We start from the raw sequence: 72,089 nt of genomic DNA, 5'->3' as shown, positions 1-72,089 counted from the left end.
GGCGAGGAACAGATGTTGGAGAAAGAGGAACACTTTTGCACTACTTGTGGGAATGAAAACTGGTGCAGCCACTCTAGAAAACAGTATGGAGGTTTCTCAGAAAATTAAAAATAGAACTACCCTATGACCCAACAATTGCACTACTAGGTATTTACCTAAAGGATACAGGAGTGCTGATTCAAAGGGGCACATGCACCCCAATGTTTATAACAGCACTATCAACAATAGCCAAAGTATGGAAAAAGCCCAAATTCCCATTGGCTGATGAACAGATAAAGAAGAAGAGGTGGGCGCCTGAGTGGCTCAGTCGGTTAAGCATCTGACTTTGGCTCAGGTCATGATTTCATGGTTCATGAGTTCGAGCCCCGCGTCCAGCTCTGGGCTGACAGCTCAGAGCCTGGAGCCCGCTTCATATTCTGTGTCTACTTCTGTCTGCCCCTCCACTGCTTGCACTGTTTCTCGCATTGTCTCAAAAATAAATAAACATTAAAAACAATTTTTTTAAAAAAGAAGAGGTATATATATACAATGGAATATTACTTGGTGATCAAAAAGGATGAAATCTTGACATTTGTAATGATGTGGGTGGAACTAGAGTGTATTATGCTAATCAAAATAAGTCAGAGAGGGATATATATATATATATATATATATATATATATTATTTTGCTCATATGTGGAACTTAAGAAACAAAACAGATGAACATAAGGGAAGGGAAGGAAAAATAACATAAAAACAGAGAGGGAAACTAACCATAAGAGACTCTTAAATACAGATAACAAACTGAGGGTTGCTGGAGGGGAGACGGGTAGGGGGATGGGCTAAATAGGTGATGGATACTAAGGAGGGCACTTTTTGGGGTAAGCACTGAGTTAGTTATATGTAAGTGATAAATAACTAAATTCTATTCCTGAAATCATTATTACACTATACGTTAACTAACTTGGATAAATTAAAAAAAAAAAAATTAAAGCTTGCATAAAAGCATACCTTCATGCCTAACCTAAATTTCATGAGTCTTATTAAATTCATCTTGGTTTTATAGAAGGTATAAAAATGTAAAAAAAGTAACAGTTGCTTACTTCATCCCTACTAATTTTCCCTTTGTATGAGAAGTTCTTGTCTATATTCCTGAAAATAGGCTTCTGGTTTCCAAAAACGTTTTCTAAATATTTATTAGACAGAATCTATGTGTCAGGCACTGTTCCAGGTGTTGAAGATACAGCAATGAACAGACAACAAAGCACCCCTTCTGGTGCAGCTTTCATTATAGTGTGCAGAAGATAATAAAAATAAATAAATAAATTGGAAATCAGTTAGAAAATGATACTTCCTATAAAGAAAAGTTAATAAGATAAGGAATTCCAGAGAATGAGGTTGCAGTTTTAAATACAATTGATCCTTGGGGCACCTGGGTGGCTGAGCGTCTGACTTCAGCTCAGGTCATGATCTCACGGTTCTTGAGTTCAAGCCCCACATTGGGGTCTGTGCTGTTAGCTTGGAGCCTGGAGCCTACTTAGGAATCTGTGTCTCCCTCTGTCTCTGCCCCTCCCTCACTCATGCTCTGTCTCTCAATCTCTCTCTCTCCCCTCTCTCAAGAATAAATAAACATTGGGGCGCCTGGGTGGCGCAGTCGGTTAAGCGTCCGACTTCAGCCAGGTCACGATCTCGCGGTCCGTGAGTTCGAGCCCCGCGTCAGGCTCTGGGCTGATGGCTCGGAGCCTGGAGCCTGTTTCCGATTCTGCGTCTCCCTCTCTCTCTGACCCTCCCCCGTTCATGCTCTGTCTCTCTCTGTCCCAAAAATAAATAAACGTTGAAAAAAATTAAAAAAAAAAAAAGAATAAATAAACATTTAAAAATATTTAAATACAATTGATCCTGAACAATATGAGGTTAGGGAGCACTGACCCCAAGCAGTTGAAAATCCATGTATATACTTTGACTCTCTAAAACTTGAGTAATAGCCCTCTGTTGACCAGAAGCCTTATTGATAACATAGTTGATTAACATGTTTTATATGTTATATGTATTATACACCGTATTCTTATAATAAAATAAGCTAGACACGATATTTTTAAGAAAAAAATCATAAGAAAACATATTTGCAGCACAGTCTGTGTTTATCAAAAATATCTATGTATAAGTGGACCCACACAGTTCAAACCACTGTTGTTCAAGGGTCAACTATAATTTGTTCACAGAATTGCTCGTTGAAAAGGTATTATTAGAGTAATGTGAACGAGATGAGCGAACAAGCCATACCCATATCTAAGGGAAGCATTTTCCTGACAGAAGGAGCAGTCACTGCAAATATTCGTAGGTGGAAGTGTGTCTGAAATGTTCAAAACCATTAAGGACGCGAGTGAGCCTAGAGCAGGTCAAGTGAAAGGAAAGAGGTAGGAGATGAAGACAGGTCCTCTGCAGAGCCCACAGACTAAGGATTTGGGCTTTTACTGAGAGTTAGATAAGAGTTCCTTTGAGAATTTTGAGACATAATCTGACAGATTTTAAAAGCTCATTCTGGTTGCTTCAAACTATAGGAGAGGAAGAATGGGAGCAGGAAGACAAGTTAGAAAGCTAATGCCACAATCCAGTGAGAGATGATGGTGCCCTACAGTACTGATTAAATTAGCTTTTGAAACTACTTCTGTACATTTTTTTCAAGTCCTTGGAATCATGAAATCTGTATTATTTTTTTGAATCAACACATGGGGTATGAAGTTAGAGTGAGCTACAGAAAGATACATAATGGCTGGTACTTTTCTGGAACAGTATGGTATGCATAGGTGTATGTTTATTATGGTTTGATCATTGAAAGACTAGGCAAAGAACAGGGAACAATCTTCTCTTTCTTTTATTATCCAAAATACTTTCAGAGAATCTGGAAGGCTGCACAGATGTGCCACAAAATGAAAACAAAATATGAAATGTTAAACTAAATGAGACCATCTTAAGGTGTGTGTGTTGGGTGTGTGTGTGTGCATGTGTATGTGTGTGTGTTTCTTCCATTGGATGTACTCATTTGTTTTTGACAAGATAATCAGCACTATTGTTGACTTTTATGAGGTGGTTTATGTTACTGGGAAAAATTCCTAGGGTCTCTATAAAACAGAGGAAAACTTTCCCTTGTTGGCTAAATGTCATTGTACTGACCAGTCTCACACCTTCTGAAAAGGCCTAAGAAAAGTTTTGTAAGTGTTTGGGAGTTGCTGTTTTTGAGCCAAATATCAAGTCGCTGTGCTTGCTTCCAGTTCTCTTTGTTCTCCACTGTGGCAGTAAAGAGCTCTAATGTCTACAGGATGAGTTGGGTTCTGTGAGCCCAGAAAATGCCAATTTATATGAACCCTAAGCCAGTTGCTGGCTGCCTTAGACCAAAGCACAGAAAAATCCCTATTTTGAAGGGTGTAAATACTAATTTGTCAAATTTAAGTGTATGTACTTCTCAGTGGCATTAAGTAATTGTTGCATGTAAAACTTTAATTAATAAACTACATCCATAATCTATGATTTATTACAAATGACACTATCAATCTGTTTTATTTATGTCATAACCATTTAGTTACAAAATAATTTCCAAATGAACCATTTAATCATTATGGCTTATTTACATCATTATAGAAGTTTTAAAATCTTATGTTCCAATGATCAATGAATATCTTTAAAATGATGTTTTAAGAAGAATGCAAATGGCTGAGATTTTATTAAGTGACTATCATATCCAGATGATGGGCTATTATTTCCATTCTAATGCCTGTAGGGCTGCCAGTAAGGCTGCCAGTCATAAAGACTCCCACACAGCAGGCAGGCAAAGATCAGGCCTCCAGATGTATTTATGAACCCCATGCAGCCTACTGTCTACATGTTGTTCAAGGCTGACAAAGACAATCTGTCAGTTGTGGGTTACATTTCTATTTAAAGTTTTAAGTGCTATCTGAAAAGTACATATTTCAATGCTTGCATTATTTTCATTCTCTTTCAAATATAGTGCTAGCATTAAAATGCAGCTTTCATATGCCCTAGTTTTTGAAATGATCAATATTTTTAAAATGTAAATGAAGGTTTATGAGGATATTTAGCCAGCCAATTTGAACCTCAGGAAAGTATGTTATTCCACTTAGATGCAAGTTTTTACACTATTTTCATTATATTTTATTATGAGGTCACTGTAATTAAATAAAACCTGGGTTTGAGAAACTCATATTTACATTTAAAATGCAATTTTAGTTACTTGCATTTAACCATCCTAGTATTTTTGAAACAATTAAAAACTAATAATATATCCTATATCCTCAGTCTCAATCATTTATATGTGACATGATCATGTCTCTAGCATCCCGAAGTTTCATCCCCAAGAGAAGAATCAGCCAGCTGCAACATGTAAATAAATTACTCTGGTGTCTATTTGACATCTGGGCATATTCTCACCTCATGCCTATTGCCCTTGTTATCATCCAGCTGGTAAGCCTTCTGATTTTCTCTTTTACCCATATTTTCATCCTCATATTGTTGTAACTTCCTCTCTCTTTACCTATCCTCCTACTACTCCCTTGGTCCTTTATATTTTTTTCTTCTGGAATTGCACTCTACTCTAAACATTCTCCACTACATTTCCAAGTCCTTCACAGAAAGCTACTTCATCTTATTCTTTTCCACCCACAAATGCAGAGAGAGAAGTCAGAATTCTCTGATTACAAATTACTATTTAAAATTTTATTCTGGGGGCCTTGGTGGCTCAGTTGGTTAAGCATTCGACTTCGGCTCAAGTCATGATCTCATGGTTCATGAATTTGAGCCCCATGTCAGGCTCTATGCAGACATCTCAGAGCCTGGAACCTACTTCAGATTCTCCCTCTCTCTCTCTCTCTCTTTCTCTTTCTGTCTCTCTCTCTCTCTCTCAAAAATAAACATTAAAAAATTTAAAATTTTATTTCTAATTTCCCTAGAGCATAAAAATAAGGCTTCTTTTGTTCCAAGCTATCCAATGATATCGTCTCTTGCAATCTTCATTACCATTTTTTATCTTTCTTCTTATGATCAATTCCTTATATTCATTGACAACTTTCACACCTGACTCTTATGTACTCTAAATCTGATAATCCCCGTGTCCTTGAGCTACTTAACAGTGACAAAAGTAAAAATGATAACAACAGCAACAAAAGAATAATATAATAACATAACTCTTCCATGCTAGGTTTTTGCTAGGCTCTTTAATATATGCTTTTTCATTAATGTTTATAGTGGTACTTTAATTCTACTTATTAGGAAACTGAGGGACCTCAGAGTTAAGTAATTTTCCCAAGGTCGTGTAGCTTAAGAGATAGATATTAGAATCTGTGACCTTTTCCTCTATACTATGTGGCCTTTACCCTCAGTTTGTTGACCTCAGCATTTCAGTGACCTTTATTTGTACTACATTTCTTTTTTTTTTTTTTTTAATTTTTTTTTTTTCAACGTTTATTTATTTTTGGGACAGAGAGAGACAGAGCATGAACGGGGGAGGGGCAGAGAGAGAGGGAGACACAGAATCGGAAACAGGCTCCAGGCTCTGAGCCATCAGCCCAGAGCCCGACGCGGGGCTCGAACTCACAGACCGCAAGATCGTGACCTGGCTGAAGTCGGACGCTTAACCGACTGTGCCACCCAGGCGCCCCTGTACTACATTTCAATCACTTACTCCAAAAACTTTATCTTCGAGATTCATACACCAATTTCTTACCATACTTCATTTCTCTGTGTGTCTATTATTTTCTAACTCTTTTTCTCCAATTTCACTGCTTCAACTAGTCTTTCAATATACAACTGTACACTCATTTCAAAACTCCAAACCCTCTATCAGTATATGCCTATCCCAGCGCATAAACATCACAACAGAAAAACTGTGCATCTATTATCTGTGCCATCAAAAAAATGTCTTCAAACTGAGCTAGGACTGACTTGCTCACTCCTATTTTCATTGTAATCCAGTCCAAAATCCATTATTCCTAAATAGCACTACTTTCTTCCTTCCTTCAGCAAATGTGTACATTCCCATTTTGTAAAATAAAATAAGACCACTTAAGCAGAATTCCATCGATTTTCCCGATATTCCATTATGGGATTTAACTGCAGCCATCCCTTCTTTTAAAAAAAAATTTTTTAATGTTTATTTATTTTAGAGACAGAGAGACTGAGCACAAGAGGGGGAGAGGCAGAGAGAGAGGGAGACAGAATCTGAAGCAGGCTCCAGGCTCTGAGCTGTCAGCACTGAGCCTGACGCAGTGCTCAAACCCACAAACCATAAGATTATGACCTGAGTCAAGGTGGGACACTTAACTGACTGAGCCACCCAGGCACCCCGGCCATGCCTTCTTTTAACTCCATTCTCAAAGGAGATTTCCCTGCTCCTGTCCAATGTCTATCTTCCTTCCCGCAGTCTCCAACATAACCTACTACCATCTTCATGTCATTCAATCTGTTTTTCTCATCTAAATCCCTCCTTACAAATGTGCTCTCTCTCCCACATTAACAAAAAACAAAATAAAACCAAATACAAACAAATAAAACCTGTTCTTTATTTCTGGTCTCCTTTACTCTCAACTTTCTTAAATCTGGTTGTAATCCACTGCTCTGGCTGTCTCCATGATCCACACCCCTAGCTGAGAAATCCAATGGGTGCTCTGCAGTCATTATATGATCTGTATGTGATATTTGACTTTTTAGCCCTTCCTTCCTTCCTTCCTTCCTTCCTTCCTTCCTTCCTTCCTCTTTTTTTTCCTCTAGCTTATGTAATATCACATATTTATTCACATATTTATTCATTCAACAAAATTTAATGGAGCAGTTATTATATATTACCTCTATACTGTCAGGAAAGACACATTAATTCTTGTCTTCATACTTAGAGTCCTGACAATTTTAATCTTACCCTTCATGTAGGATTCACCTCGCTCTTTAAGCCTCTGACTACCACAGTCTTAGGTCATCTCTTCAGCTCTGAAATGCCAAAGGCTACAGTATGAATTAATTCTTTTAGTATTTACTTACAGTTACCTTGAATAGTTCGTTATAGCCTCTGGTGGCTTAAATCCTGAAGGAATTTACAATTGGGTTGCAAGTGCCTTTAGGGCAGTGACCTTGTTTTATGCCTTCTCTCTTTTCTATTGTCTTTCTTAGTAATAAAAAAGGATTCAATAAAAATGTACTGATTTCTCTGAATCTCCACATGCAAGGTCTCAATTAAAAACTCACCTATCACTTCACCTATATAAACTTCCCTTTCTCTAAACATCCATCTGTAGAAATCAACAGTGCTATAGAAAAATCACATATCCATGATATTTGTTCCTCTTCAAACTTTAAGGTCTTCAGTCTGAGCTAGAACTGAGTCAATTTGTTCACTCCAATATTCTTTTATATTCCCATTATAAATTTGAAAGTATGGATGAAATTAGTAACTTTCTAGAAATTTCTAAAATTTCTAAAATTTCACAAAATAAATTCCAAGAGAAAGAAACATAAAATGATAAACATAAATGAAAAGATTTTCCTTATTCTTCCAAAAAGCAAAAGATCCAATCAGTTTCAAAATTTTAAAGACTAGATACTACTATGTTTTTAATTTCAAAATATTTTTATAATTCTAAGATATTTAAATGAGAAGCATAAAAATGATATCAACATATAACAGAAATTTCAACAACAAAAAAATACACTATATCATGAACAGTATGTAATCATGATGCATGATGCAATACATCATGTACAGTAATGCAAAATTCCATACTAAAATACTCATAAAAAGAATCCAAACCACATTAAAATTATGATTCTATGGATTCATTCCAGGGATGTACAGGTGGATCAATATTAATCACAGTGATAACTCCAAGGAGTAAAATCATATTGTGATGTTAATGAGACATTTGACAAAAGTTAACACTCATTGTGTTTTTAAAAATAAAATGAACAAAAATAAAATAAAATAAAATAAAATAAAATAAAATGAACAATAAATTAGTAATAGATTAATGACTCCTTAAAACGAAAACTGTGCATCTCTCACCAAATTCACCATCATCCTTAATGGAACAATACCAGAAGCACTGCAAATGAAGAGAAAAAAAAAAAATAGGGTAAGGGGCACCGGCGTGTCTCAGTCAGTTAAGTGCCCAACTTTAGCTCAAGTCATGATCTCAGGATTCGTAAGTTCTAGCCCTGAATCAAGCTTTGTGCTGACAGCTCTGAGTCGGCTTCAGAGTGTCCTCCCTCTCTCTTTCTCTCTACTCCTCTTGTTCTCTCACTCAATCTCTCAAAAATAAAAAAAATAAACACTCTTAAAAAAGTAGTTTAAGATGTCAGTACCAGCACCATTAGTTAATGTTGCTGCTGTGCCATTGTGATCCTATGTATTCACAAATTTGTGTTTTGATTACAAATAGAGACCTTTAGCATAAGAAATTTCCCTTCCTCATGAACTTTAACACTTTGAAGCCTGAATTCCATGTTTGATATTAAGATCACAAGTCTTACTTTTTATTTTATTGTTTTAAAATATTTATTTAGGTATTTTGAAAGAAAACACAGGAGTGAGGGAGGAGAGAGAAAATCCCAAGCAGGCTCCCTGCTGTCAGCCCAGAGCCTGATGCAGGGCTTGGACTTACCAACTGTGAGATCAGGACCTGAGACTGAATCAAGAGGAGGATGCTTAACCCACTCAGCCACCCAGGTGCCCCTCTTCCTTTTTCTTTAAACTTGTATTTTCCTGATTTATTCTTGTAGTCAATAAAATTACCTTGCTTAACTTACTATTTTTATCAGTCATAAACCAAACCCATTATTAGCATTACATGAGTAAGAAGTTTAATTTAGGAATTAGACTTTACACCAGTGTGGAGGAACTAGGGAAGTGAAGGTCTGGAAAGAGGGAATTGGAGGATCAGAGAAACAATCAGCAATCAAAATTGCCTCAAGTACTGGCCTAAGTAAAATAGTCTGAACACATGATAAAAGTCAAGAAGCCATGCAAATCTGTCTACAAACAGTGGAGATATTTATAGAGGTCAAAGGAAACTGCTGCCCCTGTGGTACTGCTGCCACTGTATGTGTACAAGCATAGCCCTGGTGGTGAGCCTTGGGCCAGCAGCAGTCAGGAGGCAAGGAAGTTAGAAAACACCATGACTCAGAGCACAGGAGGAGAACAAGAACAAGCTGAGGGCTACCACATATGGGAACTTGATCATCATTGATGAGGGAGCACAATACAAGCTAACACCCCACAAAACACCCCCACCCCAGGTGGGATATGTGTGATAAATCTCAGGCACTCCTGGCTGCCCAAAGACAGAGGAAAGAGAAAGAAAACCAGTGGTTAACTGATAGAGATCACAGTCTAGCAGGACTTGAGTCTCTATCAGTTTACAAATATCTTAGTAACATTACAAGAAAAGGGCAATCTTATCAACAGCCTAATCTCCAGGAATTCCCTACTGTCTTAATGCTTTGCTAGAGGGAAAAACAACCTTAGCTTGACAATAGCTAGGCCTCCAGTATGAGTCTTTAGCCTATGGAAATCCCTTTAAGAAACTTCTTCTTTATCTCCCCCAAGTTCATAGTATATAACCAGTCACTCTTCACAACACCAGTGCAGCTCTTTTTGCCCACAGGCCCTGTCCTTGTGCTTTAATAAAATCACCTTTTTGCACCAAACACATCTTCAAGAATTCTTTCTTGGCCATCAGCTCTGAACTCCCATCACTCCAAAGCCCCATCAATTATCATGTCCGACCACCAGGGCCTAAATAAATGGTTTCTCCTTCCCAGCTGCACTCTAGACCTTCCAGGAGGTCCTGTTTTTGACCAATTTTAACCAGGTACCATAGAATGAAGAGGAATCTGGCAAACAATGTCCAAGTATAGACAGTAACAGTAATGGCATTTTGACAAGAAATCATCCAGTATACATTTGTGTAACTCAATATGCTTATTTATTACTTAATTTTATAAACTAGAAATGATATTCTTTGATTCCCAGATACTTCAGATGTGGTAACAGACTTGTTCTACTTTTTATCTTCTTGCTCTTTAAGGGGTTAACATTTTCTCATTAAAGTATATAAAACATATCTAGCTTGTGTTGGTTCTAAATAAAATATATTTAAAAGTTCATGACTTTGTCATTCTTTTCCAGTCATCCTTTGTTTGAGGTTCACCTGCAAGGAGTTTCCTTAGCAAGAACGTTTGGGAAAACTAATCCCTGAGTGCTGTCTGTTCAAAACAATTTGTTGAATTTTCACTTGAAGCACAACTTGGCTGTACATATAATCTGTGAGTTACACTTCCTTGCCTATCATATAAATACTGCATATTGCCCCATTGTCTTCTGAAGCTGAATACTGCTAAGGAAAACATGAAATCTGGTTGATTTGTTTTTGCTCTTCTAAGTGACTTGGTATTTTCACTTAGCATTGCAAAAGATTTTTTCTTTAAGGGCCAATACTTTATCAAATATATTTCATTATTGACCATTGTGGTTCAAACTGTCCTGGCATATAACATGTTTTTTTTTTGTTGTTTTTTTGTTTTTTGTTTTCAAAAATGTAGATTCGAGACTTCTTAAATTTCAGGAATGTTTTCTTGAATTATATGTTTCTATATTCTGTTCCATTATTTTGGCTTTCTTCTTGGTAAACTCCAATTACACACATTTGATCTCCTTTGCCTTTCTTGTGTATCTAACTATTCCCTTTAATCCTTTTTAACTCCTCTGTATTTCTCTTTTATTTTGGTCGCTTTTCTCATTCTATACTCCAGATCTCCTCCTGTGTTATTCTCAATGTTTATGCTGCCTTGTGCTCCAATTTTGTCTTATGTTTCTGTGATTTTTTTATTATTCTTCCTACATTTTCCTGAGTTCTACTAGTGTACATTTCATTGTCTTCTATTTTCTCACCATATTGTCCCTAAAATCTTGTGTTTTTACTTTGAGATCTTCTTTTATAAAAGTGATTATTTCATTTTTCTCATTTTTTAGTTAGTGATAAAATATTTGGGCAGAACTTTCATCTGCTCTTTCTCATTTTGTGATGCATTTTTGGGTAAATCTTTTCCATTTTGTTTCTTCTATTAGCTGTGTGTCAATGCTAGGCCAGCTTGAATTTTACATCTTACTGTGAAATAAGCTACATTTTCCTTGTCCAGCAGTTGCAGGTGTTTCCTTTAGGGAGTGTAGTTTTACTGTTATTTTTGAAGACATTTCATTACTTGTATGTTACTCTGCTCTATTCATATTTCTTATGTACTTTGACCCATTTATCTTTTCAGTTTCTGCTTTGTCTTTCCCAGATCCCACAGATTTTATTTCATTTAGTCCTTTTCTGATATTGTTGCTTCTGGACTATCTTGCTATTCTCTTACCATGTGGTTTGTGCTGCCTTTCAATTCATTCAGTTTTGTGCCAATCTTAGTTGCTTTTAGTAGTATTTACACTTAAAAAAAAATCTATGGGATGTATATGTTTACTGGTTTCATGTAAAAATAAATTGAAGATTTGTTTTTAATTTCCCTTGTTGCTTTTATAAGATACATTTGAGGAAGACGGAAAACAGTTTAAGCCCCAATTTACTAGAAATAAAGAACTCCATTTTTTACTCTTGTCTTTATATTCAGTAGCCTGTGAAAATTCTTTTCTTGCATACTATGTGTTCTTTTCATCTTCAGAAACATTTTCTCCCAATTTCTTCTTGATACATATTTTAGAAATCATTCTGTTCCATCAGTTGGGTTCTTCCTTCAGAGACACTATACTTTACTGAAGCATCTTTTCTTTAATATCTTTATCTTTTTTATAAAATGTCTGCATTGTTGTATTTAATAAAATGTATTTAATCAACTCTTTCCTTCATATCAGCATTATAACTTTCATGATATTGATACTATATATTGCTATTTTTATTTCATTTGTTTAGGTGATAATAACATTCTTTGTAACCTCCATTTAATTGCTAACACATATAATGAATTCTGGGATGTACCACCCAGACTGTGCCTTCATGAAAGAGGTGCTCAGTTGGCAGAAGTGTTGACTGATAATGACTTACAACTTAATTTCTCTCCGAGAATTGCTTAGACCAAAAAGGAACTCCTTAAACCAAAGTTACATGCTTGCCCATCCCAAAGATAGTCTGTTATCAAGTGATTGGCCTAATGGAGCCACACATAAACTTAACCTCCTTGCCTAAATTCAAATGGGCATTCCATCTCCAGAACCCCTCATGGAAATGGCTGAGGCCTCTGTTGTAACTGTATTTCAGTTTTTCCTCTCCCTTTGCCAATTCTACTTCCCCTGTTCCCTAATATGAGTTGTTCCTATAAATATTTGTGACAGATTGAAAATGGCTACAAATTCTTTGGTACTCTTTTCGCCATAGATAAAGTCTATATTTCTTCCTCTCAAAACTGGGCTATTCTATGACCACTTTGATTAACAGACTATAGTGGAAGGGACACTATGACAGTTTATGCCTAGATCCTGGGAGTATATGACTAGAGAGAAGAGCCAACTAAGTATAGCCTTACAGTCATCTCTTCTAAGATATCAGGCATGCGAGTGACCTGCAGACCAGTCCAGCTAACCAAACAAATCTACTCCCAACTCACTACCATAAACCCTACATGAAGCAGAAGAATCACTTAGTCAACCTCTGCCCACATTCCTGACTCACATAATTCGAGGTATAATAAAATGGTCATTTTTAAGACATCATATTTTTGTCATTGGGGTTGTATAACAATAAATAACTCAAATCACACTCCAAAATATCTCACATTTAATATCTAATTCAGAGCCTGTATCCTGAGAAACAAAATGTAAGACAATTGATATGAAGAGTGATCCTAGGAAGTAGACTCTAAAATTTTATAACTGGATCGGTATTGGCTAACTAGCAATGAAGACACTATCACTTGCGGTAAGAGGAAAACTGATGGCTCCAGTTATGCCATCTCATTTTGCCAGGGATGAACTGGGATGGGATACCAAAGGAAGGGGATGCATTAGCAGTTTTAGTATTGTACATGTGTAAGAGGTACAGAATTAAGTATAAGGAGTATTGCTGAGTGACACTGAGGCATTAGTCAAAGACTTTTATTGTCTAAGGCTAAGGATTATTTAACCACCAGTTGAAGGTAAAGTGTGAAACGAAGGCCTTCTTAACATAACATAAAGAGTCTCTTATTTTCTGTCATAGGAATACAGAAAAATGCTGTGGATAAGGCCTAAACCTTAATTATTATAAGGGTAGCAGAGTTTAAGAGAAGTTTGCGTTGTCAAGTCCAGCCAATCTATTATACCAAGTCAGGTCTCTGATTGGAGAGACTGATGTCTAGCACTGAGATTTGTGTTGTATTCAATGTACTGTTGCAGTTGAATGCACTGAATTTCCAGATTCTTCTGAAACATCCTGCAGACTTCCCTCCACTTAAAGGCTAGCTAGCATCTTCCATGTTAAAGATGATACAGAAAACTTTGTCTTGCAAAACAACCTGTACCAACAGGGAACATCTGTTCCCACCTCTCCTTTTCCCATTGGATCGATAATATTGGTCAAGTCACCCAGCTGGGGAAGTATTGGGCTTGTTAAGGGAGGAAAGGAATAATAAGAAAATGTATGTAATGGATACTGAGGGTGCTGGATCAAGAACAATATAAAGTTGGACAAAACATAGCTTTTTGAAATGGGAGCAATTTCCAGAAATTCAGGATAAAACACCTGGGCAAGAACCCTGGGAGACTATGCTCTTGGAAGCTTAGAAAAAGTAATGGCCTACATTCAGCGATGTAGAAATGCTGGAACTACCATGGAAAATTGTGGAGGAAGGGACCAAAAGTCTCAGAGAAGCAGGCATGCTAGAGTGGAAAAAATGCATGGGACAAGAAACTAACCAATCATCTATGTTCTGTGATAAAGCTCCATTATTGAAATGGTAAAAGGTAAAAAAGCAACAACATTGTTGAGAAGCTCAGTGACAGCTATCATTTATAGGCAGGTTTAGTAGAAAGGTCTGAGTGGAAATCAGAGGTTCATAGAGACGAGATAGATGAGCAACCAAAAAGGGTATTGCTCAGTTTTCACAATCAAAAGAAAATAAGCATAAATGATCATGAGCCTGTGGAAACTTCTCCAGTAGAATACCATCCCTGTCCAATTTCTGAATATGAACCATTTCTCAGGTCCAGAATCCTGGATATGCCAGGTAACTATGAGAAATTACCCTTAACTACCATGTAAATATATTCTAATGATTCCCCCGTTCATTCCCAAAGAGATCCTATGGCCATTTATTCAAGCAAATGATGCAGGAGGAGAAAAATTAATTCAAAAGAAGCAGGAAAGGACAGTAAAAGAGAGGAAAGTTGGATAAAATAAAAAGGATAAAAGAAAATGGTAGAAATAAATTTTAAAATACTGGTGATTATAGCAAATTTAAAATGTACAAGAAATTACAATTAAGTCAACATTCATCAAAATGGATTATAAAGTTATAAAACTAAATCCAAATATAGGCTACTTAAGAAAGTTACATCTAAAACATAGGGTCACAGAATGTTTGAAAGTAAAGAACTGATAAAAAGATATGCCACGTTCATATGCCAGATACATAAACTTCCTGGCAAAAAGCATTGTTGTGGATGTGAAGAAAAACTCCATCATGACAAAAATTGCAATTCTCCAGGGTAAAGCAAAAATTACAAACTTGAATATACCAGATCATATATCCACAATATGTATGAAGACAAAATTTGATGAAACTATAATGAGAAACAGATTAATCCAATGTCACAGTAACAGATTTTAACATATCTCTTTTCATAATTTGTATATTCAACAGGGAAAAAAGAATAAAAAAGACTCCAAAATTACAATAAACAAGTTTTAAATAGTGAATAAAAATCGTTCCCTGCAGGGGCGCCTTAATAGCTCAGTTGGTTAAGTGTCCAACTCCTGATTTTGGCTCAGGTCATGATCTCATGGTCGTAAGATCAAGCCCTGCATGGGGCTCAGCTCAGTGCTGAGTGTGGAGCCTGCTTGGGATTCCCTCTCACTCTCTCTCTCTGCCCCTCTCCTTGTCATGTTTTTTTTTTCTCTCTCTCTCTCAAAATAAATAAATGATTATTAATAAAAAGAAAAAGAAAAATAGATCCCTGAATCCAACAGTTGGAGAAAACACTATTTTTTAATACTCAAGGGACAGTTACAAAACTTGATGACAATCTGACAAGAAAGTTTAGACACATTAAAAGATGCATAATCTCTTTTCACAAGGTAGTGAAGTTTGAAGTTAATAATCAAAGGGGAAAAAATCTACTGTATATGGAGACTGATAAGCATATTTCAAAAACTTGTGTATCAATGGAAAAATTAATAATAAATAGGCTACGTATAAAAACTTCATCAAGGTATGAGAGATGTTACAAATTAACACATTAAGAATGAGAGTGAGGACATAACCACAAATGGTATAAGAATTGAAAATATCGGGGCGCCTGGGTGGCTCAGTTGGTTAAGCGTCCAACTTCGGCTCAGGTCATGATCTCACAGTCCGTGAGTTCGAGCCCCGCGTCGGGCTCTGTGCTGACAGCTCAGAGCCCGGAGCCTGCTTCTGATTCTGTGTCTCCCTCTCTCTCTGCCCCTTCCCTGCTCATGCTCTGTCTCTCTCGGTCTCAAAAATAAATAAACATTAAAAAAATTTTTTTAAAAAGAATTGAAAATATAATAAAAAATGTGAATGAAAAATATTATTTAAAAAATTTGAAACATTCATTTCTATAAAATGCTCAAAAAGAAAAAGGAACCCTGAACAGTTCTTTGATCAGTATGTACATTGAATCCATAGTAAATTTGCTCACAAAGAAATGAGATATTTAGGGTTGTACCCTACCAAACATAAAAGGAACACACAAGTACAATCTTTCACAAGCAATTCCAGGCTCTACTGTTTTCTGTCTCTGCCTGGGCAAGTTACTTAACTGATTGTAGATCACTATTTTCATCTATACAATGAAATGATAATGCTACCCATTTCATAAAGTGATGATAAAGATTAAGTGAGTTAGTGCATATAAAGTATTTCCATGAGTCTGGAAGGAGCACTTTGAGGAGTCATGAGGAGCACTTTGTAAGGGTTTATCATGATCATCATTATTATTACAGAAAAATCTTAATACCAATAAATACCAATAAACAGTATGGGAAAGAAAAATCATAAGCTAATTGCATCAACAAACAGATGCAAAACTCTAAATGAAGTATAGGAAAAGTCTCTCATAACACCAATAAAACAGTCTGAAAATTTAACTTCATAAAATTGGAGGTTACATCATTACAAGGAAAAAAATCAGGGTGTGTCTGCTGGGAGTTCCTAAATTCTAACTATTCAAACCAGGTCTGTCCAGGTCCTGCCTGTAGTTTAATGCTGCCTGGTGAGAGTTGTCCGGTCTGGCCTAAATACCAGTGGGAATCGTTCTGGGTTCTGTGGCTTATATGGCAGAGATTTCCAGGACAGCAACAGCCTGAGTATTGTCTTGGACCAATATACTCAAATAGCCAATTAACTAGAAGATTCTAAAATGGTGACTTTATGCACATATAAAAAACAAGTCCAGGAATGTTAATGACCTTAAAAAAAGGCAAAATTATAAAACTTTTAAAAGATAATAAGAGAGAATATCTTCATAATATCAGGGTAGGGAAGAATTTCTTTTTTATTATTATTATCCTTTTTTTTTTTTTTTTACTATTTCAAGGTTATTTACTTATTTTGAGAGGGAGGGAGGGGCAGAGAGAGAGAGAGACAGAGAGGGAGAGAGATTCCCAAGCAGGCTCCTGTGCTACTAATGCAGAGCCCTACTTGACCTAGGGCAGGGGCAGGGGAGGGGTGGTGTCAAACTCATGAAAAGTGACATCATGACCTGAGCCAAAACCAAGAGTTGGAGGCTTAACTCACTGAGCTGCCCAGGTGCCCCAGGGAAGAATTTCTTAAATGAAATTAAAAGCACTAGCCTTAAAGCAAAAAGTTGATAAAGTTGATGACATTAGGAACATCTGCTTACACTGTTGGTGGGAATGCAAACTGGTGCAGCCACTCTGGAAAATAGTAAGGAGGTTCCTCAAAAAATTAAAAATAAAACTACCCTACAACACAGAAACTGCACTACTAGGTATTTATCCAAAGGATACAAAAATGCTGATTTGAAGGGCCACATGCACTCCAATATTTATAGCAGCCCTATCAACACTAGCCAAATTATGGAAAGACCCCAAATGTCCATCCACTGATGAATGGATAAAGAAGATGTGGTTTATACATACAATGGAATACTACTCAGTGATAAAAAGAATGAAATCTTGCCACTTGCACCAATGAGGATGGAACTGGAGGGTATTATGTTACATGAAATAAGTCAGAGAAAGACAGGTATCGTATGATTTCACTCATATGTGGGATTTGAGAAACTCAACAGATGAATATAGAAGAAGGAAAGGAAAATAAGGTAAAAACAGAGAGGGAGACAAACTGTAAGAGACTCTTAAATACAGAGAAAAAACTGAGGGTTGCTTGAGGGGGACAGGTATGGGGGTGGGTTAAATGGGTGACAGGCATTAAGGAGGGCACTTTTGGGGATAAGCACTGGGTGTCATATGTAAGAGATGAATCACTGGGTTCTACTCCTGAAGCCAAGACTACACTGTATGTTAACTAACTTGAAAATATTTTTTTTAAAAAAGGACATCTGCTTGACAAAAAAGGTTTAGAAAGTAAAAATATGACGAATAGAAAAGATTTGCAACATATATATTTAACAAAGAACTAGTCTCCAGAATATATAATGAATATTTATGATAAGTAAAAGCCAATAACCTGGAAATAAAGTGAAGAGATATAAAAGTAATAATACTTATTTTCTTTGGAAGTTTTTCTCTCACAGTCTGGTCTCCTTTTTCTTTTTCTCCCTTGTGTACACACACACACACACACACACACACACACACACACACACACATGAATTTTTCTGTATTACTTCATGAAAATAGAAATCAGAAAGGTATTATTGAAATATAGAGGCTCAGTTTATGGCTAGTCTCACAAGTAAATGACTTATCTTACACATTAGCACTATAGTTTGCACTAATTAATTAAATTAGAATTTACTACAGGTAAATGATTTTTAGGACAAATTTGCTTAAAAATAAAATACATAAATATAAAAATCCATGGATGCCAACTCTGTACCTTCTTTTTTCCACTCATTTCAAAATATGCTCTAAATATACACCAAGATTCAGGAAACACAATATAATGGAGAAGCCAACGAACTAAGTACTGATCATGAAACGATATTTTCTCTCCCTCTGTGAATTTATAAAAAGCCTCAAGTCAATCAGATCTATTACTCTCATGTTGAAACCTGGGATATCTTAGAGATCACTGGCACCCCTAAAGGGCATTGCTATGGTATAACTAAACAATGCACTTCTTTCCTCATCACCTCTCAACACCTCGGTATGCACAGATTATCCATTGGGGTTCAAGATGTCCAATATCTACATAACTTAGCCATTGCTAATAGGATATATTGGACTCAAAACTGGCTATGGATTGGATTCCATCTGGGTGCTCTAAATCATATCCCATAGGTTCTGGAGAATTCAGGCAGAAATCTTCTGTAAGCCTCCAATTAACTGTCTTTTCCTCCCAAAATTTTCCTGGTCTTCCCAGTCACAAGTAGATGCTCCATATCATTGCTGTTATATGATCTTGTACATAGTTATATTAACACTCAATTCACGGGACTATCTTTATTCATAAAAATGTGTGTGTCTCTCTCTTCATGGATATGAACTCTTTGAAGGCAAGAACCATATAGTCTTTTTAAAAATATATCTTAGATTTGGGGCACTTGGATTGGCTCAGTTGGTTAAGCCTCTGACTCTTGGTTTTGGCTCAGGTCATGATTTCACAGTTTGTGAGTTTGAGTCCCACACCTAGCTCTGTGCTTACAGTGCAGAGCCTCCTTGGGATTCTCCCACTCCTTCACTCTGCCCCTTCCAGATTACTCTCTCTCTCTCTCTCTCAGAATAAATAAACTTTAAAAATTAAAAAAAACTTAGATTTTAACATATTGCATAGCATATACCAGATGATCAATAAATGGACATTAATTCAATCTGAGTTAGTTGTATTTTTTCCTAACCCTTGTCATGTATACCTCTTTAATGTTTGTATTTTCAGTTAAGAAAAATATTAGTTAGCATTAATAAAGTGATTATAATATGCTAGGCTTAGTGTGCTAAACTTTTCAAATACAGTATCTCATCTAATCCTTATACAAACCTTTTTTATCAGTATAAGTTAAATTAGAATTAGCAATTTGGAAAAATCTTTTAGGTATACATGCTTTACTTTTTTTTGTCTTTTCAAATTTTTATTAAAATTCTAGTTAGTTAACATACAGTGCAATATTGGTTTCAATAGTTTGGCTATTGTTGATATTGCTGCTACAAATATCGGGGTGCATATACCCCTTTGAATCTGTATTTTTATATCTTTTGGGTAAATACATAGTAGTGCAATTGCTGGATCATGGGGTAGTTTTATTTTTAACTTTTTGAGGAACTTCCATACTGTTTTCCATAGCAGCTGTACCAGTTTCCATCCCCACCAACAGCTTAAGAGGGTTCCCCCTTTCCCTGCATGTTTGCCAGCATCTGTTGTTTCCTGTGGTGTTAATTTTAGCCCTTCTGACAGGTGTAAGGTGGTATCTCATTGTGGTTTTGATTGGTATACTTTAAATTCTGAGGGAAGAACAAAGATGGTGGAACAGCATAGAAGTTTTTTGTGTGTCTCACGTCCATGAAGTATAGCCAGACCAACACTAAACCATCCTGCATACCTAGAAAACTGACTGGAGGATTAACACAACAATCTGCACAACCTCAACCACAGAATTCAGCAGGTACGCAGTGCGGAGAGGTAAACTTGGGGAGAGAGAAGCTGCGAAAGGCAGGGAACCACTTTTGCAGGAGGAGAGAGAACAGAGACGGGGCAGGGGAGAATATGGGAAAAGCACCTCTCCCTAGAAGCAGCTGGAGAGAAAGTGGAAAATTGGAAACAGCCGCAGGGACTAAACTAAAAAGGGAGAAAGGAGAAAGGAGAGGATTTAAATTCCATTAAGACTGTAAACAAGGGGCACACAGAGTCTGCAACTCAGGCTCAATATCTGGTGGTGCTCTGGAGGGAAGGGCGAATCCCCAGGAACACAGTGGGGTCCGGGAGGTTCTCAGGCCACATGGGGAAAAGCGGTTCCACTGCTGGAAGGACATTTGGTAGAGACTGTTGAAGCCACCTGGTCCCAGCAGACCCCAGAAAACAGCCACATTCACTGGTGCTAGAACAAGGTCATTAAGGCTGAAGCCTGGTGCCCGATATGTGTTGTGATTTTCCATAGTCCCTGAAATGCTGTTGCTACACTATCTCGCGAACTTTTTCTGGGGCGGGCTGGCACCTAGCCGCAGTCTCGGGGCACTGGCAGCAGCAGGGTCCAGCAAGCATTCCTGGGTGCAGCCGACATTCAGCCATTGCTTGGTGAAACCCACATGCAGAGGGGCGGAACAGGTCAAAGCCGCAGTCCTTCAGAAGTAGGGGGACAGGGAAAGTGGCTGCATCTGAGACAGGCCTCAGGAGGGGGGTGCTGCCTGGGGCTTGGTCACGGACAGTGAAAAAGCAGGGAGTGGACGAAAGCTGAAGACAGAGGATGGGTGAATGATTGCTGATCAGGGAGAGCAGAGTTCCAATATGGGAGACTGGGTGACGCCATTTTTTACCGCTCCAGCACATGCGCACTTGTGAGTGCCACAACAATTCACCCCAGTGGGCTTGTAGCGCCATCTAGTGGAGAACAGAGCCATTGCACTGAGCCCCACCCAACTGGGCCAACCTCCCTCTTCAAGAACACAGGTCTCACCACCTGCTTAGTTTATGGACTACAGAGCACTTCTTGGTCTGACTCCTAGGGGAAAGTGAAGTAGTTTCAGTCCTATTTCAGTCTGTTGGCAGGTCCATCTATTCAAATTTATATCTTTTTTTTCTCTTTTTCACTTCTTTTCTTTTTCTTGAATACAGAAAGAGAAAAATTCATTTTTATTTTCAATTTTTATTAAAAATACTTTTCTGTAATTTTTATTATATTTTTTACTTTTGTGTAATTCTTTTCAAATTCTATTTTACTTCCATCATTTTATTTTAGTCTACTTCAGTATATTCATTTTTTCAAATTTTCAAATGATTTCCTTTTTTTCCTTTTTCTTTTTTCTCTTTTTCATTTCTTATCTTTTTCTTGAATACAGAAAGAGAAAAACTTAATTTTTACTTTCAATTTCTATTAAAAACATTTTTCTTTAATATTTTTACTATATTTTTACTTTTATGTAAATTTTTTCAAATTCTATTTTACTTCCATCATTTTATTTTAGTCTACTACAGTATATTCATTTTTTCAAATTTTCAAATGATTTCCTTTTTTTCTCTTTTTTGTTTCTTTTCTTTTTCTTATATATAGAAAGAGAAAAAATTCATTTTTATTTTTAATTTTTATTAAACTATTTTTCTGTAATTTTTGTCCACTACATTCTTTACTTTTGTCTAATTTTTTCAAATTCTATTTTACTCCCATCATTTCACTTTAGTCTACTTCAGTGTATTCATTTTTTCAAATTCTCCAACAATTTCTCCCCCCTCCCTTTTTTTCTCTAATCAAACCACTTTCAACACCCAGACCAAAACACACCTAGGATCTAACATCATTTATTGGATTTTTGTGTGTGTGTTTTAATATTTTAGTTTTAATATTTTTTTAATTCTTTTACTTTTAATTTTTCTACCTCATTAATTCCTTTTCTCCCTTCAAAATGACAAAATGAAGGAATTCACCCCAAAACAAAGAGCACAAAGAAACGACACCTAGGGATTTAACCAAAACAGATATAAGCAAGATGTCTGAACCAGAATTTAGAATCATGATAATGAGAACACTAGCTGGAATTGAAAATAGATTAGGATCCCTTTCTGCAGAGATACAAGAAGTAAAACACAGAATGAAATTAAAAATGCTATAACCGAGGTGCAATCATGGATGGATGCAGTGGTGGCAAGGATGGACGTGGCAGAACAGAGAATCAGCAATTTAGAGGACAAACTTATAGAGAATAACGAAGCAGAGAAAAAGAGGGAGATTAAGGCAAAAGAGCACGATTTAAGAATTGGAGAAATCAGTGACTCATTAAAAAGGAACAACATCAGAACCATAGAGGTCCCAGAGGAGGAAGAGAGAGAAAAAGTGGCGGAAGAATTATGTGAGCAAATCATAGCAGAAAAGTTTCCTAACCTGGGGAAAGACACAGACATCAAAATCCAGGAAGCACAGAGGACCCCCATTAGATTTAACAAAAACCAACCATCAACAAGTCATATCATAGTCTAATTCACAAAACACTCAGGCAAGGAGAGAGTCATGAAAGCAGCAAGGGAAAAAAAAGTCCCTAACCTACAAGGGAAGACGCATCAAGTTTGCAGCAGACCTATCCACAGAAACTTGGCAGGCCAGAAAGGAGTGGCAGGATATATTCATTGTGCTGAATCAGAAAAATATGCAGCCAAGAACTCTTTATCCAGAAAGGCTGTCATTCAAAATAGAAGGAGAGACTAAAAGTTTCCCAGACAAACAAAAATTAAAGGACTTTGTGACCACTAAACAAACCCTGCAAGAAATTTTAAGGGGGACTCTCTGAGGGGAGAAAAGATGAAGAAAGAAGAAAGAAAGAAAGAAAGAAAGAAAGAAAGAAAGAAAGAAAGAAAGAAAGGGAAAGATAAAAAGCAACAAAGATTAGAAAGGACCAGAGAACACCACCAGAAACTCCAACTCTACAAGCATCATAATGGCAAGAAATTCATATCTTTCAGTACTCACTCTAAATGTCAGTGGACTCAATGCTCCAATCAAAAGACATGGGGTAACAGAATGGATAAGAAACAAGATCCATCTATATGCTGTTTACAAGAGACCCACTTTAGACCTAAAGACACCTTCAGATTGAAAGTAAGGGGATGGAGAACAATCTATCATGCTAATGGTCAACAAAGGAAAGCCAGAGTAGCCATGCTTATTTATATCAAACAATCTAGACTTTAAAATAAAGACTGTAGCAAGAGATGAAGAAGGGCATTATATCATAATCAAGGGGTCTATCCACCAAGAAGACCTAACAATTGTAAACATTTATGCTCCAAATGTGAGAGCACCCAAATATATAAATCAATTAGTAACAAACATAAACTCATTGATAGTAATACCATAATAGTAGGAGACTTCGACACCCCACTCACAGCAATGGACAGATCATCTAATCAAAAATTCAACAAAGAAACAATGGCTTTGAATGACGCACTGGACCTGATGGACTTAACAGATATATTCAGAACATTTCATCCTAAAGCAGCAGAATATACATTCTTCTCCAGTGCACATGGAACGTTCTCCAGAACAGACCATATACTGGGACACAAATCAGCCCTAAATAAGTATAAAAAGATTGAAATCATACCATACGTATTTTCATACCACGATGCTATGGAACTCGATATCAACCACAAGAAAAAAATGGGAAAGGTAACAAATACTTGGGAGACTGAAGAACATTACTAAAGAATGAATGGGCTAACCAAGAAGTTAAAGAGGAAATTAAAAAGTATATGGAAGTCAATGAAAATGATAACACCATAACCCAAAACCTCTGGGACGCAGTAAAGATGGTCATAAGAGGAAAGTATATAGCAATCCAGGCCTTCCTAAAGAAGGAAGAAAGGCCTCAGATACACAACCTAACCTTACGCCTTAAGGAGCTGGAAAAAGAACAGCAAGTAAAACCTAAAACCAGCAGAAGATAGGAAATAATAAAGATTAGAGCAGAAATAATGCTATTGAAACCAAAAAGACAGTAGAACAGATCAATGAAACCAGAAGCTGGTTCTTTGAAAGAATTAACAAAATTGATAAGCCACTAGCCAGTTTGATCAAAAAGAAAAAGGGAAGGACCCAAATAAATAAAATCCAGAATGAAAGAGGAGAGATCACAACCAACACAGCAGAAATACAAACAATAATAAGAGACTATTATGAGCAATTATATGCCAATAAAATGGGAAATCTGGAAGAAATGGACAAATTCCTAGAATCATATACACTACCAAAACTGAAACAGGAAGAAACAGAAAATTTGAACAGACCCAAGACCAGTAAGGAAATCTAATTAGTAATCAAAAAACTCCCAAAAAACAAGAATCCAGGGCCAGATGCCTTTCCAGGGGAATTCTACCAAACATTTAAGGAATAATTAAAACCTATTCTCTTGAATTGTTCCAAAAAATAGAAATGGAAGGCAAACTTCCAAACTCTTTCTATGAAGCCAGCATTACCTTGATTCCAAAACCAGACAGAGACCCCACAAAAAAGGAGAACTATAGACCAATTTCCCTGATGAACATGGATGCAAAAGTCCTCACCAAGATATTAGCCAACCGGTTCCAACAATACATTAAAAAAATTATTCACCACGACCAAGTGGGATTTATACCTGGAATGCAGGGCTGGTTCAATATCCACAAAACAATTAATGTGATTCATCACATCAATAAAAGATAGGACAAGAACCATATGATCCTCTCAATAGATGCACAGAAAGCATTGGACAAAACACAGCATCCTTTCTTGATAAAGACCCTCAAGAAAGGAGGGATAGAGGCACCTGGGTGGCTTTGTTGGTTAAGCGTCTGACTTCGGCTCAGGTCATGATCTCACGGTCCTTGAGTTCGAGCCCCGTGTCGGGCTCTGTGCTGACAGCTCAGAACCTGGAGCCTATTTCAGATTCTGTGTCTCCCTCTCTCTCTGCCCCTCCCCTGTTCATGCTCTGTCTCTCTCTGTCTCAAAAATAAGTAAACGTTAAAAAAAAATTAAAAAAAAAAAAAAAGAAAGGAGGGATAGAAGGAGAATACCTTGAGATCATAAAAGCCATATATGAACGACCCAATGCTAATATCATCCTCAAAGGGGAAAAACTGACAGCTTTCCCCCTAAGGTCAGGAACAAGACAGGGATGCTTGCACTCTCTCTCTCAAAAATAAATAAACATTAAAAAAAAAAGTTTGTACCACTAGGTGATTACTAATACCCCTTTACTTTTAAATTCTGTAATTTAAGACATTAAAAGATAGTATGTAGCATTTCCTAGTTTCTTGCTCTTTTAAGTATTTTCTACTTTTGTCTAGGTATTTTCTAAGTTTGCCCTGCTTCACTCCATACCTTCCAAAATTAAAATTAAAATAATATCTACATGTGTAGTAGAAAATTAACTTTACCCAAAGAAAGATCGAGTCTTTATGTCTGACTACTGGAAGGTAATTTCTAGGATCCTGGAATGTTCTGCTCTTTGACTGTCTGAGAGCTCTGGCCATAAGATAGTCTAAAAGCATGATTTATAAGGGGACTTTGGTCTATGCAGGATAAAGTCCAACCACTGGAAGAAGTGGAGACTGAAGATATAAGCTTGACCTCCAAGAGGAACCAGAAACTAAAGTACAGCTATGTAGACAATATGTGATTGAGCCCCATTAAAAATTCTGGCTGTCAAAAGACTCAGGCAGACTTCCTTGGTTGATATTACTCTGCATATTTTCACACATTGTGGCCAGAAGGAGTTAATGTCATTCATGACTCCACAGAGAGAAGGAAGCTCTATGTTTAGACCCCTCCCAAACTTTGTCCTATGCATCTCTTCCTTTGGCTGATTTTCTGTATCTTTTCTTTGTAATAAATGAATTTTCTTTGCAACCATGAATAAAATAGATTTTAGTGAGTTCTTTGGGTCTTTTAAGCAAATTATCAAAACTTAGGATAGTTTTGAAAAACAAATTGCATTTGATATCAGAAATCAAACGTCATGCAGACTCTGAAGTTTGATTAATTTTGGATCCTGTGATAGTATATTGCTCTGCTCTGTATCTACATCCTTGTTAAATTAATTTACTACTAAATAAAAAGAAATGGGAGGGGCACCTGGGTGGCTCAGTCAGTTAAGCGTCAGACTTCAGCTCAGGTCATGATCTCGTGGTTCATGAGTTCAAGCCCCACGTCAGGCTTTGTGCTGACAGCTCAGAGCCTGGAGCCCGACTGGATTCTGTGTCCCTCTCTCTTTCTGCCCCTCCCCCCACTCATTCTCTCTCTCTCTCTCTCTCTCTCTGGAAAATAAATAAAACATTTTATTTATTTTTTTTAACATTTATTTATTTTTGAGACAGAGAGAGACAGAGCATGAATGGGGGAGGGTCAGAGAGAGAGGGAGACACAGAATCCGAAACAGGCTCCAGGCTCTGAGCGGTCAGCACAGAGCCTGACGCGGGGCTCGAACTCACGGACCGCGAGATCATGACCTGAGCTGAAGTCCGACGCTTAACTGACTGAGCCACCCAGGCGCCCCAAAACATTTTAAAAAATAAAAAAAAGAAATAGAAAAAAGATACAGTATTTTAATCTATCAGAATTAAAAACCAGGTATTCCTAAAGTATTGTATCTTATGTTATTAAAAATTTCCTTCCATATTACTTATTTCTGTAAATCTAGATAAGATATTGTACGGGCTTCATGATTAGCAATTAGGTGGGGTTTTTTTCCTATCATTTTTGAAGTTAATTAATTGGCTTGAAAGCTGCTTTCAATATGATAAAAGTGAAAAACAAGGTGGGAAATGAATACTATCACTCACCAACCGATGTATAATTGTTACTTTTTAATGAACATCATCTTGCTTTTATATACAGAAGTATGAGTAAAAAACTTTGAAAAAGATGTGATCTAATAGATAAATCATAATGATTCTACATTCTAATTACTTATCAAGAACACATTCTAATTTATGAATTCAAAAAAAAATCTGTTACTCTACGATGCTAAGTAAATAATCAATGCCTCTACAAACACTGTGATAAACTTAACAGTTGACCTTTCCAGGTTGGAATTCTTAATAGGATGTAGAATTCTCTGTGTTTTAGTTCAGACCAACAGGCTGCAGTGTAAACTTTTATGAATAAGAACATTTGAAGTTCTTCTCACAGAATGGAAAGAAAACTATGAGTGTTGACTCTGGCAGCTAATAGCATATGCTTACCCACTGATCCTTCAGTGAAGAGATGGACAGAATCACAACTGAACATGCTGTATAATCAAAACCAACCCAATGTTCTTCATAGCTCTCTACATTTAGAACCCTTCACCAGGAGGATCATTTTCTAGAGAATGAACAAAGTAATTGCTGTCTAGGTTTCAAGCTGCATAATGGCTCTCTTCACAAATGACAACCTACACTTCTTTAAAATAAGAAACTACAAGGAAAAAAACAACATAAATTTAGTGTCTCAGAAGATTAAGTGAAAAAGGCAATCATTTAACTATTACCTGTTGTTAAGCGAAAAGATAATACCTTTTACTCTACCAAATGACTCAGGCAGGTAAGAGCACATTGTGAGATCTCATCACTGGGGTAATTGATGTATGCCACAAGAACCAATACAGCACAAAACTGCAAAAATCCTTTGAGTCATATGTTGTCAGAGGCTAAGGTTCAACAAAAAACCAAGTTCATCTTAAGTTTTCAACAAAATATATCCTGTGAAGATCTAATAAACAAACAAAAGATGTCCTCAAATGGCTCTGAATGTTAAAAAATGGAAATGGTTAGAGACATTATCGTCAACTGGCTGAAGCAGGCGCCTGATTTACTCCAAGACTAGGTCAGATAAGGTGATGCTTCCTTTGAGGAGCAGTGTTACTATGCACCCTACTGCTGTCATTTAAACAATCTTCAGTCAGTGACTTTCCCTGGAGTATGCTATGAAGGGTTCAAAAGGGGATTCAGGCTTCGTGTGGTCCCCTCCCACAGATTTAGTTGTTTGTGTAAAATAATTGCCTTGCCAAAGACCTCCCTCCCAAAGATTCTGATTTCCATTTATAAACAGGTTATTCAATTTTTTCAAGAATAAAATATTCATAATATTAGGAAAAATATTTTTAATCAAAGCAGTACATAGTTCAAGTAAAAATAAGCATTTAAAATTATACCTACTACCATGCACTATAACCATTAATTAGCAATAATGATGTCTTATCTCACTACTATAAAAATATTCCAAAGAGTAGAATATTGAAGAGTTGTTAGAAAAATAATTATGGAAGCAGAAAAATGTTGAATGAATAAATTAATTCAAAACTTAATCTCCGCATGTATAATTAATTTATGGTTATATTATAAACAGGAATCAGACATTACTTGAATAGTCATTTACTTCAGGCTAGATGAAAGCTACAGGAAGCATAGAAAAAGGAGCACATGTCTTAGTCTATAGCTCATCATTCTCAAAGAACATAGATGCTGATAAAAAGAATTTGAACACTTGTATCTTTACATGGTGTACGCATCTAATAATTTAATCAAAAAATAAATATATCATCTATAAAACAGTTTTATTTAAATGTATTGTAATTTTGCAGCTCTGTTCAATATCACTCTCATACCTTTAGATCTTACAGAAGAAATAACTCGCACGGTAATATTAACAAATATAATAGAGAAGTTCACTTAACTATATCAGAACTAAATATGTAGATACTACAAAAATATAGCTTTACCAAGAATGGAGGTGATTCCACCAAATTAACCCCTCACTTAATTAGTAAACTTTCATTTTCAGCCCCTTTTTAATGAAACATGATTCAACTAAACTAACATTTACTTGTTCTATTGGGACTCCAGAAAAAAGTAAAAATCATCAACTTTGTTCTCAATAAGTTTCCAGTGCAGTTATGAAAACCAGAATATATGAAGAACTATGGAGTAACTCCAGTTATGATCATTAGAAGTATACAAAACAGAGTCATAATATTTAATAATGCTTGGCATATCATGGACTTCAGGATAAAGCAAACATTGTATTCCTAGAAAATAGCAGAGTATCTCACAAGTGTAGTGAAATGTGTTAGGGAATATTGTTGTCTCTTCATTCATTCATTCATTTATTCATTTATTCAACAGTACATTTATTGTGCATCTATTTTGAGCCAGATACTCTTCCAAGAACTAAATATATAGCAGTAAATAAAAAAATGAAAATAAAGTTTTACACTTATGGAAGTTTCATTCCAGACAAGATACAAGTTTTCTCTCTTTTTTTGTATCTAAGTCTTCAACATCTCCCTCTACCACCGCTTCTCTGAATTTGGCAAATAACCCAGTCTGGACTCATCAGAGTACCAGATACTTCTAGCAACATAAATTTGGTCAGCATGAAGCACATGATCCAAGTATAAAGTAAGAATTTTTCCCTGGAATTAACATTTCTGTTCAATTTAGTTGAAGTTTCTGTCAATTCAGTTTGAGAAATTCTAAATTCTGACAAACAAAATATACCACAAATTATCATTAAGTGGATAAATTCATTATCCTAAGAAAATTTAAGGTAAAGATAAATCACCATAGTTTGTAGCTCAGAGAAAAGCATAGAAAGAATAAGTCATAAATAAACTTTTAAAAATATAACATTTAATTTAGTAAATGAATCATTTCCTACCAAAGAAACAACAGAACTCTAATAATCAAAGAATTGTTACATAGGACTTATTCCTCAAGGTAAGTAGGAAAAAAGGGATTGATTATAATTTTTAGTAAATTATAAGAAGGAGTAAATGGTGAAGGACTGTACATTAACTTCCATGGTCCACAATGTTCTCAGTAACTCTTGGGCAAAGGTAAAAAGTATTGTATGCTGTTTCATATGCTACTGTTTTGGTTTTTTTTTTTTTTTTTTTGATTTGGGAATTAAAATTAAAATTGTACACTCCATAAGGACACAAATCTATCTTACATAAACTGCTAAAAAATATCTCTTTTTCATAGCCGTCATTTGGGAAGTAAATTACTACAAATAAGATATTCTCAGAGGCTATGAAGTAATCTTTTTATTTTTTTTTAAGTTCATTTATTTATTTGGAGAGAAAGAGAGTGGCATCCACAGGAGGGCAAGGGGCACATAAAGAGAGAGAGATAGAGAATCTCAAGCAGGCTCCATGCTGCCAGCCCAGAGCCCAATGTGAGGCTCAAACTCATAACCCTGAGATCACGACCTGAGCCAAAAGCAAGAGTCCGATGCTTAACTGACAGAGCCACCCAGGCACCCCTCAAGTGATCTTTTTAAAACATCAAATTTACTAACAGTACTAATTAAGATGTAAATTGTAGGCCTTAGTTAACCTATATAATAAGCTAAAACCTTCACAGTCATAGTAATTCAAATTCATGTTAAGCTCTTTCTATATATTATGTCACATAACTTTTAAAAATCATTATTTGTAATGCTATAGATATCGTTATCTTTAATAAAAGTGTCCCATTAGTGTATCTTGTGTCTGTTCACGGGGAGTCAAAGTAGACATAAGAAAGGCATGTAAGTCACCATGTTCCCTTTCTAGAACCACTATTTATAGATGTTATTTACTTCTATAACAGAGATACATTGGGCATGTTTTTTGGTGAATTATTGAATACCTGAAGATTAAAATCAGCATTCAGCCAGAGTCAATGTTTCAAAGACAAAAATCATCATCACAGAATGAACTTATAGAATATAAGAATAAATATGAAATTAAATCAAGTAATTTAATTTTTATTAGAAATTTATTATTAAAATATAATAGTCAAATTTTAAAAGTTTGACATCATTGTGTAACAACAGACTGCTCCTGTGGTCACTAACTTGGACATTTGCCACACTAAATAGAAACTCACTTCAGCTGAGGTCAGTAAGGAGTACCTTGTTGGGCTGGTTCCACCAAAAAGTACGTGTGTTTGTATATTAGCTTTATAAAATGATGCCAACGTTAACAAGCTATTAAGTGTTTCTTCCTCTCTAACATTAACTGATTAATGTAAAGAGTTATATACTCTACTCTGTAAGTCCTAGAGTAAAGATTTTGGTTAATGGTGATGAAGCAGTTTCAGGATGCAATCACACAAACTAAAGTTTTATAAGAGATAGCTTTTTCAGTATTTTTAGATGCAAACTTAAAACTGATTTTTTTAAAACCTATAGTTACTAATAACTAGTATTTTTTAGGAACTTTCTTGTGAGAAAGTATCTGGGGCCAATTTTGTATTCTTCTAATTCATCTTCAAGATATAAAGAATTCCCAAGTAAGATATCTGTTTTGAAAATCCTATGGCCAAGACAGAATTAAATAATTAACAATTAAATATGTCTTAAAATTATTTTATTAGTGGGAACAGTGGATGTACCAAATAATTCTAGAAAAAATTAGAATTTTAAATGATGTTCTAGAGAACATCAGTACAGCTGAAAATCCTTTTCACTCTGGTTATTGTCATTGATGAACAGGAATGGGCTACTGTGGTCACAGTTCTGTCAGATGACCAACTCACAGTGGCCATCAACAGCAGAGCAAACTGGAGAAAATTAGTATTGCTAGTCTAGATTCTGCATCTAGGAACTTGGAATTTTGAGTTGAGAGGCAGAAAGAGACTTTGTTGGGATGGGCCTTGTTAAAACGTTAGTTGTAAAAGTAAGTCCCACCATCTCTGCTGCTATGGTTTTTGGAGCTATCCTGGTTTGAACCCTTCCTAAGAGTTGAGTCCTCTTGAGCCAGGGGTCATTCTTTTGAAATTTAGTCCTAAAACATTTAAGGTTTAATTAATTTTGTTTTGTTTCCAAGTTACAGCCCCTGCATTTTGTACAATTCTCCCCATACCGCTTCCCGTTGATGGTGTGCCCTTCGTAACTCCTGTTCAGGTGATTTTGGCAAGGGATGGCTCTTGGCTCCCCTAGGGATCATGTCCTGATCCCAGCTTGAATGCTTTAGTGGCCCGGGGTGGACCACCTGCAAGTTTTAGCCTCTCTGGTCTCAAGGTAGAGTAATTAGCCCAAGAAATACTATATTAATTTTTCCGGATATGCCACAAAAGAATCCATGACAGAAACAAGCCTACGAAATAGAAAAATATTTACAACCCAATAACTACATGAAATCTAAGTGTCAGGTTGTTATCCAAGAACTGTATAAGTCTTGTGCTCAATACCTCAAGGAAATTCCTCTTGTATTGCCAAATTCAATATTGTAAATATTCACTCTTTCAAAATGAACACATAAATTAATATAATCCAATAAAAAGGCCAACATACACTTCACTGTTCTTGTTCCGTTTTATGTTTTTCAAAACTTAAAATAAACCTAAAGTTAATTTAGAAAAATCAACATATAAAATAACAAAAAAAATTAAATTGCATGTGTGATGATGAAAAACTCTTGCAATAACATAGTAAAATATATTATAAAATTACAGTAATTAATTCAATTTAAACACTGGTACAGATAGATAAATCAATGGAGTAGAATAGATGGTAGAGAATAGGACCTTAGTGCATATGGCAATTAAGTATATGAAGTTGGTCTATATAATTCAGAATATTTAGGGTTACAAGTAAAAGAAACACAATTCAAACTTATTTAGGTAAAAGGGGAACTTAACTGACTAATAGAATCATACCATGGAAATGCAAACTTTATAGCTGAGTCAATGGAAATCAGGGATTCTTCTTTCTTTCTATGAAAGTCCCTAGTGATTGTCACAGTGCCTGGCACGGAGAAGACAGGCAATTAATATTTGTTGACTGAATGAACAAATTAAGAAGCCTGGGATTCAATGTCAAGAATTTGGATGGGTTATGCAGTGGTAGATGAAGTAAAAATTTGATTCTCAGTCTCAATCATGAGGATAGAAGTAAAATTGTGTCCAAGAATTTTAATGCCTCAGAGAAAACACAAAACTGGGACCAGAGAAGAGAAAATACTAGAAAAGCCCTAGGTCACAGAATTTGGGGGTCAGGAATGAGGGGGAGAATGAAGTCTAAAGATGCATAGTTTACTAAGTGGCAGGATCAATGTACAATTTGGAGAGAAAAATCACATCTATAAAAGCAAATAAAAAATACTTACAAAAATAACTTAAAAATCAAATGCATACTACCCAGAGAGGAAATAGCTCATGTTCTCAATTAAACTTAAGTTTTAAGTTCCATATTCCAGAGAACTTGCTAAGAAATCAACAGCAACAAAATCAGGTTGGCAATGCCATCATCCCCATTTTACATGTGAGGAACTAAAATTCAGAGAGGTAAGCAAGTTAATTAAGATCACATAGTTAATGTGGTAGAGCCGAGATCCAAGCCCTAGATCTCTGACTCCAGAGCCCACACAGATAAACTCTACGCTGAACCTAACATGTATGAATATATTTGAAATAAGAACTAAACACATTAGAAAAATAAATTTATTTTAATGCATATGTTACTTGTATATGTATTTGTGTGCATTTCACCCCACAACACTAAGGTTTACCAACTTTCATATTCTATTACCGCTTTAAGTCATGTTTAGTCTGCTTTGTCCTTCTACCCACCTGGTTGGCAAGAAATTCAATTTTTGTCCTTTTGGGTTCTCCTCAATAGCTCCATGGATTCACATAAAATTTCTAGCTTTCTATGGTGACAGAAAACCAGGAAAAGTACCCAAACCATAATTCCATGAATGTTACCATCTTTACTATTGTTATTTTGGCTGCATTGTTGCTAGTTCAGAATCTGAAAACTGTTATCTATCTGGTGGGCCCTGAGGCTTCAGACTGCCAGAGTTGGCTCTTAAACTCTTGTCCATTCATCTCAAGCTCAGCCTTAGAAACTTTTTCTACTCTCTTAAGATTTTAGTATTCACACATGTTAAGATCAGTCTGCATGAAATGTCCAGCTTCCCTACCAACAAAGCAAATGTCCCTTACATTTCTTTGAAATCTTAGACTGCTATCTTGAAATGTTTTTCTTCATGTTTGTAGTTGAGCAGTACCCTTTATAGTCTTGACTTAGGTTCAGGCTACTTCTCAGAATCTTCAATTCTGTACTATAGCCCAGGCTACCCCAAAATGGTGGAAAAAGGGGTTGTCCAGATATCAAAGTATTGGGACCACAAGGGGTCTGTGGAAGCACACATACAGGTGGCTTAATAGAAGACAAAGCAACATTGAGTCTTTAGTCACATATTTTTAAGTCCCATGTGTCCTACCTGGCAGAGTACGAATTCGGGTTACTAAAATCATCCCTTATATCTGATTCTCTTCTGGAATGAACCACCACTCCCCCCTCCTTCCCTTCTCCAATGAACTTTCAAAATTGAAAACAGTTTTAGGGAGGAGTTCAATTTCCACCAGGTGGAGCTCACAGTGGACAGTTTTCTCAGAGTAGCCTCTCCTTATGCCTGTTCATGCTGGGCCTGAGCCACACTTCCTGGAACCATGCCTCATCTGCCCAAGGCCAAGTCTCCAAGGTGTCTGGCCTCAGAATCAATGTTGAAACCTTTAACCAGCCCTCTGGTTGATATTTAAAAAGCTGATCTTTTTGTAAACTTGTTCTAAGCTTGTTCAAAACTACTCAGACATTCGGCCACAGCACTAAACAATTTTGAGAATCAAATGGTCTCCAACTGTGAGGTTCTAATCCCATTTTATCATTGTTAGTGTTCTATGACCTCAGATAATTTCCATTCCTCTAGCAGCTCTATATTCCATTCAAATATCTTCTCAATCAACCCAAAAGTTTTATCCCCTTCAAATATTCTTAGTTTGGGACTATTTATAATTTTCTTCATTGGAAGAATAGTGTTCCCAACTTCTAGTCAAAACATTTCAGCCTATGTATAAATGATATTCAAGTTTGGGGTTATATAGAAATTCCAGCACAATATGACAGAGGTCTCCAATGTATTTCATTCTAGCTTCAGCAGAAATACAGTGTTCACTATGATCCATTATACAAATGTATATGTATTTTTAGGTATATAAAAATACAATTAATGAAAATAAATAATGCAGACTCTTACAATATGTGATGAAACCAAATATTTCTGTTTTATTCTATCATACTTCATTTAATGTTCTAGAAAATGCTTATTTGATTCTCCAATTTGATTTCATGATTCACTAACAGGTCTCAAAAGGCAATTTGAAAAACACTCCTGTAGGATCCTGGGGACATTGGCTAGTTTGTGTTCCTCTCTCAAATGGAAATGGGTAAGTTACTTTGAAATTCATAGTATGGGATAGGGGACTTAAATTTTATCTTCTATACTCTTTATATCTCAGTAGTCTCTTAGGGATCACAAAGAAATTCATTGGAAAAGGCTTATTTTTCTCCCCTTACTGAACATTCTGCCAATTACTATATATCTGCTCACAGTTCTTAAAATTAGCTCCCTTCACACTTAATCTCATATCAGATTTCGTATTCAACAAATCCAGAGTTTTATAAGAGTGCCTACCAGACATTAATTCTCCAGTATGGTAGTAACCATTATCTCAAAATTAACTCTCCCCAATTCTAAGTACTACGATTAGTCTTCCTTATAAATATATGTTGCACAAAGCTTTCTAATAATCTCCAATTTATTCCACACATAACTGGTATTAATTTTACCCCATAATATTCAATTCTAAGAAATTTCATACTGACTCATACTTTTGAGTTAAATATCCTCCAAGGCTCTACATAACTTGCTGGCCATAAATCCAATTCAGTCAATATTGGGATTCTTTCCCATGAAATGTAAAAGTAATCCTTAGTTTATATGATGTCTGAAAAACAGTCCATTATTTCCACCTTACCATTGCTCCTTTAGCTTCACATTGCTACAATTAAGCAGTGAGGCTTACTGCTCCAGAGACAGTGGTACTCTTTGAATTTAAGCCAAACTCAGAGATTCACAACCACTGATCTCCATCTGGCAGCACACATCAATCTCCAACCTCATCCCCAATGTGGAATACTATTATGTCACCTGGACAAGGGTTTCAGTAACATGCAGAAATGCCAATGCGCCTTTTGCAAATCTCAGGTAACTTCATACTTTTGGACTAGCCATATCTTCCGCTCCCACTGAAAACTCACTTTTATTGCCTCCTTCACTGGAATAATTCAGCCTAAAAAAATATGTTGTGCATTTCCCTCTCAAATGTGTTACTGTGGAAACTTGGACCTTTAAAAACATAATGAGAATTTCTGACTTTTAGGGAATGGAGTGAATATGGAAAGGAAAGGTGCTTTATTATTTTATTGTAAGTATCCACAACAGCAAAGAAATGTAAGATAGCAGGTGTGTGTGTGTGTGTGTGTGTGTGTGTGTGTGTACACATACATGAGTGCAGAGAGAGAGAGAGAGAGAGAGAGAGAGAGAGAGATGGAGAGATGGAGAGGTGGTGAGAAAGGAGGTTCTTGTTACAAATTCATTCTAAGCACTTAAGTCTACCTTCTTTTAAATACTAGAGGAAGTTTAATAAGACAGCATAGAAAAAAGGTACATAAACTCCTTACAAACACTTCCCCTTGATTCACTAGAATCAAGACGAGACTACAGATTATTTATTACCTTAATTTCTAAAGTTGAATGTCTCGGTAAATAAATACAAGATTGAAAACAATAAAATAGAGCATGTAAATTAATACCAGGAGAATTGTAAAACTATATTTTATATTACCCCAGAGAAGAAAGGCTGCCTATGTTTTTTGAAGAAGCATGGCAAATAGGATTTAACTAACTCTGCATCTGTGAGACTTCAAAAGTGGATCTCATCTGAGGACAACCTCAACCATAAAAAGTAGTCAATCCTATGTTCTTAGCATGGCCAGGAAAATCATACACATCCTAGGCAACCAAAAGAATTAATAATAAAAAAAAACCATGGGACTAGACTTTTAAAAATGGATTTTCACCCCTCTTGACCCAGAAGAAATATCACTGGTAATATCATATATAATAGAGAAGATACCAGATAATCAATGTCAGGGATTATCATTGTTTTCCTTCTCATGCACGGCACAGAAATATAGTTGTTCTAGTTTGATTAATTGCATTACTATTCTTATTACTTTGTGCATAATAGTGATGAGAATGAAATGTAATAATTACATAAAGTTTCTCTTATGTTTTATTGACTTCTTACTTATTTTTCAGCAAACCAAAAAAATTAAGACTTTTGCTTTGTTTGCCATAGCAATTCCAATGATCTGACTCCATCTACATTTTTTCAGTTGGTTTCTTTCATTTTCTGAGGTTAACTTTGCAGTGGTTTTTCAAGTTTCTGTTTCTACTTAAGAGTGCTTAGTGTTTTTAGGCAGTTCTAAAATTCTTAAAAACATATTTGATTTACCATACATGACCAAATTTTCATCTATGTGAATGTGTACAAACACACACACATAGCATGGACAAAGATAAGGAGAAGAAAGGAGAAGAGAAGGAAAGATAAAACTTATCTTAGAGTTCTAATTTGAGTTAAGAGGCCCAATTATTCATATGAGTGCTTTAGTTCACTTTGAGTTTATATTAATTTTGCTAATAACTTTTGCTAAGTTATTTCGCAGTAATAGCTTAAAATCTTAGTGGCTTACAAAAACAAAGGTTTATTTCTAGCTCTTATTTCTTGTCTTTCACAGTTCACTGTGCTTTGCTTCATATTGTTTTCATTGCAGAACCCACACTGAAAGAATAGCCCTATCTTGCTTTCATGGCAGAGAGTAAGAATAATGTTGGAACCATGAAAATGTTCTTCTAGTTTCCAGCCAATAGTCTTACATATCACATTTACTCATCTTCCACTGGTCAGAGCCTCTTGCATAATCAATGGGGCATGAAACAGCAGTACAATCCTCTCTCAGGGATGGATGTTGCAGGTCACATGGCAATGGGCAATAACACATTCACACTCTCTCTCTCGGTAAACAATTAGAAATAACAAAGCATCTACTATAGAGTCTGTGTCAATATTTCTTCTTGATAGATTCTATTATAATTGTATTCTAGAGTGACTTGGAATGGGCCTAACCTGGAATTGGTTTTATTCATTATAAGCATATTGTTGGGGCCTCCTCGCTCTCTGTCTGGTTACTTCTGACTCAACAAAAGAACATTAGAAAATGAAAGGAAGATTAGATCAATATCCAAAGTTTTAGTTAGAGAACTTGCATTTAAAAACCAGGCTGCTCCTGGTATACGTTTGTCATGAATTGTCAGAACGTACTGAATGAAATCGTCAATATTACCTGCATAGGTGGATTAACACATAGCAGGAGGATAACTCAATCGAATTGTTTTCCTCTCTTCCTACTAGCAGGGTCTAATGGAGGTACTCCAGGGAACAGACTTTAAACTAAATGGGCCTCTGGACTTGAAAATCTCCTCTGTATGTAAAAAGAGGTGTTGTTGGGTATCCCTCAGATATGCCAGAGAATCACCAGTCATCATCAGTAACATCTATTGCTTGTCACCTGCACCAAACACTAGTTGGGGAAAAAGCAATTTTATCAGCACTGACTTCATTCCAGTCAAGCAGCTAACTGGAAATAAAAAAAAAATTAAAAAATTAAAAAAAAAATTCTTACCAATCTATGCTTGAGGAGTGTGGACATTTCTTAGCTTTTAGGGAACAATCAAGGTCAGTGTTCCCTTTTGCTTCTATAAGGGTAAGACCTAAACAGAAGGTAGGAAGAGAGAAGGATGACATTTCCCCCAACGTATAAAGAGAAGCAGTAAGTGTATGAGGATCAGCACTGCTGAGTCACGCTACAGACTTGAAATGCTCCCAAGCTTTTCTCCTTCTAAACTTGTACTTCTATGAACCATGCCTTCTCAGGTTTTGTACTTCTTTTTTTTTCTTATAATGTTTATTTATTTTTGAGAGAAAGAGAGAGAGAGTGCAAGTGGGGGAAGTTCAGAGAGAGAGAGGGAGACACAGAATCTGAAGGAGGCTTCAGGCTTTGAGCTATCAACACAGACCCTGACACTGGGCTCAAACTCATGAACCATGCATCAGATCGTGACCTGACCTGAAGTTGGATGCTCAACCAACTGAGCCACCCAGGAACCCCAGGTTTTGTACTTCTTTTCCCCATGGGTTTACAAGGATGATGGCTGTGGTGGATAAAATTAATTTTATTTTCTCCTTACTCTGTCAACATAAAAGCACACAAAAAATAACATGTTATATTACTTTATAGTATTTAGACTAGAAGTTTGTCAGAAAATAAAGATTAAAGTAATGGAGTATCAGACACACTACCTACAACAAAGCTCAAAAACTATTATTACTTTCTTGCATCTATAACATTTGCTAATATGATAGGTATTAAATCTACCTTAATTAAAATATTACGGGGGCACCTGGGTGACTCAGTTGGTTACATGTCCCACTTCTGCTCAGGTCATGATCTCATGGTTTGTGAGTTGGAGCCTCGCATCAGGTTCTGTGCTGACAGCTCAGAGCCCGGAACCTGCTTTGGATTCTGTGTCTCCCTCTCTCTCTACCCCTCCCCTGCTTGCGCTCTGTCTCTCTCTCACTCAAAAATAAAATAGACATTAAAAATATGTTTTAAATATCACGCTCCCTTTCAACACCATAACTTTTTAGAGCTCTAATTATATGGTATATCTTTAATATAGCTCAATTTTTAGATAAGTCTTAGTTAACATCAAATAGAACATAAAAATAGTCATCAATTTTCTTCTGCTTTATATAAATAGCATTCCAATATCTTTAATTCTGCAAGCTTATTTTAAACAGTAAAATGGCACTTAATAATGTCATCATTTTGATTAAGTACCATATCATACCTTTGGATGAAAAATGTAAAACTTTAAGACTATTGCTGGAAGACTCTACATTATTTAATTTAATATTCATTCATTAACACTGGATAAAATCTAATTTCTCTAGGTTTAATTTTACTACAAAATAACCAAAAAATTGTTGCAGTGATTCCCATATTTTACAGTTCCCTAAGTCGTGAGAAAGTTTACACTGAGATCTCTGGGTAATTCCAAAGAAGGTAATGCCAAGGGAGTAGAAGAAGCATGGCCTAGCAGTTTAAGATTTAGATACTGCTTCTTGCAGAAAGAATACAGAAGAGCAGAAGAGAAATGCAGGCCATCTCTATTTTTTTTTTTTTAAATTTTTTTTTTTCAATGTTTATTTATTTTGGGGACAGAGAGAGACAGAGCATGAACGGGGGAGGGGCAGAGAGAGAGGGAGACACAGAATCGGAAACAGGCTCCAGGCTCCGAGCCATCAGCCCGGAGCCTGACGCGGGGCTCGAACTCACGGACCGCGAGATCGTGACCTGGCTGAAGTCGGACGCTTAACCGACTGCGCCACCCAGGCGCCCCAAGCCATCTCTATTTTAACAGTGTTGTTTAAGAGCATATTTACCTAAAATATAAAATATATGATGAGCCATAAAGAAAAGTATTCTTACAAATCAAATGTTAATGATCCTTAAAATTACATAATAGATTTGCTTGTTTTGTTTGCATTCTACTTTTCTTCTAAACCACTAATTTTCAATGTTTCCTCAAGAAATTAAACTTTGTCCCATAATAGTACCATCATGGATACCACCACATTGATGTCACTAGATTCATAATTGCCTAACAGGCTTTTATAGATAAAAATGAATAGTTACCAGGACTTCCTCTTTTTTTTTTATTTTTTTAAATTTTTTTTCAACGTTTTTTATTTTTTTTTTATTTTTTTTTTTCAACGTTTATTTATCTTTGGGACAGAGAGAGACAGAGCATGAACGGGGGAGAGGCAGAGAGAGAGGGAGACACAGAATCGGAAACAGGCTCCAGGCTCCAAGCCATCAGCCCAGAGCCTGACGCGGGGCTCGAACTCACGGACCACGAGATCGTGACCTGGCTGATGTGGGACGCTTAACCGACTGCGCCACCCAGGCGCCCCAGGACTTCCTCTTTTTTTGCCAAAAAAAAAAAAAAAACCAAAAACTACATCTAGACATATATTTTCCAAACTACAGAAAATTGAAGATTTAAAAACAAAAATCCTGAAAGAATCCAGGGGTGGGGTGATATCTTACTTAAAGAGAAGCAAAGAAAAGATTCACATCCAACTTCTGAGAAGCCATGTGCCACAGACTTAATGTCTCCCACTGAAAAATTCATATGTTGAAATCCTAACCCCTGATGTGATATAGTATTTGGAGGTGAGGGTCTTTGAGAGGTGATTAGATCATGAGTGTGGAGCACTAATAAATAGGATTAGTGTCCTTATAAAAGAGACCCCATAGAATTCCCTCACCCTTTCCACCATTTTAGGACACAGTAAAGAGACGGCTGTCTGTGAACCAGGAGGTGGGTCATCATCACCAGACACCAAGTCTATTGGTCCTTTCATCTTGGACTTCCCAGCCTCCAGAACCGTGAGAAAAATAGCTATTGTTTATGAGCCACCCAGTTTATGATATTTTGTTATGGCAGTCTGAAGGGACCTAAACACCATGCAAGCAAGAAGAGAATGGAGTAAAATATTTAAAGTATTGACAGCGAGAAAACAAAGTGAAATTATTCCTCAAAAATGAAGGAAAACTAAAGGCTGTCAGAAAAACAAAAATTGAAGGAATTTGTTGTTAGTAGATCTGCCTCGCAAGAAATATTTAGAAGATGTTTTTTAAAGAGAAGGAAAATGAAACCCTAGAGGAGAAAGCGGGAAAAGACCTCTCTGACCTCAGCCGTAGCAATCTCTTACTTGACACATCCCCAAAGGCAAGGGAATTAAAAGCAAAAATGAACTACTGGGACCTTATGAAGATCCAAAGCTTCTGCACAGCAAAGGAAACAACCAACAAAACTAAAAGGCAACCAATGGAATGGGAAAAGATATTTGCAAATGACATATCCGACAAAGGGCTAGTATCCAAAATCTATAAAGAGCTCACCAAACTCCACACCCGAAAAACAAATGACCCAGTGAAGAAATGGGCAGAAAACATGAATAGACACTTCTCTAAAGAAGACATCCGGATGGCCAACAGGCACATGAAAAGATGCTCAACGTCACTCCTCATCAGGGAAATACAAATCAAAACCACACTCAGATATCACCTCACGCCAGTCAGAGTGGCCAAAATGAACAAATCAGGAGACTATAGATGCTGGCGAGGATGTGGAGAAACGGGAACCCTCTTGCACTGTTGGTGGGAATGCAAATTGGTGCAGCCACTCTGGAAAGCAGTGTGGAGGTTCCTCAGAAAATTAAAAATAGACCTACCCTATGACCCAGCAATAGCACTGCTAGGAATTTACCCAAGGGATACAGGAGTACTGATGCATAGGGGCACTTGTACCCCAATGTTTATAGCAGCACTCTCAACAATAGCCAAATTGTGGAAAGAGCCTAAATGTCCATCAACTGATGAATGGATAAAGAAATTGTGGTTTATATACACAATGGAGTACTACATGGCAATGAGAAAGAACGAAATATGGCCTTTTGTAGCAACGTGGATGGAACTGGAGAGTGTGATGCTAAGTGAAATAAGCCATACAGAGAAAGACAGATACCATATGTTTTCACTCTGATGTGGATCCTGAGAAACTTAACAGAAACCCATGGAGGAGGGGAAGGAAAAAAAAAAAAAAAGAAGTTAGAGTGGGAGAGAGCCAAAGCATAAGAGACTCTTAAAAACTGAGAACAAACTGAGGGTTGATGGGCGGTAGGAGGGAGGGGAGGGTGAGTGATGAGTATTGAGGAGGGCACCTTTTGGGATGAGCACTGGGTGTTGTATGGAAACCAATTTGACAATAAATTTCATATATTGAAAAAAAAAGAATAAAGGAAGGAAAATGATGTATGTCAGAAACTCAGATCTATATTTAAAAAGTAAGAGCATTAACAAATGTATAAGAAAGGGAGGAAAATTATATCTTATTATAGTTTTAATTTGTATTCCTTTGAATAGAATTAAAGGTAAATATTTCTTTTTCTAAGTTAAAAAAATATATTCACTGGTAGCTTTTTTAACCTTTTAAAATTAATCTTCCTACAGCGAAAATGTATACATTTCAGCAAATGATGTTGCGGCAATTAGACAACCATGGCCAAAATAAATACACAAGCCTTGATGTAAAACCTTACACTTATAGAAAAATTAACTCAAAATGTATTATAAATTTCATTAAAAGATAAAAGATTATAAAATTTTTAGAAGAAAATAGAGGAAAAAAGTCTAGGCAAAGGGTTCCTAGACATGACAGCAAAAAGCACAATCACTAAAAGAATTAATTTTTTCTACAAAAGACTCTGTCAAGTGTGTGAAAAACAATTTCAAAATTGGGTGAAAATATTTGCAAACTGCATATTTAGCAAGACTAACAAATCACAAAGGATTCAATTGGAAAATAGGCAAAAGATATTAACAGACCAAAGAAAATGTACAGATGGCAAAAAGCATGTCCAAAATCATTGAGCATTAAGGAAATACAAATTAAACGATAATGGAATATCACTATGTACCTTTTAAAATGGTTACAATTACAAAATAGTAATAATATCAAATGCTGATAAGGATGCAAGGAAACTAGCATCCTTTATACATTGCTGATGGGGAAATAAAATGGTACAGCCACTCTGAAAAATCCTGTGGTAGTTTCTGGTAACACTGTATACACTTACCATATGATCCAACAATTGCACTTCTGCACGTTTATCTCAGAGAAATGAAAACTTAATTTCACATAAAAGCTTGTACATAAATCTTCATAGCAGTTTTATTGTCAATAACCAAAAACTGAAAAAAAAATCCTTCAATGGGAAAATGGTTAAAAAAATGTAGTACATTCATGCAGTGGCATACTATTCAGAAATACAAAGAAACAAACGACTTATACATGCAACAATTGAGTATCTTAAGGGCACTAAAAAAAAAATAAATAAACGGCCAATATCGAAAGGTTATATAGTATATTATTCCATTTACATTACATTTTTCAGATGGCAAAATGGAGTACCTTGAAAATGATGAACTTTTAGAGAAGACAGATTAATGATTGCCATCACTATCTTCTGGCAATCAGTAATGTGTTGTTGCATGTATAACTAGTTTCTTTGTATTTCTGAATAGTATGCCACTGTATGAATGTACTACAGTTAGGTAGAAGAATGTAAACGTTGGAAAAGCTAGGTATAAGGTACATGGGATTCTCTTTACTATTTTAGCAACTTCCTACGATTCTATAATTATTTCAAATTAAAAGCTTTAAAAATGTAAAATTTAACAAATTAAATTTTCCCAAACATTTATATATTGATGTAAATGTGTTTAATCAAATTCTTACATTGATTTATTTCTCATTTAATATATCAGATTATTTAAAATATTTCAGCCATGGGGCGCCTGGGTGGCGCAGTCGGTTAAGCGTCTAACTTCAGCCAGGTCACGATCTTGCGGTCCGTGAGTTCGAGCCCCGCGTCGGGCTCTGGGCTGATGGCTCAGAGCCTGGAGCCTGTTTCCGATTCTGTGTTTCCCTCTCTCTCTACCCCTCCCCTGTTCATGCTCTGTCTCTCTCTGTCTCAAAATAAATAAACGTTGAAAAAAAATTTTTTTTTAAATATTTCAGCCCTGTAAGAATTGGAACTTTCAGTGTCTGTTTAGTACGTAGTCAGGGGAAAAGAGTGTTGTGCCTCACAGTTATGAAATCAAGCCCTGGTCGTGGGGCCCCATGCTGAGCATGGAGCCTGCTTAAGATTCTCTCTCCCTCTGCCCCTTCCCTGCTTGTTCTCTCTCTCAAAACAAAACAAAACACCAACTAAAGCCCTAGGAAAAGAAGATGCATGCCCATTTCCAGGTGCCAATAATATTTATTTCAGCCACTACTTGGCTACAGATTATGTCTTTGTATGGTAAACACACACATTAAATGGACTAATTCCTTTTTCTAGGTACATAGGATAAAGTAAGTTCAATTCAAGGGAAGTATGCTAGTATATTATGGAACAAGCTGTTCGTGAAATCCGAATACATCCCCAAAGTCACTCTGTAATAGGTAGGAAGAGATACACCAGTCTAGAACATATATAGAGTCATAGGATGTGGTAGAAATGAGATCAATAGCTAATTAGATCCAGGGGAGCCTGGGTGGGTTAGTCAGTTAAGTGTCCAACTTCGGCTCAGGTCATGATCTCACACTTCATGAGTTCGAACCCCGGGTCGGGCTCTGTGCTGACAGATTCTGTGTCTCCCTCTCTTTCCACCCCTCCCCCACCTCACTCTCCCTCCTGCTCACACTCTGTTTCTCCCTCAGAAATAAATAAATATTTTAAAAAACTATTAAAAATAATTAGATCCAACATTATGGAAGGCCTTATATACCAAATAGAAGAGTTTGAATTTGATACAGAACTAGGTTCTCCTCAAACTGTTCTGCCTAACTGTCTCTAATAAGAGAGAGGAACATAAATATATGTGTCTCAGGATTCTAGAAGTTTGTTGAAGCTACCTGACACTTGCTAAAATTACTTTGAAGTCTCATGTGTTATCTTTAAAATTCAGCAGAAATTTATATGCTAATAATGAATATAAAATATATTTATTACTTATCAAAGTATTAAAATGCTGCACAAATATTCATGAGGTATTGACAGTGTATAAAAGTATGTTGTGCTTATCCCGTGACACTATAGCATGTCATAATGTATACCCTAAAGCATAAACACCACAGTTTCAAAAGCCTGGCAGAGGCAATAGGTAGCCTTTTCTACATTCTTAAACAGAGGTGAAAGTGCACTTTTAAAAAGATTTACCTGAAAACTAATACCACAGACTTCATTTTTGGCAAAGTACATTCATATCTGACCCTTACATTAACCTATGGCAGTATGGCAGAGAAAGTATATTCATGTCCATTTATAAATAGATGAGGAAATTGAGACATAGAGAATTTTAATTGCAGTTAGTTAGCAGCAGAGCCAAGAGAACCCATTTTGTGACACTGAATCCAATGCCAATTCTATAATTCCTGATCACCCTAGAGCAAAATATAGGATAAAATCAATTTATCTTGGATCACATTCAAGAGAATTTAGTTGTGCCAGTACTATAAGGTAGATTTTCCCCTTATAGGTCACCCTAACATATACTCTGAGGACAGCATTATGTAAGTTCTCTGGTATAGTAAGTTTTCATTTGCTACGTGCTATCTGCTACTGACACTGACATCTTTTTCTAAGTGAAGAAATGCTATTGATTGTACTTAAAAGAATAAAATTGACCTGCTCAAATTTACTTGAAGGAAGGAAGGAAGGAAGGAAGGAAGGAAAGAAGGAAGAAAAAGAAAAATGTTCCCCCTCCCAAACCTCATTGAAAGTGGTCACTACGTCAGGGAGACATTTTTTTATAAATGATTTGGGAATTCTCACTGCTATATCCTTAATTTTTAAAACTTTAGTGGGCAATTACTCTGAATAACCCACCAGAAACAAATAAGGACTCAGTTACCTTCCTGTTCTGAGGTTGGCTATTTGTAAGATAACTAACCTACTCTACTTGCACTCACTGAATACTATGCTCATAGCTACCAACTTCTGGCTCTTTCAGAGGGTCCTCCTGCCTGGAGCCATTAAGAAAGTTTTTTATTTTTATTATTATTTTTTTTTAACATACTTACCCTTTTGACTAGAGCCAAAAGCTTTGAAGTTAGTTGTTGATAACGAACCTGTACCTGATGGGCAACCTGGACACTTGACTGAATTTTCCACTAGGACTACCTCAAAAGCATTATCATACTAGTCTCTGGTTCCAGTAAAGGCAGACTTCCTGGAGTATTCGGAATTGGATTCTCTTGGCCTACTGGGCACAGAAAATCCTGCCAAATTAGACCTGGATTCCTGGACTCCTGATTTATGAAAAGTATAGCATGGCATATTTGATATCCATGACCTTCTTTCATATCCACTGATAGCAAAAGTTTCTTGTTTTCCTCTAATCTTATTAGCAAAATATCCTTTGAAAAAACAGAAAAGGGGTAGAGATGATAATAAGAGAATGAGATAAGTAGCTAACTTTGAAAGCAGTTTCTAAAAGAAATAAACAGGGATTTTGGCCTAGGAAAAAAGCTTTTTTTTTCATTAATTGTATTTTTGTTTTTGTTTTTATTTTTATTGACAACTAGGTAGACCAAAATTAAGAACCTAAGAATTTAATCACTATTCTCATAGGATTATAACTGCCAATTTATTTTTTTAAATATTTCTGGCATACATGATTACACTGATAAAAAAATCTACTAATTACGTTTAATCTTAGTTTCTATGTTCAGGGATAACATTCACTACTGTAAATAAAATTAATGGTAAGAAATTACTTACAATATGTGTTAATGGTGCCTTAGAAACTTCTTCTGAAAAGAAAGACATGTCAGGCTAAATTGTGATTAAAAGAACTAGTAGTTTCCAGGGCTCCTGGCTGGCTCAGTCAGTTAAGCATCCAACTTTGGCTCAGGTCATGATCCCATGGTCCGTGAGTTTGAGGCCTACATCGGGCTCTGTGCTGACAGCTCAGAGCCCGGAGCCTGCTTCAGATTCTGTCTCCCTCTGTCTCTCTTTCTCTCTGCCCCTCCACCACCTCTCTCTCTTCTCTCAAAAATAAATAAACATTAAAAAAAAAAAGACTAGTAGTTTCCAAACTTTGCTCAATATTGTAATCACCTGAGAATCTTTAAAAAGTACTGATGGCTGACTCCCACTCTCACATTCTTATTTAATCCCTATGAAGTCCAATCTGAACATCAAGATTATTAAAAGTTCTCGGGGCGCCTGGGTGGCGCAGTCGGTTAAGCGTCCGACTTCAGCCAGGTCACGATCTCGCGCTCCGTGAGTTCGAGCCCCGCGTCGGGCTCTGGGCTGATGGCTCAGAGCCTGGAGCCTGCTTCCGATTCTGTGTCTCCCTCTCTCTCTGCCCCTCCCCCGTTCATGCTCTGTCTCTCTCTGTCCCAAAAATAAATAAACGTTGAAAAAAAAAAATTAAAGATTATTAAAAGTTCTCCAGTTCAACAGTTTATCTAGTGGAACCAAAAGTACACCACTGGAAGTCTGAAGTCCTTAGTTCAAATCCAGTCTCTTGCTTATTGAGACTGTAGAATCATTCAACTCAGATGACCTTTGCAAGGCTTTTTTTTCTTATCTGTAAAAGAAGGATATTGATAATTCACTTTCTATCTTTATTATAGGGATTTTGTGGAGATTAAATAAGAAACTATACAGGAAGTCACTTTATAAATTATTATCAAGTAAAAGATGAAATGGTACATAAACATGAATTATTTATATTATATTATATATAAATATACACATATACAAATAAATTTATTATAAGGAATTGGCCTACAGGATTATGGAGGCCAGCAAATCTACTATTGACAGGATAGGCTCGCAGGCCAGACACCCAAGAGAACCAATGTTCCAGTTCGTTTGAAGGCCATCTCCACAGAATTATGTTTTGCTCCTGGTAGGGGAGTGGGTAAGGAGGAATGTGGTGTTTTTGTTCTATTCAGGACTTCACATGATTGGATGAGATCCACTCACATTATGAAAGACAATCTGCTTTACTCAAAGTCTACCAATTTAAATGTTAATCTCATCCAATAATACCCTCACAGAAACAAATAATGTTTGACCAAATATGTGGGCATTCCCTAGCCCAGCCAAATTGACACACGTAATTATTCAACACAGTATTACTGTAACCATTTTTAACAGGTAACTGAAAAAAAATCCCATCGAAGAACTAGACCAATTAAAAATGTAGGTTTATAACTACTGAGTTGTATTCTTGGCCCTCATGTTCACCTCAACTTTGTCCCAAATATGTTGACAAATATGTTGTGAGTTGAAGGACAACAAACAGAACTTCTCTCAAATCCTCAGAGGAAAATCATTTTAAGAAAAAGGTTTTCAACTATAAGCGATTTTTCCACCCTTAACCCCAGAGTTACACCTAGGGAAAAAAATGTCTCAGATTCCAGTGGCACCCAAGACTGGCCATATGAGTAGGTGGTATGATCTGAGAAATACCAAGAGGCCGCACCTGCCAAATATACCTTCCCTTAGGGACATTCCTGGAATTCTCATCATTAAAGACAAAACAGAAAGACCCTTTTAAAATGCATAGAAGTGCTAGAATACCATGGATTCATTTACCAGGTTGACTAGAACATGAATAAAAATAGCTTTTTAAGATGGAAAAAGTGCCTACTCTCTCATCTTTTCCCTGGCAAAACTATTTTTCTTTACCAGATAAAATTCAGCATCGCTAAATTATTGTGCTTCTTTACCTGAACTCAAAAGGAACATATACTTTATTGGCTAGTATGGCTTTATTACCTGATTCCTTGCTACCTTGTCCATATATTTCTAGGTGGCCACATTGCCACATTTGGTTCTCCACAATAGGACCTACAATACGCTTAAAAGAGTTTTTTTTTAATTTTCTTAGTAAACACTGGTGGAGTTTGGGGGTTCCTTATCTTTATTGTTTAGAGAAAGCATAAAGTTCAGATTTTTAACCTTAAAAAATGTATATGAATTGCAAATAGAGAGCCATCAAAACAGTTGGGATATAATAATATTTGCAATTAAAACTCTAACATGAATAAGAGGTTTTTTTGAGGAATACATATATGATTTTTTTAGTGTTTACTTTTTTTTTTTTGAGGGAGAGAGAGAGAGCTCATAAGCAGAGGAAGGGGCAGAGATGGAGAGGGAGAAAAAGAATCCCAAGTAGGCTCCAGGCTCCAAGCTGTCAGCACAGAGCCTGATTCAGGGCTTGAACTCACTAACTGTGAGATCATGACCTGTGCGGAAATCTGGCGCTCAACCAACTGAACAACCCAGGCACCCCAGGAAAATTATTTCCTGTGCTTATGAATACATATCTTATATTCCATGCAATCTGGGTAATCAAGAGTAAGGTTCACTTCCATCGTTAGCTCTTGAACCTAATCCTAAGTATTAGTCTTTGAAACTCCCTGGGTAAAATCACCTGAGTCCAATTCAAAAAATAAGATATTTTGTCTCCACCCACAGATATATGTCTCTTCCCAGAGACTGCTTCGTATACTTCTTGACCTCCTCTAAAACTACATTTCTTCTCTAACTTCACTGTGACCTTGGCTAATGCTGCTGTGCATTTATCACTTCTTTCTACAATTCACAGCCTTCCACCATCACCTCCAAAGGTGACTCAAGAATCTAGTACTTCTCTGAGTGATAGATTTCTGCATCATGGGCATCCTAACATTATTAAATACATGAAACACAGGTGGGTTGTAAAAGTCCTGATGGTTGGACAACTCTGTAAATATACTAAAAACCACTGACTTATACACATTAAACGGATGGATTTTGCAGCAAAATAAATAAATAAATAAATAAAATTAAAAATTAAAAAAAAAAAACCTTAATGTGTGCAAATGAAACAAAAATGATATAGAGAATCTAGGGATCCCAGAATGGAAAGCAGAATGTTACAAAAGAATCTAAATATATTATAAATGCATGAGGCAACCATACTGAAGGAGGAGAGAAAAAAGCATTAATCTAAGATTTTTGAGAGTGAAGACTTAAAGGATAAAGGACTGTACATAAGCACTGTGTTCTACATTACATAGTTGTTGCTGATAAGGGTACAAATTAACAATTCTGAAACCACACATGTATACTGCCATTGAACAACTAAGCAAATAAATGGCAAATAGTGAGAGCCAAGTTTCTCACTATTGAAGTAGGAGATTATATAGATAGTCAAAGAAAGGAAACTACAGTGACCCATGTAATAATGGATTAAAATTGGAGACATCAATATAAACTTAATATACAGACATACAGTTATATATAGATTTATAGACATGTGACTATACAAACATATTCCTCACTCTGACAGTTGAGAAGGTCTAGAAGCATTGACACGCCAATAACAACAACCCCTCTTAGTGCATAGATCCAGGGTTCCAATACCATTCTCCAATAAAAGTAACCTGAGATCCTTAAAGAAATGGCTACCTGGGACAGGAAATATATAAGATGGTCCTGGAGCATCTTGTAGTGACACTATATTGTAGTACAGAAAGTGTTTAAAAATCAAAACCTTACAGTGACAAGTGGTTTGACAAAGAGATATAGAAGCCAACTAAAGAGCTCCCAAAGGCCAAATCCTTGAAAAATTTGAGCATTAAAATTAAATAGTATTGGATTATAATCCAAAGTAAAAATAGAATGCATGAGTCCATGCTAATACAAATAAATAATTAAAGAAATTAAAAAATGAAGAGAAACACTCTCCCATAGGGAATACTGTATATATATATTATGTAGTTTTTATATATAGTGATTATATATTACATATAAATGTAAAAATATATAGTAACATATTTTATACTATATTATTACATATTTATTTAAAAAACTTTTTGATATTCCACACTCAAAGAGGAGGTATACAACTCCCATTTTTAGGAATGGACTGTGCATAGTGACTGCTTCCAAAGAGTACAACAAAAACAATTCCAACTAAAGAAATTCCACAAAATATCAATATTTCTTAAAACTGTTAGGGTCATCAAAAATAAAGTCTGAGGGGAGCCTGGATGGCTCAGTCGGTTAAGCGTCCGACTTCACTTTGACTCAGGTCATGATCACGCTGTTTGTAAGCTGGAGCCCCGCATCGGGCTCTGTGCTGACAGCTCAGAGCCTGGAGCCTGCTTCAGATTCTGTGTCTCCCTCTCTCTCTCTGCCCCTCCCCAGCTTGTGCTCTGTCTCTCTCTGTCTCTCAAAAATGAATAAATGTAAAAAAAAAAAAAAAAAACTTTAAAAAGTGCATAAAAAATAAAAATTTAAAGAAAAAATCTGAGAGGGGAGCCTGGGTGGCTCAGTCGGTTGAGCTTCCCACTTTGGCTCAGGTCGTGATCTCACAGTTCATGAGTTTGAGCCCATGTCAGGCTCTGTGCTGACAGCTCAGATCCTGGAGGCTGCTTCAAATTCTGTTTCCCTCTCTCTCTGCCCCTCTCCTGCTTGCACTCTGTCTCTCTCTCTCTCTCTCAAAAATAAACAAACATTAAATAAATAAATAAATAAATAAATAAATAAATAAATAAAGCTTGAGAAGCTATCACAGCCAAGAGGAGCTTATGGAGACATGGCAATTAAATGTAATGTAGTATCCCAGACAGGGCTCTGGATCAGAAAAAGAACATTAGGGGAAAAGTGAGGAAATCTGAATAAAGTATGAAATTTGGGTAATAGTAATGTATCATTATTGATTAATTAATTATGATAAATGTACCATAGTAATATAAAATCTGAAATAGGCAAAAATGGGTTTAGGGTTGTATGGGAATTCTCTGTACTATCTTTGCAATAATTCTGTAAATCTAAAACTGTTCTAAAGTAAAAGCTTCTTGCACCTGGCTCACTCAGTTGGTAAACCATGAGACTCTTGATCCCAAGATCAAGAGAGGAGAGTTTGAGCCCCACATTTGGTGTAAATATTACTTAAAAGTAAAATCTTAAAAAAGCAAATAAAATGTATTAAATATGCATTTATATTATTACATTTTAAAATAATATTTTAAGGGGGTTAACTTATATGTAAACATGTTGTGGTTGACATTTATTGTCACTTTAGCCCATCTATCATCATTGTTTCCTAGAATAAGACAAAAGAGTATTTATAATACTTTAAATGAAAACAAACTATCCCCACAATAGCACTATAATATAAATAGCATTATTATACCCCTTTTATAGAGACTAACATAGATAGTAAGTGGTATATATGAGTAAGACCCAAATCCAGGTACCTCTGACTCTAAATTGTGTATTTTAAACTATCCTATCATACCTCTTCCCCAAGCCATACACATGTGGTTAAAAGAATGGAAGAAAAAAGAAAGAAAGAAAGAAAGAAAGAAAGAAAGAAAGAAAGAAAGAAAGAAAGAAAGAAGAAAAGAAGGAAAAGAAAGAAGAAAGAAAAGAAAAAAAGAAAAGAGAAGAAAAGAAAAGAAAAACTATCAAAGACATGTATTCAAAGAGAGTAATTTCTTCCTTGATGAATATATGCATAATATTTTACATGCCAAAAATTGATAGTATCTATTCCGTTGTGTCACATTTGAGCATAATATTTATGAAGTTCAATAGCCTTTACTTACTCTTTTCAAGATTAAGAAATAAGTTTGCACTTCTTTTTTATAAAGAAATAATTTGTTTATTATATTCGAATGAAATTGTTCACTGTTTTTTGTATATACTTTATAATGCATAGATTGGTAGAAATAATTTTTTAAATTAAACATTTTTTAAAAATATGTATTATATAGAAGCTCAAGAATAATCTGTAATATTATTTTACTGATTTTACTGATATAAAGAGCTATTTAGCTTTTAGCTAATATTTGGAGTAGATATGGCTAGATATTTAATATTTTTTCCCTGAACTGTATAGAATACAGTGTACCTTGTATTTTATGTTTTCTAAATTTCTGTACTTATTTAAATAAAATGCTACCAAGCCAAGTAAAACATTAGTTTGGTAAAGTTGAGTTCCAGCAAATGAACAAGAACCAGTTCTACAAATGAAAGGGGTCTGGTAAGATTCTAAGCCTTATTTTTCTCTTTATACAACTACTAATTAGGGGCAGAGGCTGTAAAACAAAACCTAAAACTGTTCAGTAGAGAAATTTAATTAAGATTTCAACTTTATTCTTCTAAGAATAAATATGCTCAAAATACCTTATTTGATTCTTAATAAGCATGAAAAATCTGACTGACCCATTAACCCAGACTGACCCACTTTACAAATACAGTTGCAAATTTCAAATTTCTCCTGCTCACTTTATTATACTATGTTAAAATAAATGTTAAAATAAAATAAAATAAAATAAAATGTAATCTCTCTTTTTAGATTATAATCCATGTGAAGACACAAATCTATTAAACTTGCTGGAACTCAAAATCTGCACTAATGTAATAACCAGAAACGACAATGAAAATCCCTTCCTGAACTGTGGTGGTCATTCTCTAAATGGCCCCAGTTGTGTTCAAAATAACTTAATCAAATAACTGGGGACCAACTACTTCCTCTTTCTTTCAGAAAACAATTTGACCCAAGGTTAAATGAGGTTTTAATATGCTGTCATCCACAGAGAGAGGCTGAGATAATTTCTCTTTCAGTTATCAACAGTTCTAATCTCTCTATATTTCTCTAGAGTCATTGCCATGCCCCTAAAAAATAAGAAAAATAATTTGTAAATGGATCAAATTTTCAAAACTATTTCACAATTATTAACTATCAGGACCAATGGGATAGTAGGAAAAATCAGTACAAATAACAAACACCGATGAGCCACAGGGTCTCAGGGTCTTTCTAAGGCACATATAAGTACAAATTCCATGTGGCTATTTTTATCTGAGCTGTTGCCTTCAAATATTTTTAACAAGGCCCAAACCTATTTTAGTGTCCCTATTAATTGTTTGTATAATGTTGAAAAGAAATATTTATTGTCATTTGTCAAATGAAGGCATTGAAACAACGTAAATCCAACTTTGTGTTTAAAGTTACATAGATCTACATCTTTCCTTATTCTTCTCCAAAACAGAATTTGTCATAATGGCAGAGAAGCAATATGATATTGCATGGTACATCGAATAACAAGGGTTGGTCTGGGTAATGACAGAATTTGACTCCAGCCATGGCTTTTTTACCCGTGCTTGCTAATTACTTAATCTCTGTGTTCCTCAGTATACTTATATTTAAAATAAAGGTACTGTGCTAAATGACTTCTAAAATGTCCAATAGGGTCACCTTGGTGGTTCAGGTCACGATCTCACAGTTTGTTAGTTCAAACCCTGCATTCTGGCTCACTGCTGTTAGTGCAGAGCCTGCTTGGGATCCTCTGTTGCCCTCTATGACCCTCCCCCGCGTGTGCATTCATTCTCTCTCTCTCTCTCTCTCTCTCTGTCTCTCAAAAATGAATAAACAAACGGGGTGCCTGTTTGTTAAGCTCAGTCGGTTAAGCTTCTGACTTTGGACCAGGTCATGACCTTACAGTTTGTGAGTTCAAGCCCCGTGGTCTCCATGCTGACAGCACAGAGCCGGGAGCCGGCCCCCTCTTTCTGCCCCTCCCCTGCTCACACTCTGTTTCTGTCTCTTTCTCCCTCAAAAATAAATAAACATTATTTTTTAAATGAATAAACGTTAAAACTTTCTATACCAGTGGGGTTTTTTTTAAAAAAATAAAAATAAAAGTAAATGTCCAATAGTTCTGGAGTTTTCAATGGAGTAGAAAGATCATAGTAAATGTAACTCCTAAGTAGGCTAAAAGAATTCCTAAAAAAAAGTCATCAAAGGCAAGATAAGAAAAAATGCTGTACTTCTTTTGTTAATATTATAAGGAAAAAAATCAATAAATAGAAAAGAATAAATCAGCAAATTTCAAAAACTTGAAATTTTTACTAATAAGGCAGTTTTTCTAGGATAGTGTATATTTAGTTAAGAAAATTCTTGTTTACAGGTGCCTAGATGCCTCAGTCAGTTGTGTCCAACTTGGCTCAGGTCATGCTCTCATGGTGCACGAGTTCGAGCCCCATATGGGGCTCTGTGCTGACAGCTCAGAGCCTGGAACCTGCTTCAGATTCTGTGTCTCCCTCTCTCTCTCTGGCCCTCCTCCCTCTCTCTCTGGAACTCAAGCTTGGTCTCTTTCTCTCTCTCTCTCTCTCAATAAATAAAAACATTAAAATTTTTTTTAAGAAAATTCTTGTTTCTCTAGTCTAAACTATAAGTTCCTAGAGGACAGGTACATTTTCTCTTCTTTTCGTTTTTATCATCCAAGTCAACTTCATGGTATAAGGTTGTCGTCAGTCTGTTTCTCACCATTTACTCTGAAATATTGGCACAAGCACAAAGCGACCATGTCATTCTCCCCTGAAACCTAAAAAAGTGTAACAAGTTCCCTGCTTGATAACTCCTGTTGAATGTCTAATAGGCATTTTGAATCTAATATGCCCCAATTGGAAACCTTGCTTGCCAACTTCATTAGTTTTTTGTTGCTATGTAACAAATCACAATAAACTTAGTTACTTAAAACAACACCCATTTGGGGCTCCTGAGTTGCTCAGTTGGTTAAGCATCTGACTCTTGATTCTGGCTCAAGTCATGATTCCAGGGTTGTGAGATCGAGCCCAGGGCAGGGCTCCATGCTGAGTGTGAAGCCTGCTTGAAATTCAATCTCTCTCTCCCCCCCTGCCCGCCCTTCTTCCCTACCTGCATGACTCTCTCTCTAAAGTAAATAAAAAAATAAAATTAAAATAAAATAAAAAAAAATACCCATTTACCTTCTCACAGTTTCTATAGGCTAGAAGCTTAAACTTCTCAGGAGTAGCTGAATCCTCTGTTCAGGATCATGTAGGGCCAAAATCAAGGTGTTGGCTGGAGCTATGGTCTCACATAAATCTTGGGGTACCCATCCAAGCTCATTTATATTGTTGACAGATTCAGTTCCTTGTAGATGTATTATTACTGAGGTCCCTATTTTCTTGGTATCATCCAGGAACAACTATCAGCTAGTTGTTCAGCCTAGAGGCTCCCTCAGGTCTTTGCTATGAGATCTTTTCCTCTCTCAGTTATCTCAGTTTGCTGCTTCTTTGAGGTCAGCAGAAAAGCATCTCTCTGACATTTCACTTTCCTTTAAAGGGCTCACCTGGTTAAGTTAGGCCCACATGCAATAATATCCCTTTTTATTAATGGAATATGAACTGATTTGTAACTTAGTTATGGGAGGGATATTCTATCATATTTATGATCCCTGCTCACTCTCAAGGAAAAGAGTTTACACAAGACATGTATACAAGAAAGCAGGGATCTTGGGAGCCATCTTAGTATTCCGCTCACCATACCAACTTACATCCAAACTTCTCTTATGCAGGTCTTCTTCCAATGACTAAACTGTTCTAGCCAAAAGTCTAAGAGTCTTATTTAATCCTTCTTTCTCTAACAACCTATAATCAAGATATCATGAAATTCTGTGAGCTCTACCTCCAAAGCATATGTTTGACTCCTTCTCTCCATTAATTTCCTCTATAATCTTTTCTCCATGAAAAGTGGAATGACTTTTAAATTTTACTTTTTAAATTTTTAAAATTTTATTTATTTTTAAACATTTTTTAAACTTCAAATATTTTTTAAACTTTATTTTTTATTTTTTTTTTAATGTTTACTTATTTTTGATAGAGACAGACAGATCAAGTGGATGAGGGGCAGAGAAAGAGGGAGACACAGAATCCAAGGCAGGCTCCAGGCTCTGAGATGTTCGCATAGAGCCTGATGTGGGGCTCGAACTCACAAACTGTGAGATCATGACCTGAGCCGAAGTTGGACACCTAACTGACTGAGCCACTCAGGAGCCCCTATTTTTTAAATTAAAAAAAAAATTTTAATGTTTATTTAGTTTTGAGAGAGAGGGACAGAGTGTGAGTGGGGGAGAGACAGACAGAGACAGAAACACAGAATCTGAAGCAGGTTCCAGGCTCCCAGCTGTCAGCACAGAGCCTGACACCGGGGCTCATTGTCATGAAGCCTGAGACCATGACCTGAGCTGAAGTCAGTCACTCAACCAACTGGGCCACCCAGGAGCCCTGGAATGACTTTTATTAAAAAAATACTCCTCCTCTCTCTGTGCTGATGTTGCCTTCAAGCCCTCTCCCAGCCTGATCCTTCTCCAGAAGAGTGGATCTTAACTCTCCTATTGTGTCCTCCTAACCTTTAACCCCCTCCTCCATTTTGTGGGCTAAATTACCTATATTTTATAGAGAAAACTCTAAATTTATAGAGATGAAAGGCCCAGGATGGGCCTGTGTCTGTGTATAAATTGTGCAGACTGTGAAGAAAAAAAAATTAATCACACCATGTTATCCTTCTTTGACTTCATTTTCCATTTTGACTAAAAGTCAGAATCCTAAACAAGGCCTACTAGGCCCTATGTGAAGGCTTGTTTGAGGGGATTCTATTTAACATTTAAATGACTGACTAATGGAGAGAGCCTTGTGACCATCACCGGAAAGAATATGTCTGGCAGAGAAGGTGGTTAATCCAGAAATCCTGAGGCAGAGATAAACTTGACATGTTTGAGGAACTGAAAGAAGGGTAGTAGGACAGACCACTTGCAGTGGGAAGGAAGTAAGGTAACCATAGTTTCTGACTCTTCTAGGAAAACTAAGTGTCAGGAAAGATAATATGTAACTTGTACCAATGTAATTTAGCATTGGTTTCCTCTGTCCATGTTTAAACTGCTGGTTACACGGGGGTGCTTTGTGGGTTCTTTGGAAATCTTTGATCACTGCGGTCTTACACCAATATCTCCCTTGATGAGAGTAAATACATTCCCATTGGGTGGTTGATTTTGATACCTCTCCTTATTATCTTTTTCTCTTACAGTAGTTCCCTTTTAGACAGGACTCTTAGAGTGAGTCTAAGGCAGCTCCAAGGCTCTTTATAAATGTCCCACATCTGGAGCAGAGGAAACATGCAATCCTAATACACTCTTGGTAGGAATGGAGTTATTTCCTACCTGCATCCTTTAATATGTTGCCACAAGCTGCTTAAACCAGATTTTGTTGTTTAGATTTCTTGCGTCTCTGTCCCAAGTTGCAAAGGGCATTTATGCAGTTCTACTTGTATTCTATTCTTCTTAATGCCCCTCTCACTTGACTTGAGGTAAATGAGAAGCAATCCACTACCATTCATGAGAGACTAACACTCTTACAATTATTTTCAATTTCCTACTTTCCGCTTAATTACTGATCTTCACTTATATAAACACTGACCTTTCCAAAGCTGATTTTTAATGATGTGCTTTGTAATTCTAATATGGGTTGTTCTGTAGTTCTCTTTAGATGCTGGCAATAGGAATATACTTAACAGAACATACACTGGTACTATTATGCTGGGGTGTAGCTCCTGGCTTTATTATTCACCATAAATGTGACCCTGGTTAAGTTACTTAAACTTTCTGTGCCTTAGTTCCTTCATCTGAAAAATACAGAAAATAATAGCATAAATCTCACAGGGTTATTAAGAAAATTAAAGTAACTATATACACAGGCTTATATACAGTCATATACATATCCAGCTATGTAAACATATTTACACACAAATATACACACAGCTGAGCATGTATATGCTTGTGTGTGTATATATATATATATACACACACACATATATACATATATATTTATATACACATAGATACATATATATACATATATATACACATAGATACATATATATGTTTGTATATATTATTTATCAGCATATACTTGTATATATTTTATACCAGTATTTATGTACAAGTATATATATATGTATTTATATTCCCTAATAAATATTAGACGTGCTTATCACCTATTATTTTATTGTCAATCTTTGTAGGCCTTAAAATTGAGACAAAAAATCTCATTTTGAGAATCTGTCAAAAAACAGGAAGAAATAAAATGATAAATTTTCATGATAAATCACAAGTAAAGGATGTGTGTCTACTACACACATTGTTTCAAAGTGTTTCACAGTGTTGCAAAAATGTCTGAAATGCATATGAACATAAACATTCAAATTTATTTTTTTTATTTATTTATTTTTTTACATTTATTTTTGAGAAACAGAGTGAGACAAAGTGTGAGTGGGGGAGGGGCAGAGAGAGAAGGAGACACAGAATCTGAAGCAGGCTCCAGGCTCTGAGCAAGCGGCAGCACAGAGCCTGATGTGGGGCTCGAGCCCACAAACTGTGAGATCATGACCTGAGCCGAAGTCAGATGCTCAACCGACTGAGCCACCCAGGTGCTCCAAACATTCAAATTAAAAAAAAAAACAAAACTAAAAAAACCAAAAAATCTTTCCTTTAACAAAATAGTTTGAGTTCATAAAATGCCCTAAGAGAGTGGCCATTATTATTTTTAACAATATAATACTATATATGTATTGCACTTAAGTGTTCAAAATGTATTGATTACATTATCACATTTGATTTATATTAGCTCATTTGAAGCAAAAGCCATTTTATGTAGCATTATTACATTTTTATTTATTCTTACATGAAAAAAACTGAAATTAAGAAACATTGTGATGTAAGGTGACCCAGTAAATAAAGGTAATAGAGCTAAATATAAAACAACGCTCCAGCAAGTCCTTGTTTATACTGCCGGACAATGCTCCCTATCCAAGTACAGGAGTAATTTACCCACTATTTGTGATTGCACAGTATTTTGTGCATTATTTGTAAGATATATAATTAGTATACTGAAGATAAGACTTATAGAATAAAGTAAAGTAACAATTCTGTTTTATCTTCAATACTTCCTTAAAATTTATTCAATGTGGGAAATCTTCCCCGCCCTTGGATGTAAAATTGGCTAGGTCTCATTACTTTCCAGCTTACTCTTAGGTAGTAAGCAGTCCTATGATCCCTTAAGACCCAAAACATTGTCTCACTTCAAAAATCATAATATATACAATCCAGATTATTAATCAATGTTTCAATAGCTATTCAAACTGAGACTTCTTCTCCTTCCCAAGGCCAAGGTCTATAGTTGGCTGCCTCAAAATAATTAGAATGCTTGATTGTCCTTTGCTCTTTTTCCTCATATGCCTTCCTCCTTCCTCACTAGCTAGCAGATTTTTCAGATTCTTCCAGGGTCAAATAAAGCAGGAAATATAGAAGAACAAATGTTTTTTCCTTGGCTGATTGTGCCATATTCTCTGTGCTTGATATGTAGTTAAAGCCCTAATTTCTGATGGGATGATTGCATGGATACTTTGGAGGTTTCCATAGCTGTGGTGTTTCATTCTCCTGGCTGAATACTCTTTATCCAGTCTCTAATTTCCCTGGGGACTCCCTCCCACAATCTCACACTATTGGAGTCCTTTCAATAATCCAGGCTGGTCCTCTTCAGCAGCCCTTAAATGGCTTCGACCCAGCTCTCTTTCCTAAGGGCCCATGTCTGGTCCATTCACATATCCTTTGTCATAGCAGGTTCTAGGAGAATATGCTAGTCTCAAAGCAATAGCAATAATCTCCTGCCTCTACACCAAGCAGCTAGTCAGCCTTTTTTCATCCTCTAGATAGACGAGGTGAGCATCTGCCTCCAGGCTTGGGGCACCACTAGATAGCTGGACGTTCTAATGTGAGTTCAAATAAGGTTGTAGGACAATAAGGATAAATGAAGCAATGAAAAATAAAAGCAGTGAACTTAGATGTCCTTCTTTGAATTTTGTTCTTTATAATAAGTACAGAGGGTCTGACTTCTAATCCTTAAAATTCAAGTGTGCAAAAGTACTAACTTTATTTTTCTATACATAAACAATTTCTATTCTGTGCCCCCCTCCCCCCTGTTTTGCTGGGTAGTAAAAATAATCTTGGTCAATTTAGAGTAATCTCAATCATTTTAGTTACTTACCTTTGTACCTACAAACCCTTCACCGAGGTTATATCTAAGTTGCAAAGCTCTTAGTATCACATAATTAGAAAGTTTTATATGGTTCTTAATGGTCACTTCACACTAATTTCCATCATAGGGTACTTTTTTTCTCTTCTATATTTTCTGTCATTTGCCCTTGTGTATGACAGCTGCATCTTCCTCTTCCTCAAAATAACCCCTCCTACCATCTGTTGGTTCCTTGCTCCCTCCCTGTGCTGCTCTCAACTTAATGGAAAAACATACTTTTGCTCTCTAGGCTATATTAAAGGAGCAAGAGATTCTAAGAAGCTATCTTAGAGCTGTGTCTTGAATACCCCATCCATCTGTACTCTTTTGTTCCTCTCCATGCAAGGGGGAGAGTGTATAGATGAGGGTAGAGGAAGAGTAGGGTAGATACAAAGTATACAGCTTGACATGTCTCTAAACTCCACTTGAGAAATATCAGGTCTCTTAGAATCCCAAATTTTTGAGATTGATCTATTGTTAATTCCCATTAACCCAATAGTTGGGGAAACAAGGTACATAGACTCTCTTATCAAGTGATCCACCAATATCAAAATGCTCTTTATCCTCTGCTTCTTGTCCTCTTCTCCAACAAAAAATTTTTCTTGGTGGGTTGGGAAAACTAGTTTTGATTGGTATAGTTAGTTTATTTTTGCACCTTGGCTTTTTTCTCCTATTTGCTTTGTGTGTGTGTTTTAAAAATTCCTTTTTATTTTTGCATTTGAAAGTCAAACACCAATACTTTCATTTTATTGTTGTTATTCTATTGTTTCATCCCTTTTCTAGGATATAAGCTCAGAACACCCTGGTTGCTGCTAGAATTGGGGACAGGGTTGAGAGGGGAGCGTAGGGTGGGGGAGAATACACCATATAATAACCAAAATATCAGGAAAAATGTTTCAAAATATTATATTGTTACATAATGACCAGGTTAATTGGGTTTATTAGAAAAGAGCTATATAATTTAGAGTGACAATTTCATAAAATGTTCTATTATTTATTCTTAAGTAAAAATCAATTATTTTCTGAGTCTTAAGTAATTTATGTCTAAAATAAGTCTTCTGTTAAATACTGGGTGCATTATCAATCTTGAGGCAATTATTAAGGATTATTAAAACAAATACAAATGGAAAAATTCAGTTTCTTGCATAAAGGAGTGCCTAATAAAATGTATTTTATTAATGATAAATATCACAATCTGAACTTTTATTATTTTCTCACCCATGTAACTGAATACTAAAACCCTCAGTTTGGGGCGCCTGGGTGGCTCAGTCAGTTAAGCGTTGGACTTCAGCTCAGGTCATGATCCCATGGTTCATGGGTTCCAGCCCCATGTTGTGCTCTGTGCTGACAGCTCAGAGCCTGGAGCCCACTTCTGATGGTGTCTCCTTCTCTCTCTGCCCCTTGCACACTTGCACTCTCTCTCTCACAAATAAATAAACATTAAAAAAAGATTTTTTTTAACCCTCAGTTTATCTCACTCAATCACTGAAAGGTCTAGTCAAATAAGTTTCCCTAAAACCTATGAAATACATCTGATATTAATTGTACTTGTTAAGTGTGGTGATCAATATGCCCAAATTCTTCCAAATTGGATGTTGTATATACTTTCATATGGGATTCCAAAATTATCTGAAGATTTCTGAATTTTTAAATTATTCAATTATAATATAATTAGGCCTAATTGAAAACCATTTTGGAAAGGATACAAGGTAAAATTATTACATATATATGTAATTATATATATTTCTGTAACTCTATGTAATATTTTTACCCTGCATGTTTTCCAAAATCACACAGACGCCCCAGCAATTTAATCTTTTTTTTAAATAAATTCTAATGTTAGTTCCTAATTAAGGAAAAATTTGAATACTGCTCTTCCTTAACACATGCTACAAAATAAAACCCCATTTCAGTGATTCTGTAGTCTGCTCTTAAGAAAATCTAGAAAAAGAGTTGCAATGTGAGTCAAAGACAGAACACTGAAATTGATTCATATTTCACAGAGATCTGCAAAACTGTGGATCTAGATTGCAGCTCTTAGCCACTAGCCAGCTTTGCCTGCATTTCCATGATAGGCTCTGTCTTCACTTTTTAAAATACTAACAGGCTTCTTGTGGGTGGGATCAAATGACTGCCCCTCTCCCTTCACCTGTGAAATTTCAGAGCCTATTTGAAAAGGGCCATTGTTTCCCAGGAATGCCAGGCCTAGTCCAGGAAAGAAAGTCTTCATTTCAACAGGAATTTGGAGCCTGCCTGAGAAGGCCAGCCAGTTTACTTGGTGAAAACCAGCAATTCATTCAAGTTCTGAACAGTTACTATCCTGGCCTTACTCTCTTACTCTTAACTCCTAAGCTTTATGACAAATGTGGGTTTTTCCCCCTAAATTATAGGTGCGTGCATGTGTGTGTGTGTGTGTGTGTGTGTGTGTGTGTGTGTGTGTGAGACAGCAGAAAGAAATAAGTGTGTACGCAGTGTAGCATGCGCATAGGCAGTGAGCTGATGAAGGAAACCTCTCTCATCAGTGAGCTGCAGCCATGAGTATGAGACATAGGTTCCTCTGTTCCAATTTCTGCCCCTACAGTTACAGCACTTGACTACATTAATGTGACTAAGCTCATATGTTTAACAAGCATTTTGAAATAGGTTCCCAATAAAATATATTTGCACAAGAATACAAAACAAAGATATAATACTTGCATTCAAGACCTGGACAGAAAGCTCCTGTCTGAAGCATATCAAAAATAATTTCTAAAGTAAAATTAGGACCAGAAGCCAAAAATAATACATTGTTTTAAAACAAGCAAACAAACAAACAACAACAAAAACAAAACATCTCGTACAGAGATACAGAGTCACATCTTTCTTATTACAGTCTACAGGGGCTGACTAGGAATTTACTACCTAAAATTCCTACTGTTTAGAGTTCTCTGACATTTTCTACAAAATGACTTGGACATTTTCCAAGATTTGTTCATTCTACTAATCAGATATTTAAGTTCACAGAATCCTTATTAAGAAAATCTACTGCTGCCCCTCAATAATTTCAAAACATCACCCAAGCATTCAAATAGACTAAAATGTAAAAAAAAAAATTAAAAACAATAATAATGTCAATGAACTTGAAAGCAAAACACTCACCCTTATGTGTGTTTATTAGCAGAGAAGGAAGTAGTGATGCCAATACAGCCTCAGGATAGGATTTTGGAAATGTTTTTTCAAGACAAGGGCAAGCAGTGTTAAATATGAACTTACATTAATTTCTTCATTCACAACCTTCATTATGGAAAGCTTTTTATTTTATTTTTATTTTATGATTCTTGACACAACCCAGGTTTAATCTCTCATTTAACAATAAAGTACCATTAGTTTGTGATAAATTACCATGTAATTATTTCCAAAAAGAATGTTCTAATATTAGAAAACAGAGTTAAACAAAGGCTAATCAAGTCAAACAATGACATTTTTTTCTTTGCTTCTCCTTCGTCAGATGTTTCCTGTGATCTTGTGAAAAACCTGATGTTGTAACATTATTAGTCATTGGACTTTAGGAAAGATGGGGCACAAAAGGAAGCTTGTCCTTTTGAGACCTGGTTTTGAATCGGTTACAGACGACAGAAAAATACTCTTTTGTGGCTGCTAAAGTTCAGGAATGAATTCTGGCAGTCTTACCCAATTCCCTAAAGCAGAGTCCACATTACCAACATCTAATTGGCAGGCTTCGCTTGTAACTCCCACTAGGGGCCAGGGTAATGAATGGATTTAGCGAAGGTGTCCTGAGTCATCTGTAGAGTGGCTGGTCTGGACACTGAGGCTCTTCCTTATAAACTCCCCAGACATGTCACTCAAGGAAAAGAGAGAGGCCTAGGAGTTTGTATAACAGTGACAGACTCGGCAGTTTTATTGAATTGTATTCCTAAAATGCTTATTTTCTTTATTTGATCTAGAAAAGCAAAGGAAATCTTAGGAAAGAAAACATTCTTGTTGGATCACTTCATTCCTATATTTCCATTCCAAAATCTTTTATATTTGACTTGAATATGACTATAGTTGAATGTGACTTCCCCTAGGCCTATGACAAGTTATTTTTTAGGTAGTCAGGGAAGAAATTTGGCCCATTTTTGCCTAGAAAGCAAAAGATTAAGGGTGACCCAAAAGTCAGATTCCTACTCTGACAAGGTGAGGTTCTAAGAATAACATTATGTAATTTCTTTTTTAGTCCTTAGGCTTGCTCTATGAGGATTTACTTTCATGCATTAAGTAACTTTTATTACTATATTATTTGTTTACTCCCTCTAGTTCTATATATATCAATAGCATTAAATATTTAATATTAATTCATTTTTATCTTGTTAAGTCTTTAAATCATTTATGCCAAATTCTATCTGAAATATTTTTATATCTGCCTCTTTAGCAAAGTTCCAACAGTCTCCCAAATCTGGCAATCAAGACTAAATACTGACTACACTTCAGTGGTAATACTACTGTCTAGTTGAAATTAGAGAAGTAGGGAGAGTTGAGAACAAAAACAAAATGGCAGTCATGCCAAAAATAATGACTGAATGTTGAAGAAAGCACTCTCACTTTCTATCAACAGACTTATGAAGAAGTAATATTATTTATTTTCTTAGCAAACATTTTCAACATTGATTCCTCTTGAACTAATTCATAAGGCATTGTAATCTAATAGTTGCACAGAATTATGTCATGAGATCATTTTCATCCTTTGTTATGTTAAGTCCCTTCTCTTTCTTGAAATAACCAATGAACATATACACTACATATACTACATTTTTTTAAATGAATAAAAAGATAAAGAGAAGTTTCAATAACAAAATCCACATTGCAAAGTTAGGTGCTTTGAACTTTCTCATCACCTTACCAGGGTTTCCGCATGGGCAGCCTAAAAGACAACTCAGCAACTGAATGGAACTGCAAACAATGGCTCCTTCACAAGTGGGTCTTTAATTGATTACGGCTGTGTTTATGGAAGCAGAAGAGAATTTACACAAGATGACAGATTCCCTTCATTTTAAGGGGGTTTTACTGGCATTCGCGTGGTAAGGGTGGTTTCTCTATTGACTAGTCCTGTTCTTTCCCCACATATACCCACCTGATAACTACCCATATGAATGAACATTAAAAATGATTACTTTATACCACTTTTTATTAGAAATATCTCCTCAGGTTTTTGTTTTTAATAAAGTAAAATTTAAACTTTATAAGATATAGCTTGTGCTTAGAGAATCCAAACAAGGTCCTGCTTTCATCTATCTTTTTGCTGTATATTCTTATAAATATTATACAAAATATTAGACAAAATAAACAACAGAAAATTCTTAAAACTAAATTTAATGGGTCTTTCTTCTTTCAATTTGTTTAAGAAACTGCAGAGATGGGAAATTTTAAATCATATGATGTGACTCTCTCACCCAAGTAGTAAGATTTACTTTCATCATTTAATTATCTAAAAATTTCTGATTTAAATTTTTGTTACATTTTTATAATGTCTTTATGCAAGGGAGTACTATGGTCTTTCTAGTAATTTGGGGCACACACAATTTGAGATTTAGCTATATTAACCTGTAATTCCAATATGCTTTTCATTTGTCTGTTAATAGTGACCTCTACAGGTCTACTATAACAACAACATAGTATCTGTAGGTAGCTGCTCTGAGTCAAAGGTTTATCCAATGAAGAACAGTGGTATAATTGTAATATTAAGTTTAAAATATTAGACGCACTGTGCCAGTTTATATTTTAAATCTTTAAACCCCACACAAATCAATGGGTTCCATAAATATCTGTGTATTCCAATTTAAAAACAAAGTGATATCTGACAAGGTCTTAGCTGATTTATTCAAAAAGATTAATAAATTTTGATAACTCCAAAGAAGAAAAACCTAAAATGTATGTTAATGGCAATATTTTTGTTATGTAAAATTAAGGAAAAAAACATTATATTATGGGTATGACTTCTTTTTCTAAAAAACGTGTGAACATGAGTTGATATAAAAGAATAAATCTGTCTTACCTTAGAGCATTAACAGCATATTCTTCCTCATTCACCATGGACTTCTTTCCAAGCTAAAAGCACAAATGAGTACTTGTAAAACTTTCTTATTTTTAATAGATTGTATACATTTATTTTATTAACACAGTATTAATTCATTGATTTTAAATGACAATATACTTTGATAAATCCATAAAAGATAAAATTTCATTGTTTGCAGTATTAAATTTTGTAATTATATACAAGTAAACTGGGAAATATTTCAATATTGATTAAGTTACAGTTACCATTATGGATATTCAAGGTAAAACTTTCTGACTCAAGTCAGCCAAAAAAATTAATCAATCCAATGACTAGTTTTCAATCCAACTTCTTAGTTTTAGTTATTTTCCTCTATTTAAACTAGACATTCTAATGAACACTTGAAAAGTATAAATTAATATATTGTAACTTTCTGACGCCAACCTCTTATCTTTCCATTCATTCACTTATCTTTTAACTCACTGAGTGCTCAAGATTATTGATATATCTTTATTTTCCCCTTGCTATGGCCTAATACTTCAAACACTTTCTTGTCAACATCTTACACTCCTTGGCACTTTTCCATTACATACCAGTAGGCTAACATAATCCTAACTTCAATGATACCTTTCTGTCTGATTTACGTAGGCCTATTCTCAGAGGAGCTTGGCAATTATAGAATATGTTTGAGCTATAATGTCCCCAGTAACAAACCTGCAGGTGGCAGTAGTGCAGGGAGACCCTCCCCCAGGGGATCAGTGAAGGACCAAACCCTTGGATCCCTAAAATTTGGAGTTATGGAGCCTAGCCACAGACTTGACATAAAGCACAGGAGTGCTGTGCTGCCTGGCAGGCGGACAGTTCAGACGCAGGCAGGGTGAAGGCAGGGTGAGGCCAGGGACACACGGAAAAGTGAAAGTCTGCTCTTCCGTGAAGGCTTCCTGAAGGGTGGTGGGCATGAGCTCCCCACTCAGGGGTCAAGCAAGCAGGGCAACGCCATTTTCACCCTGTCCATAGCACTGATCAAAGTCAGGGACAAAACAGTGCCGCCTAGTGGAGGCAGGAGCTACCTACATCAATCCCCCTGCACCCTGCAGGCGTGTCTACACTGGGGCAAGTCCCTCTGAGAATCAGCCTCTTCCCCGGAAGACCAACACAAACCCTCTGTATGCACCAAGTCTTCGGATCATAGAGCACTGCAAAAGCTTTAGCTCTAGGGGAAATAGTATACAGCTTCCTTTTTATTTTTATTTTACTATTATCATTTTTTTAAATTTTATTCTCAAACTATTCCAAAAAACAGAAAAGGAAGAAAAACTTCCAAATTTATTCTTTGAGGCCAGGAATACCCTGACACCAAAATGAGATACAGAATCCACTAAAAAAGAGAACCACAATATCACTGAACAAGGATGCAAAAATTCTTAATAAAATATTAGCAAATTGAATCTAATATTAAAAAACTCATTCACATGAGCACCATGATCAAGTGGGATTTATTCCTGGGTTTTAAGAATGGTTCAATAATTCAAATCAATCAATGTGACACACCACATTAATAAAGGAAAAGAACCATATGATCCTTCCAATAGATGCAGAAAAAGCATTTAACAAAGTTCATAATCCACTCATGATAAAAACCCTCAAAAAAGTAGGTTTAGCTAGAATATACCTCAACATAATAAAGACAATATACAAAAACCCACAGATAACATCGTCCCCAATAGGGAAAAACAGAGCTTTTTCTCTACCATCATAAAACTGATAAAGACAATTTATCAATTTATCAAGAAATCATAAAATTGATAAGACATGGATGTCCATTCTCATCTCAGGGATGTCTTATTTTACATAGTACCAGAAGTCCTAGCCACAGCAATCAGGCAACAAAAAGAAACAAAAGGTAGCCAAATGAGCAAGAAGAAGTCGAACTTCCAGTATTTGCAGATAACATGATACTCTATATAGAAAACCTGAAAAACTCCACAAAAAACTGCTAGAACTGATAATACAAATTCAGTAAGTCGAGGGATACAAAATCAATGTAGAGAAATCTTGCATTTCTATAACCAATAATGAAGCAGCAGAAAGAGAAATCAAGGCACCAAATTGCGCCAAAAACTAAAAGAGATCTAGGAATAAACCTAACTGAAGAGGTAAAAGATCTGTACTCTGAAAAATATAAAACACTGATGAAAGAAAATGAAGATCACACAAAGAAATGGAAAGACATTCCATGCTCATGGATTGGAAGAATAAACATTGTTAAAATGTCTATACTACCCAAAGCAATATACACATTTAACATAATCTCTGTCAAAATACCACAAACATTTTTCAAAGAGGTAGAACAAACAACCCTACAATTTCTATGGAACCACAAAAGACCTCAAATAGCCAAAGTAACCTTGAAAAAGACAAGCAAAGCTGGAGGCATCATGATTCCAGACTTCAAGCTATATTACAAAGCTGTAGTCATCAAGAGAGTATGGTACTGGCACAAACACAGACACACAGATCAATAGAACAGAACGGAAAACCCAGAAATGGGCCCACAACTATATGGTCAACTCATCTTTGGTAAAGCAGAAAAGGATATCCAATGGAAAAAAGACCATCTCTTCAACAAATGGTGTTGGGAAAACTGGACAAGTCATGCAAGAGAATAAAACTGGATCACTTTCTTACCTCATACACAAAAAAATAAATTCAAAATGGATGAAAAACCTAAATGTGAGATAGGTAACTATTAAAATCCTAGAAGAGAACATAGGTAGTAAACTCACTGACATCGGCCATAGCAGCTTCTTTCTAGATATGTTTCCTGAGGCAAGGGAAACAAAAGCAAAAATAAACTATTGGGATTTCAATAAAATAAAAAGCTTGTTCACAAAAAAAGGAATCAATCCGCAAAACTAAAAGGCAATTGACAGAATGGGAGAAGATCTTCACAGATGACATATCTGATAAAGGTTTAGTATTTAAAATATATAAAGAACTTATAAAACTCAACACTCAAAAAATGGATAATTCAATTTAAAAATGGGCAGAAGACATGAATATAGATTTTCCCAGAGAAGACATACACATGGCCAACAGACACATGAAAAGATGCTCAACATCACTCATCATCAGTTAAATACCCATCAAAACTACAATGAGATATTACCTCACGCCTGTCATAATGTCTAAAATCAACAACACAGTTGTGCCTGGGTGGCTCAGTCAGTTAAGCATCCAATTCTTGATTTTGGCTCAGGTCATGATCTCACAGTTGGTAAGATCAAGCCCCACATCAGGCTCTGTGCTGAAAGTGTAGAGCCTGTTTGGGATTCTCTCCCTACATCTCTCTCTGCTCCTCCCCTGCTCACACATGCACATGCATGTACATGTATTCTCTCTCTCTCGAAATAAATAAATAAACTTAATAAAAAAAACACACAAGAAACAACAGATGTTGGCAAGGATGTGGGGAAAGGGGAACGCTCTTGCTCTGTTGGTGGGAATGCAAACTGGTACAGCCACTCTGGAAAACAGTATGGAGATTCCTCAAAAAGTTAAAAATAGAACTACCCTATGATCCAGCAATTGCACTATTAGGTAATTTCCCAAAGAATACAAAAATACTAATTCAAAGGGATACAAGCATCCTGATGTTTATAGCAGCATAATCAACAATAGCCAAATTATGAAACAGCCCAAGTTTTCACCAACTGACAAAGGAATAAGAAGTGACATATATATTATATCTATAATATATATATAATGGATATTACTTAACCACAAAGAAGACACACATTTGAGCTCATTTTAGAACTCTGTGTGTATGTGCATGTGTGTGATAATCACCAGGTGTAGTACTGAAGTGATGAATAACTATATTGTACACATGAAACTAATATTACACTGTTAACTAACTGGAATTTAAATAATAAAAACAAATAAAATGAACCATGTGACTAAAAAAAGATAAAATATTATAACTCAATAATTATCATGTACTTTTCATATCAAGTTTGGGTCATATTAAAATTTTTGTGAAAGTTCAAAAACATAAAGTGTCTTGTAGTCACTATTAAAAAAATAAAAATAAAAAATGAAAAAACAAAATAAAAAAGGGATTCTGTCAAAAAAAGAAAGGAAATAATAAGATTAAAAACAAAAACAGATGATGTTCAATAAAAAAAAAGTTGGTCTTGCAAAAATTTATAAAATCAAGAAAAGTCATAAAATTGATCAAGTAAAAAGAGGGAAGGCCCAAATAAAGAGGATTGGAAATGAAATGGGGACATAACTAATTGCACTTGCTGCTGGCATTAAAATTATAATAAAAGATATAACAATTATTTTTACAACAACTTTGAAAATAGGTGGACTAGAAAAATTCCTAAAAACATCCTACTGAATCTGAATCAAAAAAGTGAATGAAAATAGAAAAGTGCTACGATTATTTTAAAAATTGGATCACAATTAAATCTTTCAATAAAGAAAACTTTAAGC

Source organism: Lynx rufus, unplaced genomic scaffold (assembly GCF_022079265.1).
Source record: "Lynx rufus isolate CCGP_SWC_20201006 ecotype Redwood Valley unplaced genomic scaffold, mLynRuf1.p SCAF_2, whole genome shotgun sequence".
Lineage (NCBI taxonomy): Eukaryota > Metazoa > Chordata > Mammalia > Carnivora > Felidae > Lynx > Lynx rufus.
Note: the sequence above shows the minus strand (reverse complement) of the source record.